This window comes from Phyllobates terribilis, unplaced genomic scaffold (genome assembly GCF_046119375.1).
Source record: "Phyllobates terribilis strain yellow unplaced genomic scaffold, ASM4611937v1 Scaffold_12__6_contigs__length_324123572, whole genome shotgun sequence".
Lineage (NCBI taxonomy): Eukaryota > Metazoa > Chordata > Amphibia > Anura > Dendrobatidae > Phyllobates > Phyllobates terribilis.
Window position 1 is genome coordinate 16580947 of NW_027362772.1, and position 72089 is coordinate 16653035.

General features: G+C 40.6%; 1 protein-coding gene across 1 annotated transcript; it reads right to left on the reverse strand.

Annotated features, from left to right (window-relative positions):
- Positions 1–1181: 1181 nt before the first annotated feature.
- Positions 1182–32226, reverse strand: NFKBID (NFKB inhibitor delta). The gene is made up of 12 exons (XM_073657559.1): positions 32196–32226; positions 23436–23512; positions 8365–8401; positions 5617–5819; positions 5173–5390; positions 4881–4986; positions 4389–4535; positions 4026–4083; positions 3361–3512; positions 2891–3007; positions 2485–2649; positions 1182–2084 (listed from the first exon to the last, which is right to left on the reverse strand). Exons 1-12 carry the CDS (start codon positions 32224–32226, stop codon positions 2016–2018), a joined length of 1380 nt encoding a protein of 459 aa, XP_073513660.1. The 3' UTR covers positions 1182–2015.
- Between the last annotated feature and the right edge of the window lie 39863 nt (positions 32227–72089).

Sequence of the window (72089 nt, forward strand, 5' to 3'; positions counted from 1 at the left end):
TGTACATAGGGGGCAGTATTATAGTAGTTATATTCTTGTATATTGGAGCAGTATTATAGTAGTTATATTCCTGTACATAGGAGCAGTATTATAGTAGTTATATTCTTGTATATTGGAGCAGTATTATAGTAGTTATATTCTTGTACATAGGAGTAGTATTACAGTAGTTATATTCTTGTACATAGGGGGCAGTATTATAGTAGTTATATTCTTGTATATTGGAGCAGTATTATAGTAGATATATTCTTGTATATTGGAGCAGTATTATAGTAGTTATATTCTTGTACATAGGAGCAGTATTATAGTAGTTATATTCTTGTACATAGGGGGCAGTATTATAGTAGTTATATTCTTGTATATTGGAGCAGTATTATAGTAGGTATATTCTTGTACATAGGAGCAGTATTATAGTAGCTATATTCTTGTACATAGGGGGCAGTATTATAGTAGTTATATTCTTGTACATAGGGGGCAGTATTATAGTAGTTATTTTCTTGTACATAGGGGCAGTATTATAGTAGTTATATTCCTGTACATAGGGGGCAGTATTATAGTAGTTATATTCTTGTACATAGGGAGCAGTATTATAGTAGTTATATTCTTGTACATAGGGGCAGTATTATAGTAGTTATATTCTTGTACATAGGGGGCAGTATTATAGTAGTTATATTTTTGTACATAGGGGCAGTATTATAGTAGTTATATTCTTGTACATAGGGGCAGTATTATAGTAGTTATATTCTTGTACATAGGGGGCAGTATTATAGTAGTTATATTCTTGTACATAGGGGGCAGTATTATAGTAGTTATATTCTTGTACATAGGGGCAGTATTATAGTAGTTATATTCTTGTACATAGGGGGCAGTATTATAGTAGTTATATTCTTGTACATAGGGGCAGTATTATAGTAGTTATATTCTTGTACATAGGGGGCAGTATTATAGTAGTTATAGTCTTGTACATAGGAGCAGTATTATAGTAGTTATATTCTTGTACATAGGAGCAGTATTATATTAGTTATATTCTTGTACATAGGAGCAGTATTATAGTAGTTATACTCTTGTACATAGGGGACAGTATTATAGTAGCTATATTCTTGTACATAGGGGCAGTATTATAGTAGTTTATTCTTATACATAGGGGCAGTATTATAGTAGTTATATTCTTGTACATAGGGGGCAGTATTATAGTAGTTATTTTCTTGTATATAGGAGCAGTATTATAGTAATTATTTTCTTGTATATAGGGGCAGTATTTTAGTAGTTATATTCTTGTACATAGGGGGCAGTATTATAGTAGTTATATTCTTGTACATAGGGGCAGTATTATAGTAGTTATATTCTTGTACATAGGGGCAGTATTATAGTAGTTATATTCTTGTACATAGGGGGCAGTATTATAGTAGTTATATTCTTGTACATAGGGGCAGTATTATAGTAGTTATATTCTTGTACATAGGGGCAGTATTATAGTAGTTATATTCTTGTACATAGGAGCAGTATTATAGTAGTTATATTCTGGTACATAGGGGGCAGTATTATAGTAGTTATATTCTTGTACATAGGGGGCTGTATTATAGTAGTTATATTCTTGTACATAGGGGCAGTATTATAGTAGTTATATTCTTGTACATAGGGGGCTGTATTATAGTAGTTATATTCTTGTACATAGGGGGCAGTATTATAGTAGTTATATAAATTATATATCTGGGTCACTATGGAATATGACTGTTTCTTATCTCTGCTTCTCGTCTGTTGTATATGGTAATTATTACACTTTGGTTATCAGTAGGATTGAGTTTCTCAGAAACTATAATATGTGATAACCCTATTCACCCAGTGACAATAATGTGTTGTTATCCCTTATTCAGATTGAAATAATCCCATAAAAATTGATTAGTAGATGTTGGTCTTTGGGATGAACTTCTATTCTTGGGGTTATGTTTCATGTTGTTTCTTCACCAGTGGAAGAATCTTGACTTTGTGACTATTATAGTCGTCTGATCTGTTGTTTCCTATAAGGAATTTGCTGATTGGTTGCGGGTTGATGACATCACTCGTCTTCTTTTTAGGAGTATTTTTACCTAAGGCGGAAACATGCAGAAGATTGGAGATTAGATTCTCATTTATTGATGGAGGACATGGACACCATACCATTATACTCTTTATGCCAAAAATTACAGTTCTGCAAGCAAAAACTCCCCCCGGTCTGGTTTATTGTGTTATGGACCTCCAAGGCGCTTATGAAAATATATAGAAACTCAGTCAATCAGATACTCTGTTGTTGCTCAGCATCTTCTGTCCTCCTCATGTTGTTTCACAGAAAAACAGATTTTTTAACTTCAGCTGCATCTCCCTCCTCTCCCCCCTACCTTGCTTTCCACTTTCACACAAAGGGGGCTCTTGTTTTATTTCATTTTTTCTTTGAAAATTGGATCTACGTTGTAGGAAAGAACAACAACGGGATATTTCACTGTTACATACTTGCTCCGAAAGTTCTCCAGGAGGCACCAAGTGGGCCGGCTGATCGTTCTCCAGGTTGCGAATGCTCGGGTCACCCCCATAGAAGAGCAAAAGCTGGATCAGATACTCAGTAGAGCGAGTAGGTTGTAAGGCCGCTGCCATATGCAAAGCTGTGTTTCCATGGGCCTGTAAGAAAGAAGAGGTCATAACCCTAAGGGCATCTAGACATAGCATGGTTAGGATGAATTAAGATGTATTACTTGTTATGGAGACCAAAGCTAAAAGTAGCAATGGTGCAATGACTATGGCCTTGTCTTCATCTTGGTGGCCAATGCTAACCCATATCATGAAGGTCAAACGCAATGTTCTTGAGGGCCAAGATCAAGGGTTGGGCTCTAGTTTTGAGTTTGTTGGAAACAGTACTCACCTTCATGTTGATGAGCCCAGGGAGATTGGCATGAGACATCTCAAGGAAAAACTTCACCAGAGGGACATTCCCGTCCTGCACTGACAGGTGGAGCACCGTCTTGTTACTCTTGATTTCCTGTTTTAGGATATTAATATCAATTTTTATGTAATTTTTTCATGGATTTCATCTCAATGGACAAGATGTTCTCCAATCATTCTAATACATAACCAACTACTAAAGTCATCCAAATATTGTACATTTTTCAGGAATATTTTACTACATTTTCCAAAAGGAAAACTGGTATGGTAACCAGCAACTCATCATAGGGATCAGAGATATTTCCTTACAAAACTCTGTTGGCTTGCCAGCGACCCCATGACATATTTTTTGGTTGGCAATGAGTTGCCAAGAGAGTTGGGTCCTGAAAAAAAAAGTATCAAAAAGTTGCTGCTTTTTGAAAAGTTGAGGATCTGGTAAGTTTTCAGTACCTGACTGGTGCAGCTGGCGCCCATTTGGAGCAATAGTTGGATGCAGGCAGAGGTCTCCCTCTCTCGCTGCTGAGCGTTCGGGGTGTTCTGGCTCTTTCTGCTTTTGAACGCATTGTTCTGTGAGATCACTGCACAGTGGAGAGGGGTCAGGCCTGGAGGACAAAAGAAAAGTCACATCTTACAATAAAAAACCTCAACAGTCTAAGAAAATAAAAGGGTTAGAGTAAGGAGAGAATGAACCCATAAGGGGTCTTCAAGAGGTGGAACATTGTACTCAAAGGTCCAAGATACAAGATTAATAGTGTTCTCTTTTTTTCGTCTGGGAAAAACGGTTCAATCTCCTTAAGAGACAAAGATTCTTTACCATAAATACTATCAATCTGTGAAACAGCCGACCTCATGAGCTGGTTCTTTACGGGAAGAGGTGACAGTAGGACAGTCGAGCTCAGGAGCTGGTTCTTTACAGTAAGAGGTGACAGTAGGACAGTCGAGCTCAGGAGCTGGTCACAGTTTATGGTTTCAAAAAAGGCTTAGATGTTTTATTAGAAAAATATGTGGAAAAATCCTTGTTCTGAATGTTGATCGGCACTTGGGATCAGGAAGAAAAAAAAGTGCTTTTTTTTATAAACCCCATAAAAACCCAACAATGTTCAAGTTGTTCTCACCATCATAATTTCTGGCCTCCACGTCAACATTTCTTTGTTGTTGAAGAGGCAGGAACATCTGGGAAGGAAGATTTTGAGGGTCATTAGATGGAAGATGATGGGACGAGCGTGTACAGAGTATGTAAATTAACATGAGCCATTGAGTCATCTACTGTGATATTACGGATATCTGATTTTGGGAAATCTTGGAGATAACCAATATGGCAGCCAATGCGTTATTTTGATGGTGGTCACCAGTTATTTCTAGAGTATTAAGCGACAAATATGCAGGAAAATACAGGTTGCAACGAGTGGAGACTATACCACCAAAGAGACAACAGCTCAAGGATTCCTTAAGGAGGGAATTTTTGGAAAGACGTTTACCCTGAGGACATCAGACAGTCCATAGGTCCCCGCGACATGTAGAGCGGTCTGCCCTTTCCTGTCGGAAGCATTGACATCTGCACCCAGTGTCAGGAGGTCGTAGGCAATCTCTGGCTGGTTGGCCGCCACTGCCACCAGTAGAGGAGACTGTGGAGGATAGAAAAGAGGACTTTAGGTCATTGGACATCCGTGATTGGACATTTTTAGTATCCTACAAAAGTTCTCTAACTCTATCATTGCGTGAATGTCGTTTATTTGCCATTTCTAGATGATAATGTTGAGCCTCCAAGAAAAATGTCCAAAAAATCCATCCAAATAGAAGACACAGAAGAAAAACCCAACAGGTTGGATTCATCTTTGAAAGTAGATGGATTATTTTGCTTTCTCAAGCAATGGATGAGAGTACAATCGGTAGACACCGACCTAAACCCAGGGGAACGGGGTCGAGATGATAAAAAGCCAAGCCCTGATTCATTTTTGTAATATACTGACCTTCCCATTATGTTCCTTGGCATCCAGTTGACCATATTGTAAGAAGCGCTCGGCCACAGCATATGATTGATAGCGCAAACCTCTCGCTGTGTAGAGGTGAAGGATTCTGGGGATAATTATGAAAAAAATTAAAAAGTTGGAAGAAAACAAACTTCACATCTAGAATTTCCAAGCTTTTGCCCAATGAGAAATGGACACCTTTAGGCTCTTTGGAAAATAATGATGAGGCTTAGACACCAACCAGGACCCGGTGATAGTCTACATGACTTTAATAACTCATCTCACTACTTACGTGTCTCCATCCTCATCACGATGCAGAAGTTGCTCCGGACTAATACTCTGGATGTGGGTTCTGGCTTCTTCCAGCTCTAGAGGCATCAGATCTGGAACCACAAATCCCGACATCCTCAGAAAAGTGTCAGCTCTGGTGGTAGAACAAGCCCCTGAACTGTGTCCCATCCAGGAAGGATTGTGGGCAAAGGTGGCCATGTACGAGCCTGGAGACGCAACCTTACCAAGAAAACCAGAATATTACATAAAATAATGTCACCATTATTGGAAAGGATTTCATATTAGGACACTATGGATATGGGAGTTCCCAATTCTTGTAATCATGTGTATACATCTAAATATACCAGAACTATGAGGTTGGGTCTGGAGGGCCGGGTGAGTCAGATGTGGACACAAGGAGTCCTTAGACATATGTCCTCCCTGTCGTTACAGCAGCACCTCTCACCCCAATGTCCATGTCCGCAGCTGGAGAGTCGGTCTTCCCCGTCTCATATTGATCTTCATGGCTGTACATCGGGCCGGGCCTGGAAACATATAGGTCCTCCAGCGGAGAGTAGGTGTAGTGAGGGGCTGCTCTATGGAAAATAATGGAATCATCTTTCTGATGGCTGGAGCCGAGGTGGAGGAAAGACTGAGGACCGACCGCGTCTGAAATAAGAAAATGCAAAGCCTTGTCACCTTCTATAGCACAAATAAATGATGGCTAAGATAATGGAAAGAAGGGAAGAAAATAAGAGTGTACACCTATGAGTGCAATCACACTGTACATACATTACGTTACTGATCCTGAGTTACATCCTATGTTATACTCTAGAGCTGCACTCACTATTCTGCAGGTGCAGTCACTGTGTATATACATTACATTACTGATCCTGAGTTACATCCTGTATTATACTCCAGAGCTGCACTCACTATTCTGCTGGGGCAGTCACTGTGTACATACATTACTGATCCTGAGTTACATCCTGTATTATACTCCAGAGCTGCACTCACTATTCTGCTGGTGCAGTCACTGTGCACATACATTACATTACTGATCCTGAGTTACATCCTATGTTATACTCTAGAGCTGCACTCACTATTCTGCTTGTGCAGTCACTGTGTATATACATTACATTACTGATCCTGAGTTACATCCTGTATTATACTCCAGAGCTGCACTCACTATTCTGCTGGGGCAGTCACTGTGTACATACATTACTGATCCTGAGTTACATCCTGTATTATACTCCAGAGCTGCACTCACTATTCTGCTGGTGCAGTCACTGTGTACATACATTACATTACTGATCCTGAGTTACATCCTGTATTATACTCCAGAGCTGCACTCACTATTCTGCTGGTGCAGTCACTGTGTACATACATTACATTACTGATCCTGAGTTACATCCAGTATTATTCTGCAGAGCTGCACTCACTATTCTGCTGGTGCAGTCACTGTGTACATACATTACATTACTGATCCTGAGTTACATCCTGTATTATACCCCAGAGCTGCACTCACTATTCTGCTGGTGCAGTCACTGTGTACATACATTACATTACTGATCCTCAGTTACATCCTGTATTATACTCCAGAGCTGCACTCACTATTCTGCTGGTACAGTCACTGTGTACATACATTACATTACTGATCCTGTACTGATCCTGAGTTACATCCTGTATTATACTCCAGAGCTGCACTCACTATTCTGCTGGTGCAGTCACTGTGTAAATACATTACATTACTGATCCTGAGTTACATCCTGTATTATACTCCAGAGCTGCACTCACTATTCTGCTGGTGCAGTCACTGTGTACATACATTATATTACTGATCCTGAGTTACCTCCGTATTATACTCCAGAGCTGCACTCCCTATTCTGCTGGTGCAGTTACTGTGTACATACATTACATTACTGATCCTGGGTTACATCCTGTATTATACTCCAGAGCTGCACTCACTATTCTGCTGGTGAAGTCACTGTGTACATACATTACATTACTGATCCTGAGTTACATCCTGTATTATACCCCAGAGCTGCACTCACTATTCTGCTGGTGCAGTCACTGTGTACATACATTACATTACATTACTGATCCTGAGTTACATCCTGTATTATACTCCAGAGCTGCACTCACTATTCTGCTGGTGAAGTCACTGTGTACATACATTACATTACTGATCCTGAGTTACATCCTGTATTATACCCCAGAGCTGCACTCACTATTCTGCTGGTGCAGTTACTGTGTACATACATAACATTACTGATCCTGAGTTACATCCTGTATTATACTCCAGAGCTGCACTCACTATTCTGCTGGTGCAGTCACTGTGTACATACATTACATTACTGATCCTGAGTTACCTCCTGTATTATACTCCAGAACTGCACTCACTATTCTGCTGGTGCAGTCACTGTGTACATACATTACATTACTGATCCTGAGTTACATCCTGTATTATACTCCAGAGCTGCGCTCACTATTCTGCTGGTGCAGTCACTGTGTACATACATTACATTACTGATCCTGAGTTACATCCTGTATTATACTCCAGAGCTGCACTCACTATTCTGCTGGTGCAGTCACTGTGTACATACATTACATTACTGATCCTGAGTTACATCCTGTATTATACTCCAGAGCTGCGCTCACTATTCTGCTGGTGCAGTCACTGTGTACATACATTACATTACTGATCCTGAGTTACATCCTGTATTATACTCCAGAGCTGCACTCACTATTCTGCTGGTGCAGTCACTGTGTACATACATTACATTACTGATCCTGAGTTACATCCTGTATTATACTCCAGAGCTGCACTCACTATTCTGCTGGTGCAGTCACTGTGTACATACATTACATTACTGATCCTGAGTTACATGCCGCTGTTGGGAGACTTCTGCTCTGAAGCTTCAGAATTGTGAGTGCAGCTCTTGAGTGTTACAGTATATTTCAGGGTAAATTGAGAAATTGAAGCTGCTGGTCACTAGTTCACACTGTGTCTTTTTTATGGCATCATCCTTTGTGTCTGGGAGTCAATCTGGCTCGGTCAGAACCACAATCTCTGCGTCCTCTATTGTTACAGACTTGGGCACAGAATCAGTAGAAGATAAGAAAGTGACAGCGACTCCTCTGTGCAAAATATTAGTAACTTGTACAATGGTCTTTTAAAAACAAAGTCTATGAATAAAAGAAAGAGAAGACGCACCTGGATCCGGCTGATATTCCACCAGAGATGCAGAAACCTAGAGAACGAGAAGACACAACATTGTAGCTGCTCGGCTGATACATAACAGAAAGCGAAGACGAAGGTGCGATCAACAGTGCTGAACTGAACACGCAGAAAAGGGAACTGAAGGGAGAAATGCACCGAACGCTCCGAACACTCCGAACGCACCGAATGCACCGAACGCACCCAACGCACCGAACGCACCAAACGCTCCGAACGCTCCGAATGCACCGAACGCACCAAACGCTCCGAACGCTCCGAATGCACCAAACGCTCCGAACGCACCAAACGCACCGAACGCACCAAACGCACCGAACGCTCACTGATCCTCCTTCCTCCAGCTATGATGGCACCTGACACGTGCGCTTCATCTCTCCACTATCTATTATTTAATTATCTATCTATTATCTATCAATCTAGTATCTATTATCTATCTATTATCTATCATCCATCTATTATCTATCTATCATCTATCTATCTATCATCTATCTATTATCTATTATCTATCTATTATCTATTATCTATCATCTATCTATTATCTATCATCTATCTATTATCTATCTATCTATCTATTATCTATCTATCATCTATTATCTATCATCTATCTATTATCTATCATCTATCTATTATCTATCTATTACCTATCTATCTATTATCTTTTATCTATCTATTTATCTATCTATCTATCTATCATCTATCTATTATCTATCTATCTATCATCTGTCTATCTACAGTACAGACTAAAAGTTTGGACACACCTTCTCATTTAAAGATTTGTCTGTATTTTCATGACTATGAAAATTGTACATTCACACTGAAGGCATCAAAACTATGATTTAACACATGTGGAATTATATACTTAACAAAAAAGTGTGAAACAACTGAAAATATGTCTTATATTCTAGGTTCTTCAAAGTAGCCACCTTTTGCTTTGATGACTGCTTTGCACACTCTTGGCATTCTCTTGATGAGCTTCAAGAGGTAGTCACCGAAAATGGTCTTCACTTCACAGGTGTGCCCTGTCAGGTTTAATAAGTGGGATTTCTTGCCTTATAAATGGGGTTGGGACCATCAGTTGTGTTGTGAAGAAGTCAGGTGGATACACAGCTGATAGTCCTACTGAATAGACTGTTAGAATTTGTATTATGGCAAGAAAAAAGCAGCTAAGTAAAGAAAAACGAGTGGCGATCATTACTTTAAGAAATGAAGGTCAGTCAGTGTGAAAAATTGGGAAAACTTTGAAAGTGTCCCCAAGTGCAGTTGCAAAAACCATCAAGCACTACAAAGAAACTGTCTCACATGAGGACCGCCCCAGGAAAGGAAGACCAAGAGTCACCTCTGCTTCTGTGGATAAGTTTATCTGAGTCACCAGCCTCAGAAATCGCAGGTTAACAGCAGCTCAGATTAGAGACCAGGTCAATGCCACACAGAGTTCTAGCAGCAGACACATCTCTACAACAACTGTTAAGAGGAGACTTTGTGCAGCAGGCCTTCATGGTAAAATAGCTGCTAGGAAACCACTGCTAAGGACAGGCAACAAGCAGAAGAGACTTGTTTGGGCTAAAGAACACAAGGAATGGACATTAGACCAGTGGAAATCTGTGCTTTGGTCTCATGAGTCCAAATTTGAGATCTTTGGTTCCAACCACCGTGTCTTTGTGCGACGCAGAAAAGGTGAACGGATGGACTCTACATGCCTGGTTCCCACCGTGAAGCATGGAGGAGGAGGTGTGATGGTGTGGGGGTGCTTTGCTGGTGACACTGTTGGGGATTTATTCAAAATTGAAGGCATACTGAACCAGCATGGCTACCACAGCATCTTGCAGCGGCATGCTATTACATCCGGTTTGCGTTTAGTTGGACCATCATTTATTTTTCAACAGGACAATGACCCCAAACACACCTCCAGGCTGTGTAAGGGCTATTTGACCAAGAAGAAGAGTGATGGGGTGCTACACCAGATGACCTGGCCTCCACAGTCACCAGACCTGAACCCAATCGAGATGGTTTGGGGTGAGCTGGACTGCAGAGTGAAGGCAAAAGGGCCAACAAGTGCTAAGCATCTGTGGGAACTCCTTCAAGATTGTTGGAAGACCATTTCCAGTGACTACCTCTTGAAGCTCATCAAGAGAATGCCAAGAGTGTGCAAAGCAGTCATCAAAGCAAAAGGTGGCTACTTTGAAGAACCTAGAATATAAGACATATTTTCAGTTGTTTCACACTTTTTTGTTAAGTATATAATTCCACATGTGTTAATTCATAGTTTTGATGCCTTCAGTGTGAATGTACAATTTTCAAAGTCATGAAAATACAGAAAAATCTTTAAATGAGAAGGTGTGTCCAAACTTTTGGTCTGTACTATATATATATATATATATATATATATATATATATATATATATATATATATATATATATATAACCACCTGTCTTCCACGCGGTCAAGTCTCAGTAGCTGTGAGTCTGGACAGCATATTCCTCACCCTGAACCTCCTTCCTCCCACCATGCCGAGTGCCGGAGACAACTGATCCCACACTTGGGCACTCTGAAGAGCTGTTCACTTTTCCATTTGTAGATTCGGGCCTGTTGCCCGGTCCACTTGAAGCAGGGCAAGAGGAGATCGCGTGTAGCGATGCCCAAATATTTGAGCAGCCAGGGTCACACGAAGGCAATGGTGGGAAAGTGTCACAAGAGGTGGACGATGATGAGATACAATTGGCATGAAGTCAGGAGGAGGACCAGGGTGCGGAAGTGGAAGACGAGGTGGTGGATGATATAGTAACTGACCCAACCTGGCAGGGGGACATGCAGAGCGAGGAGAGCAGCACACAGGGGGAGGCAGGCAGAGCACCCCAACAGGCAGGAAGAAGCAGTGTGGTGGCCGCAGACAGAAGGCAGGCAACCATTCCTCGGAACGCCAACACGACGGAAGTTGCCAATACAACTGTTAGGTCTTCCTAAGTCTGGTTGTTTTTTAAAGACTCTGCAGATAACCCCAAAATGGCCATTTGCACCACCTGCCAGGCCAGCATCAGCAGGGGTAGCAAAACTAGTAGCCTGTCCACTACCAGCATGATCAGGCACATGGCAGCAAAACACCCGACTAAGTGGGCCGAACCCCAGGATCCAGCAACAGTGTCTGCGGGTGACACCACTGCTTCTTCCGCTATTGTGCATGCAAGCCAGTCCCCTGTCCATGGAGCATGCCAAGATGCCTCCCGCCCTGCACATGTCGTTGCACACTCTTAAGTATCACCATCAGAAAGCACGTCCTCGTCCCAGTGTAGCGTTCAGTTGTCCCTACCCCAGTCCTTGGAACGCAAACGCAAATACGCAGCCAACACCCAACAGGCCACACAACTAAATTCACACATTTTGCGAATGCTTGCTCTCGAAATGTTGCCTTTTAGGCTCATGAAGATGGAAGCTTTCCGCAACCTGATGACGGCAGCCGTCCCTCGGTACTCGGTCCCCAGCCGCCACTATTTCTCCCGGTGTGCCGTTGCCGCATTACATGAGCACGTGTCCTACAACATTAGCCGTGCCTGCAACAACTCAGTTATTGGGAAAGTCCACCTAACCACGAACACGTGGACAAGTGCTTGTGGGTAGGGACGGTACAGCTCACTGACGGCACACTGGGTTAATATAGTGGAAGCCGGGACCCAGTCGGACCTTGGGACGGAACACGTTCTCCCGACGCTGAGGATTGCGGGCCCTGGGTCAATCATGATTGTCCCCACATTCTACAGCTTCTGCACTTACTCCTCCTCCTCTTCAGCCTTCATCTCCGAAATGACCTCATCAGTCGCAAGCTGGAAGCACTGCACATTCTACAGCTCCTGCACCTCCTCCTCTACAGTCTTCATCTCCGAAATGACCACATCAGTCGCAAGCTGGAAGCACTGCCTCGGCCAAGCGGCAACAGGCTGTGCTGAAGCTAACATGCTTAGGTGACAAACCGCACAATGCTGAAGAGTTGTGGGCAGCTCTGAAAGAGCAGGCAGATCTGTGGCTGACACCGCTGACCCTACAGCCAAGCATTGCAGTGTGTGACAATTGTGGCCGCAACCTGGAGGCAGAGCTGAGGCGAAGCAAGGTCACACACATGCCATGCCTGGCCCATGTGCTTAACCTCGTGGTTCAGCAGTTTATAAAAACCTACCCAGATCTGTCAGATCTGCTTTTCAAAGTACGCCACCTGTGTGCTCATTTTATAAAGTTAGCTACAGCTTCTGCCACCTTTGCCGTGCTTAAGCAGCGTTTGCAGCTTCCAGCTCACCGACTGATCTACAATGTCCCCGCACATTAGAACTCTACATTGCAGATGTTGGGAAGGATTTGTGAGCAGAAGAGGGCAGTTGTTGAGTACCAGCATCAACAAGGCCGTCAGTATTCAGTTCAGACTCCACACATAAGGTCTCCGGAGTGGACATGGATGTCAGACATATGTACCATCCTCAAAAACCTTGAGGACTCCACCAAGATGGTGAGCGGCGATGATGCCATAATTAGCGTCACCATCCCACTTCTCTGTCTTCTGAAACGCTCTCTGATCACAATTAAAGAGGATGCATTGCAGGCGGAGCACGATGAGATGGAGCAAGGAACCATACAGGGTGATTACACACAGCCCAGCCTCATCTCATCCCAACGTGGATTGGGTGACAATGAGGAAGAGGAGGAGGAGGAACAGGACCTAGTTTCCTGCACAACTGACATACCGTCTGTTCAGCGTGGATGGCCTGAGGACAAGGAGAAGGAGGAAGAGGAGGAGGATGAGGAGGAGAGCATGGTCAGTAGTCCTCTTGGTGAGGACACGGAAGTCTTGCCTCCTTGCAGTCTGGCACACATGGCTGAGTTTATGTTACTCTGCCTTTCCTGTGACCCTCACGTTGTCCAAATTTTGGGTTACAGTCATTATTGGTTGGTGACACTTCTAGACCATCGCTACAAGGAAAACTTTCTGTCTCTTATTCCTGCACAGGACAGGCTTAAAAAATGGGGCAGTACGAGAAGGCCCTTGTTGCAAGATTATTTTAAAAATTCCCATCTGAAAACGCTGGCGGCAGAGGTCACAGTTCGTTGGACAACCAAGGACTACACGCGAGAGAGACACAACTTCAATCCAGCAGAGGCAGGGGAACACTGTCAAAGTTCTGGGAGAGTTTTCTCAGACCCTCCCATCGCACAGGCCCTGAGGCGCGGGGTACTCTCACAAGGAGGGAAAGTTTGGGAAGATACTGAGGGAGTACCTTGCTGACCGTACCAACGTCCTCCATGATTCCGTTGTGCCTTATAATTATTGGGCATCCAAGCTGGATACGTGGCATGAACTGGCTCTCTATGCCTTGGAGGTCCTGGCTTGCCCTGCCGCCAGCGTTTTATCAGAGCGGGTTTTTAGTGCTGCTGGTGGAATTATAACTGATAAGCGCATCCGCCTGTCAACTGTAAATGCTAACAGGCTGACTCTTATAAAAGGGCTGGGTTGGGCCAGACTTCTCAACACCACCGAATGATAGCAGCGTAACATAAACTCAAATCCAGTGTCTTTTTTTGGGTCTAACTCTATTCCCATGCACCTCTTCACACCCACACATGTGTATACGCTTCCTGATTTTGTCTATTTGCTCTTGTCCTCCTCCTTCTCCTCATCCTCCTCCATATCACCATATCTAAGCCTCTTCCAAGGGGCATTGGAGTGCCTCCAAATTTTTGGCAGCTGTTGCATTCACCGCATAGGCAATCAGTATGGGAGACCCACTTCCTAATAATGGGAGCATTTTTTCAGGAGGCCCTCCAACCTCTATAGCTCTTGCAAGGGACATTGAAGTGCCTCCAAATATTTGACAGCCATTGCATTCAGTGCATAGGCAAACAGTATGGGAGACCCTCTCCTTTCTAATGGGAACATGTCGTTAATGTGGCCCTGCTCTATGTGTCTTTAAATTGTTAGTTTTTTTTCTAAATTTTGCCAGCCGCTGGACTCACTGCATACCCTATAACTGTATAGCACACCTGCTCCTTTGTAATGGGAACATGTCGTTACTGTGGCCCTGCTCTATGTGTCTTTAAATTGTTAGGTTGTTTCCTAAATTTTGCCAGCCGTTGGACTCACTGCATACCCTATAACTGTATAGCAGACCTACTCCTTTGTAATGGGAACATGTCATTACTGTGGCCCTGCTCTATGTGTCTTTAAATTGTTAGTAGGGTTTTTCCTAAATTTTGTCAGCCCTTGCAGTCACTGCATGGGCATTTCCACTATAGGAGACGCGCTCCTTTATAATGGGAACATTTTTTTTACTGAGATCCTCCTCTATGTCTCTTCAAAGGGGTATTGGGTTGCGTCCAAATTTTTGGCAGCCCTTGCAGTCACTGCATACGCAATAACAGTATAGGAGACACACTCGTTAATAATGCGAACAACAAAGCATAGCCGGCTGATGGCTCTCTAACAATAGCGAGGGCCGACTGATGGCCCTATAAAAATAGGCTTTGTGACTTTCAGAGTCCCTCCATCATAAATGAAACACGATGTGTCTGATGATGTGTCACACACCACATGGCCAGATAAGATTGTAAAATATTAAAATAACATTTCCTGGTGAATGCATTTGTCTTGGTTGAAAGCAATGCAAAAGTGCAAAAACGCATCAAAAACGCTGCGTGTGAACATAGCCCAAGGTGTGGAGGAGTATTTTTAGTTTGGGTTATTGATTTTGCCTTATATACAAGTCATTACCCTGGAAAGGATGTTCCTTAACAATTTCCCAGAAAAATCCATTTTGTTTTTGTTTTTGTATGTTTTATTGTGAGTCCGTAAAAGTGGTGTAATATTCTGACAACGTTGTTGACAGCAGTGATCTGGGAGTCAGAGATGCTTCCAGGGGTCTTCCCCATGCTGTTCCCATGTCATTTCAGCACTGTTCCCATCGATTTGGGCAATTTTTAGGCCTCTGCAGACCGCCGGGGGGGAGCAGCCTGAAAAATGCTCCAGTTTCCCATAGACTTACATTGGGCTCGTTCCTTGGACCGAGGACCCGAGTATTCCAATGTGCTCGACTCAAACAACGAGTACCGAGCATTTTAGTGCTCGCTCATCACTAGTGTTGAGCATTCCGATACTGAAATATCGGGTATCGGCCGATATTCACTGTATCGGAATTCCGATACTTAATTCCGATACTTTTATAATATCGAATACCGGAATCGGAAGTTCCCATAATGCCTGCGCTCTGCAGTGTCTGTGAAGGATGACAAGCTGGATGGCAGCGCTCAGCTGCGATCCAGCTTGTCATCAGAATGCCATCCCAGCGTGGGAGAATTCTCCTGATTGTTTAAAAGCCGGCGGGCGGTAAAAAGCCGCCGGCTTTTAAACAATCACACAGCCCCATACTGCTTCCCCGCAGCCTCCCACCCCGATCCTCCGCTCCCCTCGCCACCTCCAATCCCAATCGTAAATTAGGACCGGGCGGGGAGCGCAGCACCAAGGAGCGAAGGACCCGGGCGGGGAAGCCGGCAGTGAAAAGACTTCACCGCCGGCTTTCCCGTTCTGTGCTGCGCTTTCCCGCCGGTTATTTCAAATGAACAGCTGAGGTATCAGGTGATGCCGATCAGCTGTTCATTTGAAGTAGCCGCGGTGCCCTCAGAGGGTTCATGTGAGTTCATGCTTGACTGCATGAACTCACATGAACTTTCCCACGGCCGCACAGGTCAGCCTCACCTCCCAGACCCGTCATGATTAGTGTGTGCGGGGTGTGTGTGTGCGGGGTGTGTGTGTGTGCGGGGTGTGTGTGCGGGGTGTGTGTGTGTGCGGGGTGTGTGTGTGTGCGGGGTGTGTGTGCGGGGTGTCTGTGCGTGCAGGCAGACATAGGCCGATGTGACACTACTACTCCCATCGGCCTATGTCTGTCCCCCGTCCACTCGTGCCAGCAGGATCAGCTCGATGGGAGCAGTAGTTCCCATCAGCCTGATCCTGCTATATAAATTGCCCTACTGTGTCCCCAATAAATGTTAGATACATGTCATTGGTGGCCAGTGGTTACCTAAAAGAAATTAGTTTATACATTACCTGTCCCCGCCGATCGTCACCTAAAATAAAGTAAAAAATAAAAAACTACACCTATACTCACCTAGACACCTAATTCCCCGAAGCCATCGATCTCCTGTAATAAAATATAAAATAATAAACCACAACCTTATCCTTACCCCTCCGTAGCAGTCCACGAGTGTCCCACGAAGATCTCCAGTTCAGAGCAGCCACATAGAATGTGACCGCTCTGAACCGCTGCCGCCGCTAGAATGACGGGGCCGTAAGGGTTCACCAGAGTTAAGGCAGCGCTGCTCCGGTTAGCTGCTTTACGGCACTGCTGTATCGTGAGAAATTCCCACGGTACAGCACTGCCGTAAAGGAGGTCTCCGGAGCTGCGCTGCCTGAATGCACTCCGATGACCTCAGTCAGTGGCTCCTGCTGCCGGGAGCGGACGTGTTCCCGGCAGCGTGAGCTTACAGCAGCCATGACAGCTGTCACCATCTCCAGATGTGACAGCTGTGCATGGGAGATCAGCGCAGGAACGTGGACAGGTAACTATTTTTTTTTAGTAAACTAAGAATTAAATAAAATGGTGTTTTATTTCAAATAAATTATTTTTTTCTGGGTGTAGTGTGTTTTTTCTTTTTAACACTTTGTAGGTTAGTAATGGGGGTGTCTTATAGACACCCATCATTACTAACCTGGGCTTCATGGCAGCTGGCGCTGACATGAACCCCACCACTATTACCCCCTGCCACCGCACCAGGGCAGCGTGGAAGAGCGAGGCTAAGTGCCAGAATTGGCGCATCCTATGGATGCGCCATTTCTGGGGCGGCTGACGGCTGGTGTTTCTAGCCTGGGAGGGGGCCAATATTCATGGCACCCTTCCTGAGCTATTAATATCAGCCCCCAGCTGTCTGCCTAGCCTTTGCTAGCTATTAAAATAGGGGGGACCCCACGTCATTTTTTTTGGGGGGGTCCCCCATTTTAATAGCTAGTAAAGGCTAGGTATTCAGCTGGGGGCTGATATTAGTAGCCTGGGAAGCTCCGTGGGTTTTACCCCCTTCCCAGGCTTCAAACATCTGCCCCAGCCGTCTGCTTAACCTCCGCTAGAGACTAAAATTATGGGGGATCCCACGCCATTTTTTTTTAAAATAAATCCTTTATTTTAACACTAAATGACATTTGAGGACTTAATAAAGATGCAGTCCCTAAATTATTATTTATTTTTTAATAAATTTTTCCCAAAACTTTTGACGTGGGCTTCGCCATATTTTTGTATGCCAGCCAGGTACAGCATCCAGCTTCTATGAACGCGCCATTTTCCGGGGCGGCCGCGGACTGCAATTTTCAGCGGGGGGCAGAAAGCTTGGGCCTCCCTGCGCTGCAGATTCCATCCCCCAGCTGCCTAGTTGTACCTGGCTGGACACAAAAATAGGGAGAAGCCCCACGTTTTTTTTTTTTTAATTATTTCATGAAATTCATGGAATAATTAAGAAAAAAAGGGCTTCCCTATATTGTTGTGTCTGGCCAGGTACAAATAGGCAGCTGGTGGTTGGGGGCAGCCCGTTCCTGCCTGCTGTACCTGGCTGGACACAAATATAGTGTGAAGCCCCACGTCAATTTTTTTTTAATTATTTCAGGAAATTCATGAAATAATTAAAAAAAAATTATGTGGGGCTTCGCCCTATATTTGTGTCCAGTCAGGTACAGCAGGCAGGAACGGGCTGCCCCCAACCACCAGCTGCCTATTTGTACCTGGCCGGACACAACAATATAGGGAAGCCCTTTTTTTCTTAATTATTCCATGAATTTCATGAAATAATTAAAAAAAAATTGACGTGGGGCTTCGCACTATATTTGTGTCCAGCCAGGTACAGCAGGCAGGAACGGGCTGCCCCCAACCACCAGCTGCCTATTTGTACCTGGTTGGACACAACAATATAGGGAAGCCCTTTTTTTCTTAATTATTTCATGAATTTCATGAAATAATAAAAAAAAAAAAATACGTGAAGCTTCTCCCTATTTTTGTGTCCAGCCAGGTACAACTAGGCAGCTGGGGGCTGGAATCTGCAGCGCAGGGAGGCCCAAGCTTTCTCCCCCCCCCCCCCCCCGCTGAAAATTGCAGTCCGCAGCCACCCCGGAAAATGGCGCGTTCATAGAAGCTGGATGCTGTACCTGGCTGGCATACAAAAATATGGCGAAGCCCACGTCAAAAGTTTTGGGAAAAATTAATTAAAAAATAAATAATAATTTAGGGACTGCATCTTTATTAACTCCTCAAATGTCATTTAGTGTTAAAATAAAGGATTTATTTTAAAAAAAATTGAAGTGGGGCTTCGCACTATATTTGTGTCCAGCCAGGTACAGCAGGCAGGGACGGGCTGCCCCCAACCACCAGCTGCCTATTTGTACCTGGTTGGACACAACAATATAGGGAAGCCCTTTTTTTCTTAATTATTCCATGAATTTCATGAAATAATTAAAAAAAAAAATGCTTGGGGCTTCGCCCTATTTTTGTGTCCAGCCAGATACAACTATGCAGCTGGGGGCTGGAATCCGCAGCGCAGGGAGACCCAAGCTTTCTGGGCCACCCCCGCTGCAAATTGCAGTCCGCAGCCGCCCCAGAAAATGGCGCGTTCATTGAAGCGCCATCTTCTGGCGCTGTACCCAACTCATCCAGGGCCCTGGTGCGGTGGCTCACTGGGTAATAAAGGGGTTAGGGCCAGCTTGGTATTATCAGCTGGCCCTAAGCCCAAAATTCATGGGGTCACGCCAATATTAGACATGACCGCCATGAATTTCTAGTAAAGTATTTAAAAAAACACAACACCCAGAAAAAAGTCCTTTAATTGAAATAAACACACAATTCTTTATTGTTCTAAATTAAACCATACTTACCATCACGCCCATTCCAGCTGAAGCCAACGATCTCCTGCAATAAAAGTAAAATAATAAAGCAACCTCATCCTTACCTTTCCATGGCTCCCACGACAGCTTCAGCTCTGCTACATCGAGATGACAGGCTGGACCGCAGCAGAACGCTGCCATCCATCCTGTCATCCCGCAGACACTGAGAAGCACAGGCATGCTTGTGCTCCTCAATGTCTGGCTGTGACGGCATAAAGATGAGCCGAGGTCATGTCCAATGAACTCAGCTCACCTCATGTACGTCACTGACAGCGTGGGAAAATTCTCCTGCACTCAGCACTTCAGCGTGAGAATTTTCCCACACTGTCAGTGACGTGCATGAGGTGAGCTGAGTTCATTGGACATGACCTCACCTCATGTATGTCACTGACAGCGTGGGAGAATTCTCACGCTGAAGCGCTGAGTGCAGGAGAACTTTCCCACGCTGTCAGTGACGTGCATGAGGTGAGCTGAGTTCATTGGACATGAACTCGGCTCATCTGGATGACGTCACAGAGAGACACTGAGGAGCGCAAGCATGCCTGCGCTTCTCAGTGTCCGCGGGATGACAGGCTGGATGGCAGCGTTCTGCTGCGGTCCATCCTGTCATCTCGATGTAGCAGAGCTGGAGCTGTCCTGGGAACCATCGAAAGGTAAGGATGAGGTTGCTTTATTATTTTTCTTTTATTGCAGGAGATCGTTGGCTTCAGCTGGAATGGGCGTGATGGTAAGTATGGTTTAATTTAGAACAATAAAGAATTGTGTCTTTATTTCAATTAAAGGACTTTACTCTGGGTGTTTGTGTTTTCTTTTAACTTTGACTATGGGGTTAGTAATGGGGGTGTCTTATAGACGCCTCTCCATTACTAACCTGGGCTTGATGTCAGCTGGCATTATAAGCTGACATCAACCCCAACCCTATTACCCCCTGCCACCGCACCAGGGCAGCGTGGAAGAGCGAGGCTAAGTGCCAGAATTGGCGCATCCTATGGATGCGCCATTTCTGGGGCGGCTGACGGCTGGTGTTTCTAGCCTGGGAGGGGGCCAATATTCATGGCACCCTTCCTGGGCTATTAATATCAGCCCCCAGCTGTCTGCCTAGCCTGTGCTAGCTATTAAATTAGGGGGGACCCCACGTTATTTTTTTGGGGGGGTTCCCCCATTTTAATAGCTAGTAAAGGCTAGGTATTCAGCTGGGGGCTGATATTAGTAGCCTGGGAAGCTCCGTGGGTATTACCCCCTTCCCAGGCTTCAAACATTTGCCCCAGCTGTCTGCTTAACCTCCGCTAGAGCCTAAAATTAAGGGGAACCCCACGCCAATTTTTTTTTAAATAAATCCTTTATTTTAACACTAAATGACAAGTACAGTAATCAACACTGTCACTGTACTTCATATATATGTGACTGACATGTTTCTATCTATCTAATCTATGTGTGATTCTCTATTCTTTCTGTTCTAAATTGTCGGGTACAGATGCTGAATTGCCGGCCGGCTTTCTTAAAGAGACGGTGCATGAAAACACTATTATTTTTTTAAATAAATCCTTTACACTAAATGACAAGTACAGTAAGCAACACTGTCACTGTACTTCATATATATGTGACTGACATGTTTCTATCTATCTAATCTATGTGTGAAGCTCTATTCTTTCTGTTATAAATTGTCGGGTACCGCTGCTGAATTGCCGGCCGGCTTTTTTAAAGAGACGGTGCACGAAAACACTAATATTTTTTTTAATAAATCCTTTACACTAAATGACAAGTACAGTAAGCAACACTGTCACTGTACTTCATATATATGTGACTGACATGTTTCTATCTATCTAATCTATGTGTGATGCTCTATTCTTTCTGTTGTAAATTGTCGGGTACCGGTGTATGCCGCTGATGAATTGCCGGCTTTTCATGTCATTCTACATTATTCTTAGTTGTTTTACTTCATGTAGAATTAACCTACAAGGAAAGAAAGGGTTTATTTTCATTCCGATATTTGTGTCCCATTGACTTGCATTGGTTTCCGGTATCGGAATCGGCGATATCCGATACTTTTTGGGTATCGGCCCGATCCAATCCGATACGATATTTCCTGATATCGGAAGGTATCGCTCAACACTACTCATCACTAGTCGCTAATTAAAAGCAGCCTCAGGATGGCTTCACCCTTGGAGGATGGACCGGATGCATGGACCAGTTGCCAGTGTCCTGTCCTAAACGCGTCAGCCTTATTTATGCCTGTAAAGCTGTTGCGTTCAGGTCATCACCGTCGGTTCTCAGACCACGACACAGGGATGTGTAACATCAGCCTTAGACAAGTGGGAGGATTGGCTAGACGTGTAATCTACATGGCAGTAAAGCAGTTCACACAACATATATTCATTTTTTGCCTATATCTTGGCGCACGCAGCAGCTGCTGTATCTTCCATATATTTCTCTCTCTCTTTCTCTATCTTATCTCTATCTTTGGAGGCCTGGGCTTCAGAGGAGGATGGAGATGGCGGCTAGATTTGCCCTTAGGCTTCCAGCATCCGTCCGCACACAACGATTGCTGGTGCATGTGGCATCGCTACTCAGGCCATTTAAATGCTTCTGTCAGTCAATGTTTAAACTGCAGTGATCGGAGTGCGCTCAGGTCGCTGCTGTTACAGGCAGATTTGTATCACAAGGTAAAGAGTCCTCCAGCTGTATTCCAGATCAAAAATTTAAAGTTTCACTCCAACAAAGTAAATGCTGACTGTCCTTTTCCTACAGGTTTCAGACTGTGTTCACACGTACCATTTTTGCTGCGTTTTTTTAATGCAAATTTAGTTAAATTAAAAGCTGCGTTTTACAGTACCAGCAAAGGCTATAAGATTTCAGAAATCTCATGCAAACACATTGTTTTTTTTTCCTGACTGATTTGGAAAACTGCTGCATTTTTGCAAACTGCAGCACGTCACTTCTTTTAGCGTTTTTGCAGCGTTTTTTTTTCACTCATAGAAAGCATTGAGTAAGTGCAAAAACGCAGCAAAAAACGCAGCAAAAAAAAGGCAGGTATCAGGTTTTGCTGCGTTTTTAGTGAAAAAAGCAGGTACAGCAGGAAGTGAAACCCATTTATTATTTTTCCCAAGTTTAAACCATAATGTCTTGGTCACCTGAGATGGCAGTTAGGATTAGTACAATTTAATTAAATTAGTGATGTGTGAAAAATAAACATTGGCCACCCAAGGTGTGCAATTGAAGAATACCCAACCAACTCAAGGGCCATCCAAAGTGTGAAAGTAAACAGTGTCCTACAAATTCAATGCCCTGCCAATGTCTTAGGTAAACTATTCCAGACCAATTCACCCCCTCCACTGTTACATTTGTAATGTTTATTTTTTCATGAATATACCTCTTGCATTGGTGACCTGTGTTAACGCTTTTGTGGTGGAAGCAAAGCTGAACTTTGGGATCCAGAAAAATGCCGCAAAAAAACAGCAAAAAAGCAGCAAACAACACAGCAAAACCTGTTCTTTGTAAGCAGTTTCTTTACTGCAAAGAGAGCTGGTTTTGCCTGCAGAAAAATGTAGCAAAAATGCAATGTGTGAACATAGCCTAACTCTGACATTTATCCATGAATAAGGATTGAAATGCATAGGAATAAAGGACAGTCAACATTTTGGATATATTTGGGGATTGGTCGGAATAAAACTTACAATTTTTATTTTGAATATGAAACATTGCAGAAAAGTGAATAAAGATCTATTTTCTTTTTAGCTCTAAGTTCAGAAGTGTCGCCTCTATTTCTATATTTTGTATCCTTTTGAATCAAACACACAATGTTACATTGACACCCGGCAGATTGTAGCAGACGTTTATCTGTCCACCTGAAGGAGGCTCGGCGAAACGCAGAACATTTTCATTTACATAGATCAATAGAACGGATTGTTAGTTGCAGAAACTCGTGTAACAAATCTGCTCAGTGCCTCTAATTAAGCAATGACCCCCAAAAAATATATATATAAAAAAAACCTGTACATTTTTATTTTTTTTTATTTTTTAAAATGGCTCATGAACTAAACACATATAAGAAATAATAATATAATAAAATAACTTATTTTGTTAGAATACATATTTACTAGTTACCTGGCCGGGGTTGTGCTGTCGTTTCTGCTCGAGAAGCTGTTTAACCGTTTGTTTAGGGGAACAGTATGGCCTGCAGTCTGCAAGACAACCAGTAGAGGGACACAGTGAGCAAGAAACAATGTCAAAGGATACACAGTATTTATTAGTAGTTGCATATATATATATATATATATATATATATATATATATATATATATAAACAAGATTTCTGTAATCTCTTATAAAATCCTATATTACTCTAAACAAAAAATATATCTAAAAAAAAATCCAATATTTCGGTTTACTGCTAAAATATTATGTCAGGTATATACGTTGTCAATATTTGTTATATACAATGCATCAGTTGATAGTTTTCTAAAAAATATTTTATATTTTTTTCAAGTATATGTGACCTCAAAATACTGTAAAATCAAACAAAAAAAAATGGAAAAATGGAAAAAAAGCAGATATAATAAAATAACATAAAAACAATACACAATAAAAATATAAAATGCTGACACATAAAGTAATAATAAAAAATGAAAATAAATAAATAAAAGCAAAATAATCAATATATTAACATTAATTTGATAGAATATCATAAATATGGCTAAAAAGGGTAATAGTATAAAATAAGGCGATACAGTAAAACAATATAAAAAACAACGCAGAATAAAAAATATAAAATGCTGATACATAAAGCTATAATGAAAAATTATAAAAAAAATAATAGGAAAATTAAATGGCCAAGATATTAGCATTCATTCGATAGAACTTCATAAATATGGCTAAATTAAAAAAATGATAATAATAAAAAAAGTAAAGTAAAATAAGCAGATGCAATAAAACAGAATAAAAACAATACACAATCAATAATATTGAACACATGCTTAACGCAATAATAAAAAATGCAAAAATAAACTAACCAACATATTATCATTAGTTTGATAGAACTTCATAAATATGGCTAAACAAAAAATAAAATAAAAAAGTAATGTAAAAGAATAAAATAACTAAGCACAATAAAGCCATAAAAAAACATTTACAGAACTTCATAAATATGGTTAAATAAAAAAAAAATAGTAATAAAAAGTAAAGAAATAGTATAAAATAAACAGATACAGTAAAACAATGTAAAAGACAATACACAATAAATAATAATAAAAATAAAAAATAAATAAGAAAATAATAATAATAAAATAAAAAAATAGTAAAATAATAATACAAAACACACACTTAAAGCAATAATAAAAAATGCAAAAAATAATCAACATTTTATTATTAATTTGATAGAATGTCATAAAAATGGCTAAACCAAAAAGAATAAAAAAAAGTAAAGTAAAAGTATAAAATAGTATAAAATAAGCAGAAACGATAAAGCAATATAAAAACTATACACAATAAAAAACGTAAAAACATTGATAGATAAAGAAATAATAAAAAAATACAATGAAAATAATAATAAAAATAATCAATATATTAACATTAATTAGACAAAAAATAATAAAACTTGCTGATCCTCGGTGATTTCAGTCTGATGCCGGTCATGGGATGATGCAAAAGGGAAAAATAACTAATGATTGTATTAATCATTATTCAGATTTGCACCCGGGAATTCCCCGATACTGCACTGAAATCCTTATGCAAAAAAAATCGAATAAAAAAATAAATAAAAAGTGTCCTCAGTATGTCACAAAAGTTATTACTCCCCCCTCTACTTATTGTAAATCACATGAGCAAAAATGAAATTTACGTTGGGTTTGGGGCGGTTTTTCATTTTCACGAGACGTAAAGTCCTCTGCATCACGGCTGCCGGAGGTTATGATTGCTGCTGAGGAGGTGAGTCACTGACAGAGGCCACCGAGGAACGGCCGCAGGAAATCTCATGAATGCAGGCAGTGCAGGAAAGCACACAGCGGTCATAGTAATACTGCGACCTCCGACCAACAGCGTGGCAAAGTCTACACTCACATGTAACCGTGTCATGTGACCACAGGGACCTAAAGTCACAAGTAGCGGCATAACAAGAATCCGATGGGCCCCAGTGCAAAATTTGGACCTGCCCTCCCCCTGCATGTTGGTCAGATGTATGGGCCCTAGTAGTGTTAAAACTCCAATAAGGACAAACTGTATGTATTGCTCCCCCTCCTTCATTATGTAGTAATGTCTCCCATCCTGGGCCCCTTCCTGGTATATATGTCCCCCATCCTTGTACATATGTCCCCTATCCTTGGCTCCTTTCTGGTATACATGTCCCCCATCCTTGTATATATGGCCCCCATCCTTGGCCCCTTCCTGGTATATATGTCCCCCATCCTTGTATATTTGTCCCCTATCATTGGCCCCTTCTTGATATATATGTCTCCCATCATTGTATATGTCTCCCATCCTTGGCCCCTTCCTGGTATGTATGTCCCTCATCCTTGTATATATGTCCCCCATCCTTGGTCCCTTCCTGGTATATATGTTCCCCATCCTTGTATATATGGCCCCCATCCTTGGCCCCTTTCTGGTATACATGTCCCCCATCCTGGTATATATGTCCCCTATCCTTGACCCCTTCCTGGTATATATGTCTCCCATCCTTGTATATATGGCCCCCATCCTTGGCTCCTTTCTGGTATATATGTCCCCCATTCTTGTATATATATCCCCTATCCTTGGCCCCTTCTTGGTATATATGTCTCCCATCCTTGTATATATGTCTTCCATCCTTGGCCCATTCCTGGTATATATGTCCCCCATCCTTGTATATATGTCCCCTATCATTGGCCCCTTTTTGGTATATATGTCTCCCATTCTTGTATATGTCTCCCATCCTTGCCCCCTTCCTGGTATGTATGTCCCCCATCCTTGTATATATGTCCCCCATCCTTGTATATATGTCCCCCATCCTTGGCCCCTTTCTGGTATACATGTACCCCATCCTTGTATATATGTCCCCTATCCTTGGCCCCTTCTTGGTATATATGTCTCCCATCCTTGTATATATGTCTTCCATCCTTGGCCCCTTCCTGGTATATATGTCCCCTATCATTGGCCCCTTTTTGGTATATATGTCTCCCATTCTTGTATATGTCTCCCATCCTTGGCCCCTTCCTGGTATGTATGTCCCCCATCCTTGTATATATGTCCCCCATCTTTGGCCCCTTCCTGGTATATATGTCCTCCTTCCTGGAATATATGTCCTCCATCCTAGTATATATGCCTCCCATCCCGGGTTCCTTCCTGGTAGATATGTCCCCCATCCTGTTATATATGTCCCCCATCCTACTATATATGTCCCCCTTCCTACTATATATGTCACCCATCTTGGAACCCTTCCTGGTATATATGTCCCCCATCCTGGTATATATGTCCCCCTTTGGTGACATTGGTGTGTCTGCTATGGGTGATGAATGATGTTACTGTTATACTCCACCTGCCGATGTCAGCTGCCAGTCTCTGATTGGCTAGCGGCGTGTATTGTGGTGCAGGAACCCGGCAGGTCTCTGTGCCGCAATACATTTCAGCTTAATATGCATCCTCGAATGCACATTCAGCTGAAATGTAGCCCCGATCGTTATGCCCTTGGTCACAAGGACTCCACAGAGCCCCATGACTGTTAGAAGAGCCATGGTCCCAAAGGGTGCTGTAATGGCAGCCATGCTGTTGTTACCCAACTTTCTAAAAAGTAGGCAGGTCTGCTGAATACAAAGGGCATGTAAACTTTTGCAAATATGATCAATCTGCGATATTAATGTAGGCTTCATTTCAAATCCCCTCTCGTTTTGTGTATATAACTCCTATGCAGTGTTACGGTGGCACCTGAATTTTTATATTTCTGCAAAAATTTGACCTCTATCTAGATCAGATTTTCACACGAGTCCTAAAAATAAATAAAGAACCAAAATCAAACAAAACAGTCAAAAATATTCAACTTTGTCATTTTTGAAAATGAAGAAAATGATCCAATATCACAATCCGTGAGCAACAAAAATATGTGAACCTTTTAGATTAGCAGAAAATTTTAAGGTGAAATTAAAGTATGGTATTTTCAATCAATGGGAGGACAATCGGGTGTGAGTGGGCCACCTGTTTTATTGAAATAACAAGGATCTATCAAAGCATGATCTTCACAACACATTTATGGAAATGTGTCATGGCTCCCACAATGGAGATTTTTGAGGACATCAGAAAAAGAGTTGCTGATGCTCATCGGGCTGGAAAAGGTTACAAAACCATCTCTAAAAAGTTTGGACTCAACCAAACAGATTCTGCACAAATGGAGAAAACTCAGGATCATTATTTATTACCCTCCACAAGAGCGGTCAACCAAGAAAGATCATTCCAAGCGCCAGGTGTAAAATAGCCACAAGGTCACAAAGGAACCCAAGTTAACTTCTAAGCAACTAAAGGTTTTTTTCACATCAGCTAATGTTAATGAGTCCACCATCGGGAGGACACTAAACAACTATGATGTGAACGGCAGAATTGCTTGGAGAAAGCCGCTGCTCTCTGCTGTTTGCTAAAAATCACCTGGATGAACCAGAAGACTACTGGAACAATGTTTTGTGGATGGGTGAGACCAAAATAGAGATTTTGGTGAAGCATTATGTTTGGAGAAACTAAAACATTGCATTACAGCATAAAATCCTCAGACCATTGGTGACACATACTGGTGGTAGTATCAGGATCTGGGCCGGTTTTGCTCCATTTGGGCCAGGATGGCTGCCATCACTGATGGAACAATAAATTCCAGAAAATTCTAAAGGAAAATGTCTGGTCATTTGTCCATGAACTGAAAATCTCAAGACATTGTGGATCATGTAGCAAAACAGCAACCCAAAGCCAAAAGAATAAAGAAGTTCTGGAAAGTCACAGTCTGGACCTTAATCCTATAAAAGTGTTGTGGAAGGAACTGAAGTGAGGAAATCATGGGACAAACCCACCAACATCACAGAGGCGAAGTTGATTTGTAGGGAGGAAGGGGCTAAAATTCCTCCATCCGATGTGCAGGAATAATCAAGTGGTCAGACCGGAAACTGAGAGTTCACATACTTTTACCACTCGCAGACGCGTTATTGGATCATTTATCTTAAAAAATTACAAAGTTTGTTATTTTTGATTTATTTATCTACTTTTAGAACTTGTGTGGAAATCTGATAAAGTTTTAAGTCAAATTTATGCAGAAATATAGAAAATTCTGAAGAGTTCGCAAACTTTAAAGCTCCGCTCATCATGGTTCTGATCCTCCAGTTTTCACCTTCATCTTAATTTTTGCAGACAGTAAAATAAGAGTCAGATGGAAGATAACACCCAGGATCAGATGACGCTCGATCAGATACATAGCTCTGCATAGGAGCTGCATACAGAAAAGGAAGGATAATTTTTAAGAGATGTCGAAAGCAATGAGAAAGGATTTTGGGGCTATGTCAAAAGTAAAATAAAAGCCAAAGATGCTACAGGGTCTTTACAGGATGAAAATGGTAAAGTGGTAAAAAATAATGCTGAGAAGACCGAACTTTTAAATTCCTATTTTGCTTCTGTTTTCTCTAAGAACTTAAATGTAACATCAACTGATCTTCTCTGTACTATTGAAGGAATAGAAGAATCCACACTATCTATAAACAGAGAGATAGTGAGGGAATACTTAGCTAACATAAATGAATTCAAGTCTCCAGGTCCAGATGAATTACATCCTAGGGTACTGAAGGAGATAGCAGAGGAAATTATTGAACCACTTTCCATAATCTTTGAAAATTCTTGGAGACCAGGAGAAGTCCCAGAAGCCTGGAGAAGAGCGAATGTTGTCCCTATCTTCAAAAATGGGAAGAAGGTGGACCCAGGGAACTATAGGCCTGTGAGCCTTACTTCTATACCAGGAAATTACAGGCTGGTGAGTCTTACTTCTATACCAGGAAAGATCTTTGAACAAGTTATTAAACAACATGTATACAAGTACCTTTATGAGAATAAAGTGATAAACCGGAGCCAGCATGGGTTTGTAACTAGTCATGTCAGACTAATCTAATTTCCTTCAATGACAGAATCTCACTGACTGTGTGGATCAGGGAAATGCAGTAGATATAGTATATGTCTTGACTTCAGCAAAGCATTTGACAAAGTAGCTCATACCTTCCTTATTGAAAAAATGAGCAACTATGGAATGGACAAGGCAACTGTTAGGTGGATTCATAACTGGCTTAGTGATCGGACCCAAAGACTGGTCATAAATGGTTGCACATCCAGTTGGAAGAATGTCACAAGTGGGGTACCACAAGGCTCCGTCCTGGGCCCTGTGTTGTTCAACATATTTATCAATGATTTAGATGAAGGAATTGAGGGTAAACTGATTAAATTTGCAGATAACACAAAGGTAGGAGGGATAGCTAACACTAGAGAAGAGAAAAGATGTAAACAAGCTAGAACCTAGGGCAGCAACTAACAGAATGGTATTTAACAGGGAGAAATGCAAAGTCCTACATCTGGACAAGAAAAATGTAAAAAGCATATAAAGAATGGGAGGAACAGAACTGAGCAACAGCACATGTGAAAAAGACTTGGATATACTAATAGATCACAGACTGAACATGAGTCAACAGTGTGATGCAGCAGCAAAAAAGGCAAATACCATTCTGGGATATATTAGGAGAAGCACAGAGTCTAGATCATGTGAAGTAATTATCCCCCTCTACTCCTCTATGGTTAGACCTCATCTGAATACTGTCTCCAGTTCTGGGCAACACATCTTAAAAAAGACAAAGAAACTGGAGCAAGTTCAGAGAAGAGCGACCAGAATGGTGACTGGTCTGCAAACCATGTCCTACGATGAACGGTTAAAGGATCTGGGAATGTTTAGCTGCAAAAGAGAAGACTGAGAGGAGACTTAATAGGTGTCTACAAATATCTCAAGGACTGTTACACTGTAGAGGGATCATCTTTATTCTCATGTGCACATGGAAACACGAGAAGCAATGGGATGAAACTGAAAAGGAGAAGACACAGATTAGATATTAGAAAAACTTTTTTGCCAGTGAGGGTGATTAATGAGTGGAACAGGCAGCCACGAGAGGTGGTGAGGTCTCCTTCAATGGAAGTCTTCACACAGAGGCTGGACAGACATCTGTCTGAGATGGTTTAGTGACCCCTGCATTGAGCAGGGGGTTGGACACGAGGACCCTGGAGGTTCCCTCCAACTCTAACATTCTAGGATTCTATGATAATGAAATAAGATAAAAATAGTTACAGAAGCAGATAAAGCACCAGAGCTTCATCTGTCAGTGATCGGGCGCTGCCACCTGGGCTGGGACAACGTAACACGAGGCCGCTGATGCCGTGTGTCTGTGTCAGGACTGGGTTTCATTTCTCCCTGCGTTGTCACTCATTGTGTGACTCTGTGGTGACGAAGGAGACGTCTGTGGGCGGCAGCAGCTGTCACTGGAGCGTAGAGAGGAATCCCCACCAGTGACTCAATGTTTGGGAAATCCACACCAGACCATGTGCCTTGAGATCACGTATACTATCTATCTATCATCTATCTATCATCTATCTATTATCTATCTATTATTTATCTATCTATCTCTATGTATCTATCTATTATCTATTATTTATCTATCTATCTATCTATTATCTATCTATCTATCTATTATCTATCATCTATCTATCTATCTATATCTATTATCTATCTATTATCTATCTATCTATCTATCTCTATGTATCTATTATCTATCTATCTATCTATCTATTATCTATCTATCTATCTATTATCTATCTATCTATCTATTATCTATCTATCTATCTATCTATATCTATTATCTATCTATTATCTATCTATCTATCTATCTCTATGTATCTATTATCTATCTATCTATCTATTATCTATCTATCTATCTATTATCTATCTATCTATCTATCTATCTATATCTATTATCTATCTATTATCTATCTATCTATCTATGTATCTATTATCTATCTATTATCTATTATTTATCTATCTATCTATTATCTATTATCTATCTATCTATCTATCTATTATCTATCTATCTATCTATCTATCTATCTATCTATCTCTATCTATAGCTCTATCTATCTATTAGACTATTATCCATCTCTCCATCCATCTCTCATCTCATCCCTCATCTATTTTTCTATCTATCTTTCTATACATCCATCTCAAATCCAAATAATAAGAAAAACAAAACATAACAGAATTACAGACAAAAGTTCATACCACAATTCACACGTACAAAGCTCATTATTAGTAATGAAAAGTCCATGTGCATCATAAAATACCCCAGGATGTTTTATGAGCTGACATATGTGACGTCATACACTCAGCAGTGATGTAACAATGTTGCTGTATTATAAGTATATTGTTCATTAAATGTATCAACTAATATCTGCTTATTATAAATATGTTCAGCACTCTTCTTCTTCTTCCTCCATTTAGTTGGTCTACAATAATTTCTAATGACATCTTGGTATTATTAATTATTGATTATCAAAATGTAAATAGAATAAGAAGGGAAAATACATAATATAATGCTAAAATAGCAGAAAAATAATGTAATAAGAATGAACCCACTATAATCATCAATATGGTCGTCAGTATTATATTTTAAGTATGATTCTTATTTGTATTTGTATAAATTATTTATATTATTTTATTTATTGTTACAATTCTATATCTATTCTTTTTATTCTGATTTTTCTGCCTGCTTCTGCATTAATAATGATTACACATTTCCTACATCTACTCTTTGGTTCTCCTCTGCCTGTCCCATCCTCTATAGTACATACCTCTAGAGGCGGAGGCCGGAGGAGAGCTCATAGCCTCCCCTCCTCGGTCGTCCTGTCCGTGCGGCTCCAGCGCAGCTCCGATATCTCTCCTTCTATGTGAATGTTATAAAAAGTTGCCTGTTCTGTCTTTAATAAAGAGGAACTTACGAAACTCCACCCCGAGGAGGAAGAGACGGAAAGAAATAGAAAGAGAGTGAGACATCGCAGCTGAGATGAAGCGATAACAGCGTTGTAGAAACAGAGGAAAAGACAAGGGAAAGTAACCAAGTGGAAGAAGAAAAAAGTTGAAGCGGTTAAAATGTGCCATGAGCAGCATCACTGCGCAATCTAGCCACAAAATCACCACCAAATATCACATCATTATATGATGTAATGTACAATAAGGTGATATCAGCCTGCACTAGCCCCACTGCCACCTCACTACCACCGGAGCTGCCACCTCACTACCACTGGAGCTGCCACTTCACTACCACCAAAAATGCCACTTCACTACCACCAAAGCTGCCACCTCACTACTAACGGAGCTTCCACCTCACTATGATCGGAGCTGCCACCTCAAAACCATTGGAGCTGCCATCTCAAAACCAGTGGAGCTGCCATCTCACTACCACTGGAGCTGCCACCTCCCCACTACTGGAGCAGCCACCTCACTACCACCGGAGCTGCCACCTCAGTACCATCAGAGCTGCCACCTCAATACCACTGGAGCTGCCATCTCACTACCAACGGAGCTTCCACTTCACTACCATCGGAGCTGCCACCTCACTATCATCAGAGCTGAAATCTCAAAACCACTGTAGCTGACACCTCAATAACACCGGACCTGCCAGCTCGCCACTACCGGAGCAGCCACCTCACTACAACAGGAGCTTCAGCCTCACTGCCATCGGAGCTTCCACCTCACAACCACCGGAGCTGCAACCTCAAAATCACCGGAGTTGCCACTTCAATACCACTGAAGCCATATAAATACTATAATAGTGCTTCTTTGTATAAGAATATAACTAATAAAATACTGCCCCCTATGTACAGGAATATAACTACTATAATACTGCCCTTATGTACAAGAATATAACTACTATAATACTGCCCACTATGTACAAGAATATAACTACTATAATACTGCCTCCTATGTACAAGAATATAACTACTATAATACTGCCCCCTATGTACAAGAATATAACTACTATAATACTGCTCCTGTGTACAAGATTATAACTAGTATAATACTGCCCCCTATGTACAACAATATAGCTACTATAATACTGCCCCTATGTACAAGAATATAACTACTATAATAGTGCCCCCTATGTACAAGAATATAACTACTATAATACTGCCCCCTATGTACAAGAATACAACTACTATAATACTGCCCCCTATGTACAAGAATATAACTACTATAATACTGCCCTTATGTACAAGAATATAACTACTATAATACTGCGCACTATGTACAAGAATATAACTACTATAATAATGCCCCTATGTATAAGAATATAACTACTATAATGCTGCCCCTATGTACAAGAATATAACTACTATAATACTGCTCCTATGTACAAGAATATAACTACTACAATACTGCACCTATGTACAAGAATATAACTACTATAATACTGCACCTATGTACAAGAATATAACTACTATAATGCTGCCCACTATGTACAAGAATATAACTACTATAATACTGCCCCTATGCATAAGAATATAACTACGTACAAGAATATAACTACTATAATACTGCTCCTATGTAAAAGAATATCACTACTATAATACTGCTCCTATGTACAAGAATATAACTACTATAATACTGCCCCCGATATACAAGAATATAACTACAATAATACTGCCCCTATGTGCAAGAATATAACTACTATAATACTGCTCCTATGTACAAGAATATAACTACTATAATACTGCCCACTATGTATAAGAATATAACTCCTATAATACTGCTCCTATGTACAAGAATATAGCTACCATAATACTGCCCCTTTGTACAAGAATATAACTACTATAATACTGCCCACTATGTACAAGAATATAACTACTATAATACTGCCCCCTATGTACAAGAATATAACTACTATAATACTGCTCCTATGTACAGGAATATAACTACTATAACACTGCCCCTATGTACAAGAATATAACTACTATAATACTGCCTCCTATGTACAAGAATATAACTACTATAATACTGCCCCTATGTACAAGAATATAACTACTATAATACTGCCCCTATGTACAAGAATATAACTACTATAATACTGCCCCCTATGTACAAGAATATAACTACTATAATACTGCCCCTATGTACAGGAATATAACTACTATAACACTGCCCCTATGTACAAGAATATAACTACTATAAGACTGCCTCCTATGTACAAGAATATAACTACTATAATACTGCCCCCTATGTACAAGAATATAACTACTATAATACTGCACCCTATGTGCAAGAATACAACTACAACTACTATAATACTGCCCCCTATGTACAGGAATATAACTACTATAATACTGCCCTTATGTACAAGAATATAACTACTATAATACTGCCCACTATGTACAAGAATATAACTACTATAATACTGCCCACTATGTACAAGAATATAACTACTATAATACTGCACCCTATGTACAAGAATATAACTGCTATAATACTGCGCGCTATGTACAAGAATACAACTACAACTACAATAATACTGCCCCCTATGTACAGGAATATAACTACTATAATACTGCCCTTATGAACAAGAATATAACTACTATAATACTGCCCACTATGTACAAGAATATAACTACTATAATACTGCCCCTATGCATAAGAATATAACCGTACAAGAATATAACTACTATAATACTGCTCCTATGTAAAAGAATATCACTACTATAATACTGCTCCTATGTACAAGAATATAACTACTATAATACTGCCCCATATACAAGAATATAACTACAATAATACTGCCCCTATGTACAAGAATATAACTACTATAATACTGCCCACTATGTACAAGAATATAACTCCTATAATACTGCTCCTATGTACAAGAATATAACTACTATAATACTGTTCCTATGTACAGGAAAATAACTACTATAACACTGACCCTATGTACAAGAATACAACTACTATAATACTGTCCATATGCACAAGAATATAAGTACTATAATGCGGCTCTTATGTACAAGAATATAACTACTATAATACTGCCCACTATGTACAAGAATATAACTACTATAATACTGCCCCCGATATACAAGAATATAACTACTATAACATTGCCCCTATGTACAAGAATATAACTACTATAATACTGCCCCTATGTACAAGAATATAACTACTATAATGCTGCCCCCGATATACAAGAATATAACTACTATAATACTGCCCCCTATGTAGAAGAATATAACTACTATAATACTGCTCCTATGTACAAGAATATAACTACTATAATACTGCCCCATATGTACAAGAATATAACTACTATAATACTCCTCTTATGTACAAGAATATAACTACTATAATACTGCTCCTATGTACAAGAATATAACTACTATAATACTGCCCCCGATATACAAGAATATAACTACTATAATACTGCTCCTATGTACAAAAATATAACTACTATAATACTGCCCCCTATGTACAAGAATATAACTACTATAATACTGCCCCCGATATACAAGAATATAACTACTATAATACTGCTCCTATGTACAAGAATATAACTACTATAATACTGCTCCTATGTACAAGAATATAACTACTATAATACTGCCCCGATATACAAGAATATAACTACTATAATACTGCTCCTATGTACAAGAATATAACTACTATAATACTGCCCCCTATGTACAAGAATATAACTACTATAATACTGCCCCCGATATACAAGAATATAACTACTATAATACTGCTCCTATGTACAAGAATATAACTACTATAATACTGCTCCTATGTACAAGAATATAACTACTATAATACTGCCCCCGATATACAAGAATATAACTACTATAATACTGCTCCTATGTACAAGAATATAACTACTATAATACTGCCCCCTATGTACAAGAATATAACTACTATAATACTGCTCCTATGTACAAGAATATAACTACTATAATACTGCCCCCTATGTACAAGAATATAACTACTATAATACTGATCCCTATGTACAAGAATATAACTACTATAATACTGCTCCTATGTACAAGAATATAACTACTATAATACTGCTTTCTATGTACAAGAATATAACTACTATAATACTGCTCCTTTGTACAAGAATATAACAACTGTAATACTGCCCCCTATGTACAAGAATATAACTACTATAATACTGCCCCCTATGTACAAGAATACAACTACTATAATACTGCCCCCTATGTACAAGAATATAACTACTATAATACTGCCCTTATGTACAAGAATATAACTACTATAATACTGCGCACTATGTACAAGAATATAACTACTATAATACTGCCCCTATGTATAAGAATATAACTACTATAATGCTGCCCCTATGTACAAGAATATAACTACTATAATACTGCTCCTATGTACAAGAATATAACTACTATAATACTGCACCTATGTACAAGAATATAACTACTATAATACTGCACCTATTTACAAGAATCTAACTACTATAATACTGCCCACTATGTACAAGAATAAAACTACTATAATACTGCCCCTATGCATAAGAATATAACTACGTACAAGAATATAACTACTATAATACTGCTCCTATGTAAAAGAATATCACTGCTATAATACTGCTCCTATGTACAAGAATATAACTACTATAATACTGCCCCCGATATACAAGAATATAACTACAATAATACTGCCCCTATGTACAAGAATATAACTACTATAATACTGCTCCTATGTACAAGAATATAACTACTATAATACTGCCCACTATGTACAAGAATATAACTCCTATAATACTGCTCCTATGTACAAGAATATAACTACTATAATACTGCTCCTATGTACAGGAATATAACTAATATAATACTGCCCCTATGTACAAGAATATAACTACTATAATACTGCCTCCTATGTACAAGAATATAACTACTATAATACTGCCCCCTATGTACAAGAATATAACTACTATAATACTGCCCCCTATGTACAAGAATACAACTACAACTACTATAATACTGCCCCCTGTGTACAGGAATATAACTACTATAATACTGCCCTTATGTAGAAGAATATAACTACTATAATACTGCCAACTATGTACAAGAATATAACTACTATAATACTGCCCACTATGTAAAAGAATATAACTACTATAATACTGCCCCCTATGTACAAGAATATAACTGCTATAATACTGCCCGCTATGAACAAGAATACAACTACAACTACAATAATACTGCCCCCTATGTACAGGAATATAACTACAATAATACTGCCCTTATGTACAAGAATATAACTACTATAATACTGCCCACTATGTACAAGAATATAGCTACTATAACACTGCCCCTATGCATAAGAATATAACCGTACAAGAATATAACTACTATAATACTGCTCCTATGTAAAAGAATACCACTACTATAATACTGCTCCTATGTACAAGAATATAACTACTATAATACTGCCCCCGATATACAAGAATATAACTACAATAATACTGCCCCTATGTACAAGAATATAACTACTATAATACTGCCCACTATGTACAAGAATATAACTCCTATAAAACTGCTCCTATGTACAAGAATATAACTACTATAATACTGCTCCTATGTACAGGAAAATAACTACTATAACACTGCCCCTATGTACAAGAATATAACTACTATAATACTGCCCATATGCACAAGAATATAAGTACTATAATGCTGCTCTTATGTACAAGAATATAACTACTATAATACTGCCCACTATGTACAAGAATATAACTACTATAATACTGCCCCCGATATACAATAATATAACTACTATAACACTGCCCCTATGTACAAGAATATAACTACTATAATACTGCCCCTATGTACAAGAATATAACTACTATATTACTGCCCCCGATATACAAGAATATAACTACTATAATACTGCCCCCTATGTAGAAGAATATAACTACTATAATACTGCTCCTATGTACAAGAATATAACTACTATAATACTGCCCCCTATGTACAAGAATATAACTACTATAATACTCCTCTTATGTACAAGAATATAACTACTGTAATACTGCTCCTATGTACAAGAATATAACTACTATAATACTGCCCCCGACATACAAGAATATAACTACTATAATACTGCTCCTATGTACAAGAATATAACTACTATAATACTGCCCCCTATGTACAAGAATATAACTACTATTATACTGCCCCAGATATACAAGAATATAACTACTATAATACTGCTCCTATGTACAAGAATATAACTACTATAATACTGCTCCTATGTACAAGAATATAACTACTATAATACTGCCCCCGATATGCAAGAATATAACTACTATAATACTGCTCCTATGTACAAGAATATAACTACTATAATACTGCCACTATGTACAAGAATATAACTACTATAATACTGCTCCTATGTACAAGAATATAACTACTATAATACTGCCCCCTATGTACAAGAATATAACTACTATAATACTGATCCCTATGTACAAGAATATAACTACTATAATACTGCTCCTATGTACAAGAATATAACTACTATAATACTGCTTTCTATGTACAAGAATATAACTACTGTAATACTGCTCCTATGTACAAGAATATAACTACTATAATACTGCCCCCTATGTACAAGAATATAACTACTATAATACTGATCCCTATGTACAAGAATATAACAACTATAATACTGCTCCTATGTACAATAATATAACTACTATAATACTGCTCTTATTTACAATAATATAACTACTATAATACTACTGCCTATGTACAGGAATATAACTGCTATAACTCTGCTCCTATGTACAAGAATATAACTACTATAATACTGCCCCTGATATACATGAATATAACTACTATAATTCTGCCCCTATGTACAGGAATATAACTGCTATAATACTGCCCCTATGTACAAGAATATAACTACTATAACACGGCTCTTATGTACAAAAATATAACTACTATAACACTGCCCCTACGAATAAGAATATAACTACTATAATACTGCCCCTATGTACAAGAATATAACTACTATAATACAGCCCCTATGTACAAGAATATAACTACTATTATACTGTCCCTATGTACAAGAATATAACTACTATAATACTGCTCCTATGTACAAGAATATAACTACTATAATACTGCCCACTATGTACAAGAATATAACTACTATAATACTGCCCCCGATATACAATAATATAACTACTATAACACTGCCCCTATGTACAAGAATATAACTACTATAATACTGCCCCTATGTACAAGAATATAACTACTATATTACTGCCCCCGATATACAAGAATATAACTACTATAATACTGCCCCCTATGTAGAAGAATATAACTACTATAATACTGCTCCTATGTACAAGAATATAACTACTATAATACTGCCCCCTATGTACAAGAATATAACTACTATAATACTCCTCTTATGTACAAGAATATAACTACTGTAATACTGCTCCTATGTACAAGAATATAACTACTATAATCCTGCCCCCGACATACAAGAATATAACTACTATAATACTGCTCCTATGTACAAGAATATAACTACTATAATACTGCCCCCTATGTACAAGAATATAACTACTATAATACTGCCCCCGATATACAAGAATATAACTACTATAATACTGCTCCTATGTACAAGAATATAACTACTATAATACTGCTCCTATGTACAAGAATATAACTACTATAATACTGCCCCCGATATGCAAGAATATAACTACTATAATACTGCTCCTATGTACAAGAATAAAACTACTATAATACTGCCACTATGTACAAGAATATAACTACTATAATACTGCTCCTATGTACAAGAATATAACTACTATAATACTGCCCCCTATGTACAAGAATATAACTACTATAATACTGATCCCTATGTACAAGAATATAACTACTATAATACTGCTCCTATGTACAAGAATATAACTACTATAATACTGCTTTCTATGTACAAGAATATAACTACTATAATACTGCTCCTATGTACAAGAATATAACAACTGTAATACTGCTCCTATGTACAAGAATATAACTACTATAATTCTGCCCCCTATGTACAAGAATATAACTACTATAATACTGATCCCTATGTACAAGAATATAACAACTATAATACTGCTCCTATGTACAATAATATAACTACTATAATACTGCTCTTATTTACAATAATATAACTACTATAATACTACTGCCTATGTACAGGAATATAACTGCTATAACTCTGCTCCTATGTACAAGAATATAACTACTATAATACTGCCCCTGATATACAAGAATATAACTACTATAATTCTGCCCCTATGTACAGGAATATAACTGCTATAATACTGCCCCTATGTACAAGAATATAACTACTATAACACGGCTCTTATGTACAAAAATATAACTACTATAACACTGCCCCTACGAATAAGAATATAACTACTATAATACTGCCCCTATGTACAAGAATATAACTACTATAATACAGCCCCTATGTACAAGAATATAACTACTATTATACTGTCCCTATGTACAAGAATATAACTACTATAATACTGCTCCTATGTACAAGAATATAACTACTATAATACTGCCCCCTATGTACAAAAATATAACTACTATAATGCTGCCATCTATGTACAAGAATATACTGTAACTACTATAATACTGCCCCTATGTACAAGAATATAACTACTATAATACTGCTCCTATGTACAAGAATAAAACTACTATAATACTGCCCCCTATGTACAAGAATATAACTACTATAATGCTGCCATGTATGTACAAGAATATACTGTAACTACTATAATACTGTCCCTATGTACAAGAATATAACTACTATAATACTGCTCCTATGTACAAGAATATAACTACTATAATACTGCTCCTATGTACAAGAATATAACTACTATAATACTGCTCCTATGTACAAGAATATAACTACTATAATACTGCTTTCTATGTACAAGAATATAACTACTATAATACTGCTCCTATGTACAAGAATATAACAACTGTAATACTGCTCCTATGTACAAGAATATAACTACTATAATACTGCCCCCTATGTACAAGAATATAACTACTATAATACTGATCCCTATGTACAAGAATATAACTACTATAATACTGCTCCTATGTACAAGAATATAACTACTATAATACTGCTCTTATGTACAATAATATAACTATTATAATACTACTGCCTATGTACAGGAATATAACTGCTATAACTCTGCTCCTATGTACAAGAATATAACTACTATAATACTGCCCCTGATATACAAGAATATAACTACTATAATACTGCCCCTATGTACAAGAATATAACTGCTATAATACTGCCCCTATGTACAAGAATATAACTACTATAACACGGCTCTTATGTACAAAAATATAACTACTATAACACTGCCCCTATGTATAAGAATATAACTACTATAATACTGCCCCTATGTACAAGAATATAACTACTATAATACTGCCCCTATGTACAAGAATATAACTACTATTAAACTGTCCCTATGTACAAGAATATAACTACTATAATACTGCCCCTATGTACAAGAATATAACTACTATAATACTCCCCCTATGTACAAGAATAAAACTACTATAATACTGCCCCCTATGTACAAGAATATAACTACTATAATGCTGCCATCTATGTACAAGAATATACTGTAACTACTATAATACTGCCCCTATGTACAAGAATATAACTACTATAATACTGCTCTTATTTACAATAATATAACTACTATAATACTACTGCCTATGTACAGGAATATAACTGCTATAACTCTGCTCCTGTGTACAAGAATATAACTTCTATAATACTGCCCCTGATATACAAGAATATAACTACTATAATTCTGCCCCTATGTACAGGAATATAACTGCTATAATACTGCCCCTATGTACAAGAATATAACTACTATAACACGGCTCTTATGTACAAAAATATAACTACTATAACACTGCCCCTATGAATAAGAATATAACTCCTATAATACTGCCCCTATGTACAAGAATATAACTACTATAATACTGCCCCTATGTACAAGAATATAACTACTATTATACTGTCCCTATGTACAAGAATATAACTACTATAATACTGCTCCTATGTACAAGAATATAACTACTATAATACTGCCCCCTATGTACAAGAATATAACTACTATAATACTCCCCCTATGTACAAGAATAAAACTACCATAATACTGCCCCCTATGTACAAGAATATAACTACTATAATGCTGCCATCTATGTACAAGAATATACTGTAACTACTATAATACTGTCCCTATGTACAAGAATATAACTACTATAATACTGCTCCTATGTACAAGAATATAACTACTATAATACTGCTCCTATGTACAAGAATATAACTACTATAATACTGCTCCTATGTACAAGAATATAACTACTATAATACTGCTTTCTATGTACAAGAATATAACTACTATAATACTGCTCCTATGTACAAGAATATAACAACTGTAATACTGCTCCTATGTACAAGAATATAACTACTATAATACTGCCCCCTATGTACAAGAATATAACTACTATAATACTGATCCCTATGTACAAGAATATAACTACTATAATACTGCTCCTATGTACAAGAATATAACTACTATAATACTGCTCTTATTTACAATAATATAACTACTATAATACTACTGCCTATGTACAAAAATATAACTACTATAACACTGCCCCTATGTATAAGAATATAACTACTATAATACTGCCCCTATGTACAAGAATATAACTACTATAATACTGCCCCTATGTACAAGAATATAACTACTATTAAACTGTCCCTATGTACAAGAATATAACTACTATAATACTGCTCCTATGTACAAGAATATAACTACTATAATACTGCCCCTATGTACAAGAATATAACTACTATAATACTCCCCCTATGTACAAGAATAAAACTACTATAATACTGCCCCCTATGTACAAGAATATAACTACTATAATGCTGCCATCTATGTACAAGAATATACTGTAACTACTATAATACTGCCCCTATGTACAAGAATATAACTACTATAATACTGCTCTAATTTACAATAATATAACTACTATAATACTACTGCCTATGTACAGGAATATAACTGCTATAACTCTGCTCCTATGTACAAGAATATAACTTCTATAATACTGCCCCTGATATACAAGAATATAACTACTATAATTCTGCCCCTATGTACAGGAATATAACTGCTATAATACTGCCCCTATGTACAAGAATATAACTACTATAACACGGCTCTTATGTACAAAAATATAACTACTATAACACTGCCCCTATGAATAAGAATATAACTACTATAATACTGCCCCTATGTACAAGAATATAACTACTATAATACTGCCCCTATGTACAAGAATATAACTACTATTATACTGTCCCTATGTACAAGAATATAACTACTATAATACTGCTCCTAGGTACAAGAATATAACTACTATAATACTGCCCCCTATGTACAAGAATATAACTACTATAATACTCCTCCTATGTACAAGAATAAAACTACCATAATACTGCCCCCTATGTACAAGAATATAACTACTATAATGCTGCCATCTATGTACAAGAATATACTGTAACTACTATAATACTGCCCCTATGTACAAGAATATAACTACTATAATACTGCTCCTATGTACAAGAATAAAACTACTATAATACTGCCCCCTATGTACAAGAATATAACTACTGTAATGCTGCCATCTATGTACAAGAATATACTGTAACTACTATAATACTGTCCCTATGTACAAGAATATAACTACTATAATACTGCTCCTATGTACAAGAATATAACTACTATAATACTGCTCCTATGTACAAGAATATAACTACTATAATACTGCTCCTATGTACAAGAATATAACTACTATAATACTGCTTTCTATGTTCAAGAATATAACTACTATAATACTGCTCCTATGTACAAGAATATAACAACTGTAATACTGCTCCTATGTACAAGAATATAACTACTATAATACTGCCCCCTATGTACAAGAATATAACTACTATAATACTGATCCCTATGTACAAGAATATAACTACTATAATACTGCTCCTATGTAGAAGAATATAACTACTATAATACTGCTCTTATTTACAATAATATAACTACTATAATACTACTGCCTATGTACAGGAATATAACTGCTATAACTCTGCTCCTATGTAGAAGAATATAACTACTATAATACTGCCCCTGATATACAAGAATATAACTACTATAATACTGCCCCTATATACAAGAATATAACTGCTATAATACTGCCCCTATGTACAAGAATATAACTACTATAACACGGCTCTTATGTACAAAAATATAACTACTATAACACTGCCCCTATGTATAAGAATATAACTACTATAATACTGCCCCTATGTACAAGAATATAACTACTATAATACTGCCCCTATGTACAAGAATATAACTACTACTAAACTGTCCCTATGTACAAGAATATAACTACTATAATACTGCTCCTATGTACAAGAATATAACTACTATAATACTGCCCCTATGTACAAGAATATAACTACTATAATACTCCCCCTATGTACAAGAATAAAACTACTATAATACTGCCCCCTATGTACAAGAATATAACTACTATAATGCTGCCATCTATGTACAAGAATATACTGTAACTACTATAATACTGCCCCTATGTACAAGAATATAACTACTATAATACTGCTCCTATGTACAAGAATATAACTACTATAATACTGCTCCTATGTACAAGAATATAACTACTATAATACTGCCCCCTATGTACAAGAATATAACTACTATAATACTGCTCCTATGTACAAGAATATAACTACTATAATACTGCTCCTATGTACAAGAATATAACTACTATAATACTGCTCCTATGTACAAGAATATAACTACTATAATACTGCCCCCTATGTACAAGAATATAACTACTATAATACTGCTCCCTTATGTACAAGAATATAACTACTATAATACTGCCCCTTATGTACAAGTATATAACTACTATAATACTGCTCCTATATACAAGAATATAACTACTATAATACTGCTCCTATATACAAGAATATAACTACTATAATACTGCTCCTATATACAAGAATATAACTACTATAATACTGCTCCTATGTACAAGAATATAACTACTATAATCCTGCTCCTATGTACCAGACTATAACTACTATAATACTGCTCCTATGTACAAGAATATAACTACTATAATACTGCCCCTATGTACAAGAATATAACTACTATAATACTGCTCCTATGTACAAGAATATAACTACTATAATACTGCTCCTATGTACAAGAATATAACTACTATAATACTGCTCCTATGTACAAGAATATAACTACTATAATACTGCTCCCTATGTACAAGAATATAACTACTATAATACTTATCCCTATGTACAAGAATATAACTACTATAATACTGCTCCTATGTACAAAAATATAACTACTATAATACTGCTCTTATTTACAATAATGTAACTACTATAATACTACTGTCTATGTACAGGAACATAACTGCTATAACTCTGCTCCTATGTACAAGAATATAAATACTATAATACTGCCCCTGATATACAAGAATATAACTACTATAATACTGCCCCTATGTACAAGAATATAACTACTATAATACTGCCCCTATGTACAAGAATATAACTACTATAATACTGCCCCTATGTACAAGAATATAACTACTATAATACTGCTCCTATGTACAAGAATATAACTACTATAATACTGCCCCCTATCTACAAGAATATAACTACTATAATACTGCTCCTATGTACAAGAATATAACTACTATAATACTGCTCCTATATACAAGAATATAACTACTATAATACTGCCCCCTATGTACAAGAATATAACTACTATAATACTGCCCCCTATGTACAAGAATATAACTACTATAATACTACCCCTTATGTACAAGTATATAACTACTATAATACTGCTCCTATATACAAGAATATAACTACTATAATACTGCTCCTATATACAAGAATATAACTACTATAATACTGCTCCTATATACAAGAATATAACTACTATAATACTGCTCCTATGTACAAGAATATAACTACTATAATACTGCTCCTATGTACCAGACTATAACTACTATAATACTGCTCCTATGTACAAGAATATAACTACTATAATACTGCCCCCGATATACAAGAATATAACTACTATAATACTGCTCCTATGTACAAGAATATAACTACTATAATACTGCTCCTATGTACAAGAATATAACTACTATAATACTGCTCCTATGTACAAGAATATAACTACTATAATACTGCTCCTATGTACAAGAATATAACTACTATAATACTGCTCCTATGTACAAGAATATAACTACTATAATACTGCCCCCTATGTACAAGAATATAACTACTATAATACTGCTCCCTTATGTACAAGAATATAACTACTATAATACTGCCCCTTATGTACAAGTATATAACTACTATAATACTGCTCCTATATACAAGAATATAACTACTATAATACTGCTCCTATATACAAGAATATAACTACTATAATACTGCTCCTATGTACAAGAATATAACTACTATAATACTGCTCCTATGTACCAGACTATAACTACTATAATACTGCTCCTATGTACAAGAATATAACTACTATAATACTGCTCCTATGTACAAGAATATAACTACTATAATACTGCTCCTATGTACAAGAATATAACTACTATAATACTGCTCCTATGTACAAGAATATAACTACTATAATACTGCTCCCTATGTACAAGAATATAACTACTATAATACTTATCCCTATGTACAAGAATATAACTACTATAATACTGCTCCTATGTACAAAAATATAACTACTATAATACTGCTCTTATTTACAATAATATAACTACTATAATACTGCCCCCTATGTACAGGAACATAACTGCTATAACTCTGCTCCTATGTACAAGAATATAACTACTATAATACTGCCCCTGATATACAAGAATATAACTACTATAATACTGCCCCTATGTACAAGAATATAACTACTATAATACTGCCCCTATGTACAAGAATATAACTACTATAATACTGCCCCTATGTACAAGAATATAACTACTATAATACTGCTCCTATGTACAAGAATATAACTACTATAATACTGCCCCCTATCTACAAGAATATAACTACTATAATACTGCTCCTATGTACAAGAATATAACTACTATAATACTGCTCCTATATACAAGAATATAACTACTATAATACTGCCCCCTATGTACAAGAATATAACTACTATAATACTGCCCCCTATGTACAAGAATATAACTACTATAATACTGCCCCCTATGTACAAGAATATAACTACTATAATACTGCCCCTTATGTACAAGTATATAACTACTATAATACTGCTCCTATATACAAGAATATAACTACTATAATACTGCTCCTATATACAAGAATATAACTACTATAATACTGCTCCTATATACAAGAATATAACTACTATAATACTGCTCCTATGTACAAGAATATAACTACTATAATACTGCTCCTATGTACCAGACTATAACTACTATAATACTGCTCCTATGTATAAGAATATAACTACTATAATACTGCCCCCGATATACAAGAATATAACTACTATAATACTGCTCCTATGTACAAGAATATAACTACTATAATACTGCCCCCGATATACAAGAATATAACTACTATAACACTGCCCCTATGTACAAGAATATAACTACTATAATACTGCCCCTATGTACAAGAATATAACTATTATATTACTGCGCCTATGTACAAGAATATAACTACTATAATACTGCTCCTATGTACAAGAATATAACTACTATAATACTGCCCCTATGTACAAGAATATAACTACTATTATACTGTCCCTATGTACAAGAATATAACTACTATAATACTGCTCCTATGTACAAGAATATAACTACTATAATACTGCCCCCTATGTACAAGAATATAACTACTATAATACTCCTCCTATGTACAAGAATAAAACTACCATAATACTGCCCCCTATGTACAAGAATATAACTACTATAATGCTGCCATCTATGTACAAGAATATACTGTAACTACTATAATACTGCCCCTATGTACAAGAATATAACTACTATAATACTGCTCCTATGTACAAGAATAAAACTACTATAATACTGCCCCCTATGTACAAGAATATAACTACTGTAATGCTGCCATCTATGTACAAGAATATACTGTAACTACTATAATACTGTCCCTATGTACAAGAATATAACTACTATAATACTGCTCCTATGTACAAGAATATAACTACTATAATACTGCTCCTATGTACAAGAATATAACTACTATAATACTGCTCCTATGTACAAGAATATAACTACTATAATACTGCTTTCTATGTACAAGAATATAACTACTATAATACTGCTCCTATGTACAAGAATATAACAACTGTAATACTGCTCCTATGTACAAGAATATAACTACTATAATACTGCCCCCTATGTACAAGAATATAACTACTATAATACTGATCCCTATGTACAAGAATATAACTACTATAATACTGCTCCTATGTAGAAGAATATAACTACTATAATACTGCTCTTATTTACAATAATATAACTACTATAGTACTACTGCCTATGTACAGGAATATAACTGCTATAACTCTGCTCCTATGTAGAAGAATATAACTACTATAATACTGCCCCTGATATACAAGAATATAACTACTATAATACTGCCCCTATGTACAAGAATATAACTGCTATAATACTGCCCCTATGTACAAGAATATAACTACTATAACACGGCTCTTATGTACAAAAATATAACTACTATAACACTGCCCCTATGTATAAGAATATAACTACTATAATACTGCCCCTATGTACAAGAATATAACTACTATAATACTGCCCCTATGTACAAGAATATAACTACTACTAAACTGTCCCTATGTACAAGAATATAACTACTATAATACTGCTCCTATGTACAAGAATATAACTACTATAATACTGCCCCTATGTACAAGAATATAACTACTATAATACTCCCCCTATGTACAAGAATAAAACTACTATAATACTGCCCCCTATGTACAAGAATATAACTACTATAATGCTGCCATCTATGTACAAGAATATACTGTAACTACTATAATACTGCCCCTATGTACAAGAATATAACTACTATAATACTGCTCCTATGTACAAGAATATAACTACTATAATACTGCTCCTATGTACAAGAATATAACTACTATAATACTGCCCCCTATGTACAAGAATATAACTACTATAATACTGCTCCTATGTACAAGAATATAACTACTATAATACTGCTCCTATGTACAAGAATATAACTACTATAATACTGCTCCTATGTACAAGAATATAACTACTATAATACTGCCCCCTATGTACAAGAATATAACTACTATAATACTGCTCCCTTATGTACAAGAATATAACTACTATAATACTGCCCCTTATGTACAAGTATATAACTACTATAATACTGCTCCTATATACAAGAATATAAATACTATAATACTGCTCCTATATACAAGAATATAACTACTATAATACTGCTCCTATATACAAGAATATAACTACTATAATACTGCTCCTATGTACAAGAATATAACTACTATAATACTGCTCCTATGTACCAGACTATAACTACTATAATACTGCTCCTATGTACAAGAATATAACTACTATAATACTGCCCCTATGTACAAGAATATAACTACTATAATACTGCTCCTATGTACAAGAATATAACTACTATAATACTGCTCCTATGTACAAGAATATAACTACTATAATACTGCTCCTATGTACAAGAATATAACTACTATAATACTGCTCCCTATGTACAAGAATATAACTACTATAATACTTATCCCTATGTACAAGAATATAACTACTATAATACTGCTCCTATGTACAAAAATATAACTACTATAATACTGCTCTTATTTACAATAATGTAACTACTATAATACTACTGTCTATGTACAGGAACATAACTGCTATAACTCTGCTCCTATGTACAAGAATATAAATACTATAATACTGCCCCTGATATACAAAAATATAACTACTATAATACTGCCCCTATGTACAAGAATATAACTACTATAATACTGCCCTTATGTACAAGAATATAACTACTATAATACTGCCCCTATGTACAAGAATATAACTACTATAATACTGCTCCTATGTACAAGAATATAACTACTATAATACTGCCCCCTATCTACAAGAATATAACTACTATAATACTGCTCCTATGTACAAGAATATAACTACTATAATACTGCTCCTATATATAAGAATATAACTACTATAATACTGCCCCCTATGTACAAGAATATAACTACTATAATACTGCCCCCTATGTACAAGAATATAACTACTATAATACTACCCCTTATGTACAAGTATATAACTACTATAATACTGCTCCTATATACAAGAATATAACTACTATAATACTGCTCCTATATACAAGAATATAACTACTATAATACTGCTCCTATATACAAGAATATAACTACTATAATACTGCTCCTATGTACAAGAATATAACTACTATAATACTGCTCCTATGTACCAGACTATAACTACTATAATACTGCTCCTATGTACAAGAATATAACTACTATAATACTGCCCCCGATATACAAGAATATAACTACTATAATACTGCTCCTATGTACAAGAATATAACTACTATAATACTGCTCCTATGTACAAGAATATAACTACTATAATACTGCTCCTATGTACAAGAATATAACTACTATAATACTGCTCCTATGTACAAGAATATAACTACTATAATACTGCTCCTATGTACAAGAATATAACTACTATAATACTGCCCCCTATGTACAAGAATATAACTACTATAATACTGCTCCCTTATGTACAAGAATATAACTACTATAATACTGCCCCTTATGTACAAGTATATAACTACTATAATACTGCTCCTATATACAAGAATATAACTACTATAATACTGCTCCTATATACAAGAATATAACTACTATAATACTGCTCCTATATACAAGAATATAACTACTATAATACTGCTCCTATGTACAAGAATATAACTACTATAATACTGCTCCTATGTACCAGACTATAACTACTATAATACTGCTCCTATGTACAAGAATATAACTACTATAATACTGCCCCTATGTACAAGAATATAACTACTATAATACTGCTCCTATGTACAAGAATATAACTACTATAATACTGCTCCTATGTACAAGAATATAACTACTATAATACTGCTCCTATGTACAAGAATATAACTACTATAATACTGCTCCCTATGTACAAGAATATAACTACTATAATACTTATCCCTATGTACAAGAATATAACTACTATAATACTGCTCCTATGTACAAAAATATAACTACTATAATACTGCTCTTATTTACAATAATATAACTACTATAATACTACTGCCTATGTACAGGAACATAACTGCTATAACTCTGCTCCTATGTACAAGAATATAACTACTATAATACTGCCCCTGATATACAAGAATATAACTACTATAATACTGCCCCTATGTACAAGAATATAACTACTATAATACTGCCCCTATGTACAAGAATATAACTACTATAATACTGCCCCTATGTACAAGAATATAACTACTATAATACTGCTCCTATGTACAAGAATATAACTACTATAATACTGCCCCCTATCTACAAGAATATAACTACTATAATACTGCTCCTATGTACAAGAATATAACTACTATAATACTGCTCCTATATACAAGAATATAACTACTATAATACTGCCCCCTATGTACAAGAATATAACTACTATAATACTGCCCCCTATGTACAAGAATATAACTACTATAATACTGCCCCCTATGTACAAGAATATAACTACTATAATACTGCCCCTTATGTACAAGTATATAACTACTATAATACTGCTCCTATATACAAGAATATAACTACTATAATACTGCTCCTATATACAAGAATATAACTACTATAATACTGCTCCTATATACAAGAATATAACTACTATAATACTGCTCCTATGTACAAGAATATAACTACTATAATACTGCTCCTATGTACCAGACTATAACTACTATAATACTGCTCCTATGTATAAGAATATAACTACTATAATACTGCCCCCGATATACAAGAATATAACTACTATAATACTGCTCCTATGTACAAGAATATAACTACTATAATACTGCCCCCGATATACAAGAATATAACTACTATAACACTGCCCCTATGTACAAGAATATAACTACTATAATACTGCTCCTATGTACCAGACTATAACTACTATAATACTGCTCCTATGTATAAGAATATAACTACTATAATACTGCCCCCGATATACAAGAATATAACTACTATAATACTGCTCCTATGTACAAGAATATAACTACTATAATACTGCCCCCGATATACAAGAATATAACTACTATAACACTGCCCCTATGTACAAGAATATAACTACTATAATACTGCCCCTATGTACAAGAATATAACTATTATAATACTGCGCCTATGTACAAGAATATAACTACTATAATACTGCTCCTATGTACAAGAATATAACTACTATAATACTGCCCCCTATCTACAAGAATATAACTACTATAATACTGCTCCTATGTACAAGAATATAACTACTATAATACTGCTCCTATGTACAAGAATATAACTACTATAATACTGCCCCCTATGTACAAGAATATAACTACTATAATACTGCTCCCTTATGTACAAGAATATAACTACTATAATACTGCTCCTATGTACAAGAATATAACTACTATAATACTGCCACTATGTACAAGAATATAACTACTATAATACTGCTCCTATGTACAAGAATATAACTACTATAATACTGCTCCTATGTACCAGACTATAACTACTATAATACTGCTCCTATGTATAAGAATATAACTACTATAATACTGCCCCCGATATACAAGAATATAACTACTATAATACTGCTCCTATGTACAAGAATATAACTACTATAATACTGCCCCCGATATACAAGAATATAACTACTATAACACTGCCCCTATGTACAAGAATATAACTACTATAATACTGCCCCTATGTACAAGAATATAACTATTATAATACTGCGCCTATGTACAAGAATATAACTACTATAATACTGCTCCTATGTACAAGAATATAACTACTATAATACTGCCCCCTATCTACAAGAATATAACTACTATAATACTGCTCCTATGTACAAGAATATAACTACTATAATACTGCTCCTATGTACAAGAATATAACTACTATAATACTGCCCCCTATGTACAAGAATATAACTACTATAATACTGCTCCCTTATGTACAAGAATATAACTACTATAATACTGCCCCTTATGTACAAGTATATAACTACTATAATACTGCTCCTATATACAAGAATATAACTACTATAATACTGCTCCTATATACAAGAATATAACTACTATAATACTGCTCCTATATACAAGAATATAACTACTCTAATACTGCTCCTATGTACAAGAATATAACTACTATAATACTGCTCCTATGTACCAGACTATAACTACTATAATACTGCTCCTATGTACAAGAATATAACTACTATAATACTGCCCCCGATATACAAGAATATAACTACTATAATACTGCTCCTATGTACAATAATATAACTACTATAATACTGCTCCTATGTACAAGAATATAACTACTATAATACTGCTTCTATGTACAGTACAGACCAAAAATTTGGACACACCTTCTTATTTAAAGATTTTTCTGTATTTTCATGACTATGAAAATTGTACATTCACACTGAAAGCATCAAAACTATGAATTAACACATGTGGAATTATATACTTAACAAAAAAGTGTGAAACAACTGAAAATATGTCTTATATTCTAGGTTCTTCAAAGTTGCCACCTTTTGCTTTGATGACTGCTTTGCACACTCTTGGCATTCTCTTGATGAGATTCAAGAGGTAGTCACCGGAAATGGTTTTCACTTCACAGGTGTGCCCTGTCAGGTTTAATAAGTGGGATTTCTTGCCTTATAAATGGGGTTGGGACCATCAGTTGTGTTGTGCAGAAGTCTGGTGGATACACAGCTGATAGTCCTACTGAATAGACTGTTAGAATTTGTATTATGGCAAGAAAAAAGCAGCTAAGTAAAGAAAAACGAGTGGCCATCATTACTTTAAGAAATGAAGGTCAGTCAGTCCGAAAAATTGGGCAAACTTTGAAAGTTTCCCCAAGTGCAGCTGCAAAAACTATCAAGTGCTACAAAGAAACTGGCTCACATGAGGACTGCCCCAGGAAAGGAAGACCAAGAGTCACCTCTGCTTCTGAGGATAAGTTTATCCCAGTCACCAACCTCAGAAATCGAAGGTTAACAGCAGCTCAGATTAGAGACCAGGTCAATGCCACACAGAGTTCTAGCAGCAGACACATCTCTACAACAACTGTTAAGAGGAGACTTTGTGCAGCAGGCCTTCATGGTAAAATAGCTGCTAGGAAACCACTGCTAAGGACAGGCAACAAGCAGAAGAGACTTGTTTGGGCTAAAGAACACAAGGAATGGACATTAGACCAGTGGAAATCTGTGCTTTGGTCTGATGAGTCCAAATTTGAGATCTTTGGTTCCAACCACCGTGTCTTTGTGCGACGCAGAAAAGGTGAACGGATGGACTCTATATTAAAAGGCTCGGATGCCGCACGCAGCACGCAGAGAGTATGGCAGAGGTTTAATTCAAGATTTGGTTTCTCCACACAGGGAGTGTAAATTTAAGTAACACAACAATAAAACAGTAAAATCAGACAATAAACGATTGTGGTTTAACTATAACACGGAAAGGATGAACAATACGGCGCAGTCCCAAAAGTTCAGGCTGAATAAGAGAAGGTAGATTACTGGAGGCTTGCACTTATCTGTCCTTTAGCGATAACTACGTCCATCTTCAGACACTCACTCCGGAGGGTGTCCGTCTTCTGGCGGCAGTGAGCGGTCTCAGGTCTCACCCACTGGGCCCCCAGTCCTTTTGACCACACATCAGCAGTCACGACTCCTTTAAGAGCTGCAGCAAGCTCCTCCGGCGAACAACAAACTGCGTTAGGATCACTAATCCCGGGTGCGTCCTCACCCGTAGGTCACCGTCAGATGTCTGGAAAACTGTGGTGATGCAGGTAACTAAACGATCACTTTCTGTAGGCCCGGTACAGACCGCACGCCCCTTGTTTTGCGCCAAGCTGTGTCACCCGTTCGTCCGTCACCGTAGACAGGTCAGCACGTCTCTATTTCACTGAGGACAGGGCAGCACGTCTCTCTCTCGTTGTCGGCAGGTCCGACCGTTTCTCTCCAACTGCCGGTCTGCTCTCCACAGCCAACTGTCTCTTTCGCGCGAGCCCAGACACCTGACTTCCTCTCTTCCATCCCTCTCCGCTATCCCCCAGCACTGTCCAGGAAGTCCCCCGTGCACTCTTAATCCCATCCCTTGGCAACACTGGGCAGGACCCTAGCATTTCCTGCGCCGGAGCTCCGCACCTGTCCCTAGGCAAGTTTTAGGTTCTGAGACTTTCTATCATGGTTTTTTCATGTTGTGCTTGGATCTTGTTTTTACAAGAATATTACTTTATCAAGATCTGTGTTTCTTGTACTTCCTTTGCACTCATGCCAAGACTCCATATACACTGAATTCTACACATTACAAGATTCAGAAGCCACAAGATGGAGTCAGCTGGGTCTGGGAGTATTGATGCCCGCATTAAGAAATTGTATGAGGTGACTAATTCAATTCTCACTGATTTGCAGACTTTAAAGGCGAACTTTGCAGGTCTGCAGGATCGTAGCGATCACAGCCTACAGGTGCTTGATCAAAATTTTCGAGATTTCTGCACCCAGACTGAAGCTCTGGAGGAGTTAGTTCGTGCACCGGTTGCTCCCCTGGTTTTGGGCCTCCCCAAATTACCACCTTTTCGCTTTGGCGGAGAACGAGAAAAATTCAGGGGATTCCTCAATGCAAACCGTTTTTTTGCCACCCAGGCATCACAATACCCTACTGACTGATCTAAGGTACTAACAATAATCATGCTTCTCACTGACAAGGCCCTAGCGTGGGCGAACCCTTTGATTGAGACTAATCAGGGGCGGAACTACCGCCCGTGCAGCCGGTTCATTGAACGGGGGCCCCGAGGGAGAGGGGGCCCCTCCAGCAGGGCCGCCATCAGGGCATGACTGCCCTGACTCCAGTATGGGGCCCGGCCGGTAGGGGCCCCCTCGGGGGCCCCCCTCTTGTGCGTCTCTCTCCTCATGGGGCCCCCGGCCCCATGCTATGCGCCGGGTCCGGGACATTTCAGCGCTGAGCTGCGCTGTTGCAGCAGCGCCTTCATGATTCCCCTGACTTCCGGTCATGTGACGGTGCCGTCACATGGCCGGAAGTCAGGAGAACCTGCTGTCAGCGATTTGGACGAGCGCCAGGATTCTGCAGGGATCGCATGGGGGTAAGTATAACAAGTTTTTTTTTTTTTTAAAATACAATTAACTAGGAGTGGAGAGATGGGAGATGCACATGTGTGTGTGTGTATGTGTGTGTGGGGGGGGAGATGGGAGATGCACATGTGTGTGTGTGTGTGTGTGTGGGGGGGGAGATGGGAGATGCACATGTGTGTGTGTGTGGGGGGGGGAGATGGGAGATGCACATGTGTGTGTGTGTGTGTGGGGGGGAGATGGGAGATGCACATGTGTGTGTGTGGGGGGGGAGATGGGAGATGCACATGTGTGTGTGTGGGGGGGGGAGATGGGAAATGCACATGTGTGTGTGTGTGGGGGGGGGAGATGGGAGATGCACATGTGTGTGTGTGTGGGGGGAGATGGGAGATGCACATGTGTGTGGGGGGGAGATGGGAGATGCACATGTGTGTGTGTGGGGGGGGATGGGAGATGCACATGTGTGTGTGGGGGGAGATGGGAGATGCACATGTGTGGGGGGGGGAGATGGGAGATGCACATGTGTGTGTGGGGGGGGAGATGGGAGATGCACATGTGTGTGTGGGGGGGCGATGGGAGATGCACATGTGTGTGTGGGGGGGGTGGGAGATGCACATGTGTGTGTGGGGGGGGAGATGGGAGATGCACATGTGTGTGTGGGGGGAGATGGGAGATGCACATGTGTGTGTGGGGGGAGATGGGAGATGCACATCTGTGTGTGTGGGGGGGAGATGGGAGATGCACATGTGTGTGTGGGGGGAGATGGGAGATGCACATGTGTGTGTGGGGGGAGATGGGAGATGCACATGTGTGTGTGTGTGGGGGGGAGATGGGAGATGCACATGTGTGTGTGTGGGGGGGAGATGGGAGATGCACATGTGTGTGTGTGTGTGTGTGGGGGGGAGATGGGAGATGCACATGTGTGTGTGTGGGGGGGGGGAGATGGGAGATGCACATGTGTGTGGGGGGGGAGATGGGAGATGCACATGTGTGTGGGGGGGGATGGGAGATGCACATGTGTGTGGGGGGGAGATGGGAGATGCACATGTGTGTGGGGGGGGAGATGGGAGATGCACATGTGTGTGTGGGGGGGGGAGATGGGAGATGCACATGTGTGTGTGGGGGGGGGAGATGGGAGATGCACATGTGTGTGTGGGGGGGGTGGGAGATGCACATGTGTGTGTGGGGGGGGAGATGGGAGATGCACATGTGTGTGTGGGGGGAGATGGGAGATGCACATGTGTGTGTGGGGGGAGATGGGAGATGCACATCTGTGTGTGTGGGGGGGAGATGGGAGATGCACATGTGTGTGTGGGGGGAGATGGGAGATGCACATGTGTGTGTGGGGGGAGATGGGAGATGCACATGTGTGTGTGTGTGGGGGGGAGATGGGAGATGCACATGTGTGTGTGGGGGGGGAGATGGGAGATGCACATGTGTGTGTGTGTGTGTGTGGGGGGGAGATGGGAGATGCACATGTGTGTGTGTGGGGGGGGGAGATGGGAGATGCACATGTGTGTGGGGGGGGAGATGGGAGATGCACATGTGTGTGGGGGGGGATGGGAGATGCACATGTGTGTGGGGGGGAGATGGGAGATGCACATGTGTGTGGGGGGGGAGATGGGAGATGCACATGTGTGTGTGGGGGGAGATGGGAGATGCACATGTGTGGGGGGGGAGATGGGAGATGCACATGTGTGTGTGGGGGGGGAGATGGGAGATGCACATGTGTGTGTGGGGGGGGAGATGGGAGATGCACATGTGTGTGTGGGGGGGGTGGGAGATGCACATGTGTGTGGGGGGGGGAGATGGGAGATGCACATGTGTGTGTGGGGGGAGATGGGAGATGCACATGTGTGTGTGGGGGGAGATGGGAGATGCACATCTGTGTGTGGGGGGGGAGATGGGAGATGCACATGTGTGTGTGGGGGGAGATGGGAGATGCACATGTGTGTGTGGGGGGAGATGGGAGATGCACATGTGTGGGGGGGGAGATGGGAGATGCACATGTGTGTGTGGGGGGGAGATGGGAGATGCACATGTGTGTGTGGGGGGGGAGATGGGAGATGCACATGTGTGTGTGGGGGGGTGGGAGATGCACATGTGTGTGGGGGGGAGATGGGAGATGCACATGTGTGTGTGGGGGGAGATGGGAGATGCACATGTGTGTGTGGGGGGAGATGGGAGATGCACATCTGTGTGTGGGGGGGGAGATGGGAGATGCACATGTGTGTGTGGGGGGAGATGGGAGATGCACATGTGTGTGTGGGGGGAGATGGGAGATGCACATGTGTGTGTGTGTGGGGGGGAGATGGGAGATGCACATGTGTGTGTGGGGGGGGAGATGGGAGATGCACATGTGTGTGTGTGTGTGTGTGGGGGGGAGATGGGAGATGCACATGTGTGTGTGTGGGGGGGGAGATGGGAGATGCACATGTGTGTGGGGGGGAGATGGGAGATGCACATGTGTGTGGGGGGGATGGGAGATGCACATGTGTGTGGGGGGGAGATGGGAGATGCACATGTGTGTGGGGGGGGAGATGGGAGATGCACATGTGTGTGTGGGGGGAGATGGGAGATGCACATGTGTGTGGGGGGGTGGGAGATGCACATGTGTGGGGGGGGGAGATGGGAGATGCACATGTGTGTGTGGGGGGGGGAGATGGGAGATGCACATGTGTGTGTGTGTGGGGGGGGAGATGGGAGATGCACATGTGTGTGTGGGGGGAGATGGGAGATGCACATGTGTGTGTGTGTGGGGGGGGGAGATGGGAGATGCACATGTGTGTGTGGGGGGAGATGGGAGATGCACATGTGTGTGTGTGTGGGGGGGGAGATGGGAGATGCACATGTGTGTGTGGGGGGGGAGATGGGAGATGCACATGTGTGTGTGTGTGGGGGGGAGATGGGAGATGCACATGTGTGTGGGGGGAGATGGGAGATGCACATGTGTGTGGGGGGGGGAGATGGGAGATGCACATGTGTGTGTGGGGGGAGATGGGAGATGCACATGTGTGTGTGGGGGGAGATGGGAGATGCACATGTGTGTGTGGGGGGAGATGGGAGATGCACATGTGTGGGGGGGGAGATGGGAGATGCACATGTGTGGGGGGGATGGGAGATGCACATGTGTGGGGGGGGGAGATGGGAGATGCACATGTGGGTGGGGATGAGAGAGGTGCACATGTGGTGGAGGGGGATGAGAGAGGTGCACATGTGGTGGAGGGGGATGAGAGAGGGGCACATGTGGTGGAGGGGGATGAGAGAGGTGCACATGTGGTGGAGGGGGATGAGAGAGGGGCACATGTGGGGGAGGTGGATGAGAGAGGGGCACATGTGGGGGAGGGGGTGAGAGATGTGCACATGGAGGGGATGAGAGCTGCACATGGGGGGGTTTGAGAGCTGCACATGGGGGAATTGGGAGTAGGGGGATAATGAGCTGCACATAACGAATGTGGGGTGGGGGAGAGTAAATGATAAATGATGATGGGGTGGGGAGAGCACGGACATGATATAATGAATTGGGGCAGGGGGTGCATGTAAATATTGAATGCGGGGAGCAGGAAGTATAGAGTAGGGGGCGTTGCGGATGCAGGAGTGTGACTGGTAACAAATTGGCGGAAAGAGTAGAGGTTCTAATTAAATTATATATTAAGTGCCTATTTACAGTTAATGGGGGCACAGTGGTGGATTACAATTTATATTTGGAATGGTAGGTTGCATAATAACTAACCATATATTGATGGTGGATGCACGTCTGTATTCAGCTGCGTAATGTAGAAGTTGGGGAATGTGCTCTAGATAACTGTGTTATTTTATGCAGAGACGAGTCCTGGCTGGAAGACGTGATGGCGGTCTGTGCTGGATGAAGGAGAAAAGCGAAGATGAAGGACTTCACCTAGAGACATCACCGGTGAGTCAGTCTATTACATGTACACTGTGTATAATGTCACTGGTGATCACTGTATTACCTGTACACTGACACTATATACAGAGCTCCTGTGTATAATGTCACTGGTGATCACTGTATTACCTGTACACTGACACTATATACAGAGCTCCTGTGTATAATTTCACTGGTGATCCCTGTATTACCTGTACACTGACACTATATACAGAGCTCCTGTGTATAATGTCACTGATGATCACTGTATTACCTGTACATTATATACAGAGCTCCTGTGTATAATGTCACTGGTGATCACTGTATTACCTGTACACTGACACTATATACAGAGCTCCTGTGTATAATTTCACTGGTGATCACTAGATTACCTGGACACTTACGTTATACATACCATGTATAGAGCTCCCGTGTATAATGACACTTATGGTAATATTAGTAATGTGGTGGTAATATTAGTAATGTAGTGGTAATATGTGGTCTGGTCATGGTGTGGCAGTTTTTCTCCCTTCTGTGTGGTATTATTCGGTCACTATGTTGTGGTAATATGTGGTCTGGTCATGGTGTGGCGGTATTCCCTGTATGTGGTATTATTGATCATTTAAAAAAAAATGTATATGACACATTCCCTTAAAGAAAACTAAATAAAAATATATCTAAAAAGAGTATTGGATATTTTAAGAAAATTTTAATAGGTTAGAGTAGGGCCCGCCCAGAAGAGTCTACCTTATCGTGGTGGCGGCTTTAAAAATCTTTTGGCCAAAACCAAAGCTGATGGCTATGTATGTGGCGCCGTCACATGGCCGAACGTCAGGAGAACCTGGTGGCAGCGACGTGGACGAGCGCCAGGATTCTGCAGGGATTGCATTGGGGTAAGTATAACAAGTTTTATTTTTTTTAAATACAATTAATTAACTAGGAGTGGGGGGAATCAGAGATGCACAGGGGGGATGAGAGATGCACATGGGGGGGTGAGAGATGCACATAGGGGGGTGAGAGATGCACATGGGGGGGTGAGAGATGCACATGGGGGGGTGAGAGATGCACATGGGGGGGTGAGAGATGCACATGGGGGGGATGAGAGATGCACATGGGGGGGATGAGAGATGCACATGGGGGGTGATGAGAGATGCACGGGGGGGATGAGAGATGCACATGGGGGGGATGAGAGATGCACGGGGGGTGAGAGATGCACATGGGGGGGTGAGAGATGCACATGGGGGGGTGAGAGATGCACATGGGGGGGTGAGAGATGCACATGGGGGGGATGAGAGATGCACATGGGGGGGATGAGAGATGCACGGGGGGTGAGAGCTGCACATGGGGGGGGTGAGAGATGCACATGGGGGTTATGTTTACATAACTTTGTTGCCTTATGAAGGGCTGGGGGGGCCCCCCAAAATTTCTTGCACAGGGGCCCACTACAGTCTGTGTCCGCCCCTGAGACTAATGATGCATGTCTGGACAATCTGAATGCTTTCATGTTGGCCCTGGGGCAAATGTTTGATGATCCCAATTGCAGTGCTACGGCAGAAGCTGCCATGCTAACTTTGCATCAAGGTAAACGCTCAGTAGCAGAATATGCGCTGGATTTTAGGAGATGGGCCCTCGACACTACTTGGAATAGCTCCGCCAAGAAATCCATTTTCCGGAAGCGGTTGTCTTCTGAAGTTAAAGATGAACTCGCCCGTGCTGACCCTCCCACTGCTTTAGGAGATTTCATCAATTTCTGCATCCGGATCGATGCCAGTCCTACAGAACGTAGACAGGAGAGATGGTCGGTAATTAATCGTGTTAACAGATACCTTCCTCCCTCTCCAACTAGAGACTTTGTTCCTCGGACTCCTCGAGAAGCTGAACCTGAACCCATGCAAGTGGACTCTCTACAGAAACGGGTCAGTGACGCACACAAGGAGCATCGGTTGAAGGAGAATCTATGTTTCTACTGCGGTAAGTCCGGGCACTTCATTATAAACTGTCCCAGCCATTCCCGTAAGGCTACTGCTGCAGTTATACACTGTGAATGCTGTGAAAAGGGGTCTGTGATGGCGGCTCGGGAACTCTTGTCTGACCCGGCTGCACCTATAAATATTGATTATTCAGACTTAAACTCTGTCACATCTGAGCCTGATTCACATATCAATGCTGCAATTTTTCCGGTTTCCTCTGCTGTGTCTCGTCCGAACTGCAACAAGAACAGTTCTCATTGTCTTCTTTCTATTAAACTCTGGATTAATGCTGTTTGGGTGTCCACTTCAGCTATGATTGATTCTGGAGCTAGCGGCAGTTTTATGGACATTTCCTTTGCCCAAAAACACGGAATACGTTCTGTGAAGAGGACAACCCCTGTACAGATGGAGACAGTGGATGGCTTTCTGTTAAGTTCAGGACCCGTGGATCAGGAGACGGGACCCCTCAAGGTTTTCATGGGGAAAGGTCATCTAAAGAGACTGTCCTTTATGCTCATCACTTCTCCACATTTCCCCATTATTTTAGGATTAAATTGGTTGCAGATTCAGAACACTACAATAAATTGGGAAACCAAGGAGCTGCATTTCCCGGAGCAGAAGACAATTCCCGGGGTTATGATTAGTGTTGAGCCACCCCCGTAGTGTTCGAGTTCGGTTCGGTTCGTCGAACACCCGTGTGTTCGCCGAACTGTTCGTCGAACTGTTCGTCGAACACCTTCGAACACCGTTAAAACCAATGGCAGGCAAACAAAAACACATAGAAACACATAGAAAACACCTTCAAAGGTGTCCAAAAGCTGACAAACTGCTCAGAAGACACAACTAACACATGGAAAAGTGACAAGTACATATAGTCATGCGAAAAGAAAAGAGGTGGAGGAGTAAAAGGAGGGGGAGACACAGATATAGGCATGTCATGCCCTTCTAAAATCCAAAAAGTGAGAAGCCGAGACGGCCAGTCCGCTCCTGCCCGTGCCACCTCCGTGTCGCCGGGTTTGTGCCAGAGCCGCGGTGAACCCTGACGGCCAGCCCCCCTCTCCCAATACTGGTGCCTGTCCGCTGGTGGGTCGAGAGAGCCCCCCTGTGGTGGAGGCAGCTCTAAGCTTTTTAATTTAAATTGTCCCTCTAATTTGAATGAATACACTTTAAATCCATTTACAAGGATCTATTGGAGGGCAAGTCTCATGCCAGCAGCCGCGTAATTCCAGCTCCAGTAGCGTCCACTAAAGCTGCTGCAGTTAAAAAGCTTTTATAAGGATCGAGCTCGGCTGTCCACCGCAAGGCATCCTAGTGCCAGTCCCAGCCCCTATGCCTTGGGGTGCCTCCTGATGCTCTTCACTAAGTATCCCGTGGTCCCGAAGCATTTCCTTTGAAAAAATTAAGTGTCCAAACTACAGGTGGTGTAGCTTGCTTAACAGCCGGGATAATCCGCTGACTAGCAGACACTGCTACTAGGCACAAAGTATTTCCTGGGCTAGATGCAGTTAAAAATTTGTAAGTAGATACTCTCGTTGGATGCTGAGAAAGCATTCCATAGAGTCTCCTGGCACGCCATATATGATTCTCTTAAAAAGCTTGGGGTAGGGGTCTAGGGGACCCTTTTATAGCCAAAATCACGGCCCTGTATCACAATACGTCACCTAGGCTGAAGATAAATGGAACTGTAGCACCGAGGGCTCGGTTGCTACAGACGTATTGCACCTCACCCAGAGGTGTGATATCTCACTCTCAGATAAGGATGGAGTGTGGATCAGGACCCGACACCTGCATGCATTACACCACATTGCCGTGGGGCAGGGCGACCAATATGCCCCTGAGATGGGCACGACAGTCCCTGTCCCTGGCTGGAGTGGGGAGAGGGAACACTGAGGAAGGGGAACCCTGCAGTGCAGGAGCAGGGAGGAAGCAGTTCCTGGGTGCATTGAGAAGGGAGTATAAAAGGTGGGCACCATCTTAGTTCAGTGCAGAGAAGTCTGAGCAGAAGTGGCAGGGAGCAGGGGCTCTGCATGAGCTCTGCTCCGGAGGCGGGCCTAGTAACAGAGGCCCAGGCCTGCAAGAGGGAGAAGGAAGGAAGAGGAGCGGAGAAGGCTCCAGGAACGAGGAATGAAGGGATCCCAGGGGTGCGGACGGGCGAGTCGCCACCGCACGCCCGAATCCACCTGCGTGGAGGGGTCAGGCCAAAGGGGGAGACCGGTCCCCGAACTAGTGGAGGCAGGAAACGACCCTCAGCTAGAAACCGGAGGCTCTGACATTTTATGTGGCGCAGCCCCTTGCTCCACCCGCTAGGAAGGCACCACATAGGGTCAGGGAAACTGGCGCCAAGTTTACCAAGAGGAGGCCCGAGGCAGCCGGACAGAAGTGTTGGTAAGAAAGGCCAGACAAAGGACACACAAAGGGGGTCCTGTGAAGCGCTCCAAAGTTATCTGGGAGTTGTCTGAGCCCCTCACCTGGTGAGCACAGTACGACGTGGGCAGCCGTTACCTGCAGACGTGGTCTGGATAATAAGAACTGTGAGTAAAGGCCCTGAACTGCATCACTGACTCCGTGTCGTTACTGCTGCTGCCCTGCACCATCACCCCCATCCTCTGCATACACTGCCCTGAGGCTATACTCCTCCCGTGGGGAGTTATGCTACGCTCTGCTGCACCCACAACACCAGCCTTAGCGGTCTGCCCTGTAGCGGCGGTTCACTCTGACCGCAATCCACGGGTGGCGTAGTCGGACATTTAAACATCAAAACCACTGGTTTGACCGCCCTGAGCCACGGAACCGGATCGCCGCCACGAAGACTACAACCACCAGCATCCACCAAAAAGGGTCCGGCTCCGGGTGTCCCAAGGCCCAGGGGGTGCGTCAGAACATTTTCATCACCTTTCACAATCACCAATGGGACAAGGCAGGGATGTCCTCTGTCCCCTCTCTTATACATCCTAGTGACGGAGCACCTGCTCTCATCAATTCGCCATAACCCCAATATTAGGTGGATTGAGGTGGGAGGCACCGAGTACAAGTGCTCTCTATTTGCTGATGATGTCCTAGTATATATCACTCAATCACATATATCCATCCCTGCTGTTATGGCTGAAATAGATCACTTTGTTACATGGTAAAATTTTAAAATCAATGCAGCGAAGTCTGAGGCCCTCGATGTCTCCCTCCCCAAATCCATATAGGATTCCATCCAGTCCAACTTTCCCTTTGCCTGGCCCTCACAGGGTATCAAATACTTAGGAATTCCTATTCATAGAGACCTCTCCCATCTATGTTATCTTAATTTTGGGCCCTTTATTGAACAATTCCATACAGACCACGGTTGGCAAGTTGGAACTGTGAGATTCACTACGTGCACCACTGGTATTTTGTGGAAAAGCACATGTAAGATTCTGCAACAGTCTCTGCTGATACTCCTGCATGCGTGCATCCCTTTCTATGGCAGGAATAATTTCTGCAAATTTACTTTTGTACCGGGGATCTAACAGTGTGGCAACCCAGTAGTCAGGATTATTTCTAATTCTCACAATTCGAGGGTCATGTTGCAGGTAGTGCAGCAAGAAGGCACTCATGTGTGTTGCGCATCCAGGAGCACCAAGTCCCTGTTGTGTTGGTGGCGAGGTAACAATCATGCTTCCTTCCTCTGTCCTCTCCCCCCAACCTCGCACAACAGAAATGTGATCAAGGTCTCCCTCATCTGATGAGTCTTCCATCAGTTCGTCCTCCACTTCTTCCTGGGCTCCTGCACCTTCCTCACTAGTTTGGCTGCTACCATGCGCCCTGGTAAAATCATCTCCCCCACCCTCACATGCCTGCCGCCCTGGTGCTGCCGACCGTCTGGACCTTGCAGATGTTAGCCCTTCCGCATACAACTCCTCCTCCTCTACTTCCTCCACCTCCTCTTGTGCCACCACCTGACTCCGAATTCTGTTTAACATGTGCTCCAGCATGTAAATCACCGGAATAGTCATGCTGATAATGGCATCGTCAGCACTAAACATCTTCGTCGCCATTTCAAAACTGTGCAGAAGGGTGCATAGGTCCCTGATCTGAGACCACTCCTCCAGCGTGATTTGCCCCACCTCTGAATCTCGTTGGCCCAGGCTATACGTCAGAACATATTGCACCAGGGCTTGTCGGTGCTGCCACAGTCGCTGCAACATGTGCAGAGTTGAATTCCACCGGGTAGGCACATCGCATTTTAGCCGGTGAAGTGGCAGGCCCAACGACTTCTGTAGAGATGTAAGTCGCTGAGCTGCGGGATGCGAACGGCGGAAGTGAGCACACAGCGACCGTGCCCTCTGCAGAAGGCCATCTAGTCTGGGATAGTGGGCTAAAAATTGCTGGACAACCAGGTTCAACACGTGAGCCATACAAGGCACGTGTGTGACATTGCCCCGGCGAAGGGCCGCACCCAGGTTTGCAGCATTGTCGCACACGGCCTTCCCTGGTTTCAGGTCCAGTGGAGACAACCATTCATGAAATTGGTTCTCCAGAGCTGACCACAACTCCTCAGCTGTGTGACTCACATTTCCCAGACATTTCAATGTAAAAACCGCCTGATGACGTTGAGCCCTACTGCCAGCATAGTAAGGAGGTGTGCAGGATCCCTTCTGCGCAGTTAGAAAGCTTGTGGCATGACCAGACAGGCTTTGGGTTCAGGTGGAAGACCGAGAGGAGGTTGAGGAGGCAGAAGCAGTGGAGGAAAAATGACATAAAGAGGATTGACGCACAACTCGTGGGGACGGCAAGACTTGGACAGCAGCCCCTTGTCCTGCTGTCACCATAGTTACCCAGTGCCCAGTCAGCGACATGTAACGCCCCTGTCCATGCCTACTCGTCCAAGTGTCTGTGGTGAAATGCACCCTGTCACACACAGAGTTTCTCAAAGAAGCGGTGATGTTGTGTGCGACATGCTGGTGGAGCGCAGGCACACCTTTCTTTGAGAAGTAGTGCCGACTGGGCATCTGGTACTGGGGCACTGCGACGGACATAAGGTCTCGAAAATCCTCTGTGTCCACCAGGCGGAAAGGCAGCATTTCTGTAGCCAAGAGCTTGCAGATGGTGAAATTCAACCTCTTAGCTTTCTCATGGCTAGGAGGAAATGGTCTTTTACTTGTCCACATCTGAGGGACCGAGGGCTGGCTATTGTGCTTAGACGGGGTTGATAAGGGTGTCCCCGGCAAACTGCCGGTCTGTGAGGAAGATGCAGGCGGACATGTTAGGTTGCCTTGATCCAAAGGTGGTGCTATCGATGTCGGACAGCGCTCAAGACCAGCTGGTGTTACCACCTCCAAAGAAAATGATGACCTGCCAATCACGCTGGCTGTTGCGGGTAAAGAGGTGGCAGGTCTGCGCCCCAAAACAGGTGTGACTGCTGTCCCCCCAGTCACAGAGGATGAAGAGGCCGCGGATGCACAAGATATGGCAGACGGTGGTTGGCCCGGCCGGCTAGACCGCATTGTAGCACACTGAGCTTCCCACTGCAACTTATGCTTCATGTCCATGTGCCGGTTCATGCATGAAGTACTCAAACTATGTATTTTTTGGCCTCTACTTAGCTTTTGCTGACAAATGTTACAGATAACACGAGTTGGGTCATCTTTATCGATCTGAAAAAATGCCCAGGCTATGCAAGGCTTAGCACCCATGCGACCTGAAGAGCCACCACGACTTGTGGTGAGAGGCAGAGTTGTGTTTGAGGATGCAGTTGTTGACGTGCTTCCAGTACTACGTCTCTGTCCAGGAAGGTGCAACCTGACCTCGTCGTCACTAGCATCTTCCTCCACCTCCTCTGCTGACCTCATCTCTTGGCTGACTGTGGGTTGACAGTAAGTGGGATCTCCGACCTCATCATCATCACCCTGTGCGTTATCACACCCGTCGTCCTCAGAGCCAACCTGTTCCTGCCCTGACAAAAAACTAAAGTTGTCGCTCCAATCAGGTATTTGAGTCTTATCATCGTCTTCCTCATTGTCTCCACCAACAGGAGTTACAGTTTGGGAATGAGGGTCTACATTATGGTCAGAACCTTCTGCGTCTGGTCCTGGATCCGACTCATAAAGATTCTGGGCATCAGTGCAGATCATTTCCTCGTCTGGATTCACAGAAGCGCTGGAGTCGACCTCTGATTCCCAGGCTATAGTATGAGTAAACAGCTCTGCAGACTCAACCATCTGTTCTACCTCATACTCAGACGGGCAGCTGGAGATTTGGGAGCTGTGAGGAAGCAAGTGCGATTTGGGTGACACCTTTGAGGACTGGAGTATTTGTGATGTTGAAGTTGATGTGGAGGAGAGCCCACTTAAAGGAGCACTTGATATCCGTTGAAGCACCTGCTGTTTTTGTGCCTCATCTGGAATTTGTAGCGATTGGCGTGGCCATAAGAAAGGGATCTTATCACATTGTCCGCTAAAAGAAGTAGACATTTTAGTTTGGCTGGAAGATGGTCTTTCTTCTGCACCTACCCCACGGACACAACCTTTTTTCCCCTTCCCAACACGCCTATTCCCCTTTCCACCAGCAGCAGGCCTTTTTCCACTCATTTTGGTGGTTAACTAATTCACAACTCTGGAGTTGTTTGCACAAAAAAACAATGGATGGGAACCGAGCAGAGCTGAGTGGCCAAACTGTGGTATTAGGCCAAAACTATTGGCTGGGTTAGATGCAGAAAAAAATTATTTTTAATTTGCAACCTGATGGAGGTCAGTATAGATGGACTAATAGACCAAGTCCCACACACTGCTAGAAGCCCAAATATTTTTTCAGAGCTAGATGCAGAAAAAAATTATTTTTAATTTGCAACCTGATGGAGGTCAGTATAGATGGACTAATAGACCAAGTCCCACACACTGCTAGAAGCCCAAATATTTTTTCAGAGCTAGATGCAGAAAAAAATTATTTTTAATTTGCAACCTGATGGAGGTCAGTATAGATGGACTAATAGAACAAGTCCCACACACTGCTAGAAGCCCAAATATTTTTTCAGAGATAAATGAAGAAAAAAATTATTTTTAATTTGCAACCTGATGGAGGTCAGTATAGATGGACTAATAGACCAAGTCCCACACACCGCTAGAAGCCCAAATATTTTTTCAGAGCTAGATGCAGAAAAAAATTATATTCAGTTTGCAACCTGATGGAGGTCAGTATAGATGGACTAATAGAATGATGCTATGCCCAAAAGATTTTACTTCACTAGGTGCAGTAAAAAAATTGGTATTCTATACACAGGTGGTATATCTTGCAACACAGATAGGCTACTCCACTGACTAACACACTCTGCAATAGGCCAAAAAGGATTAGCTTTGCTAGATTCAGCCAAATGCTGTGAAAAAAACTTGCACAGCACTGGCACAGACCTGCCTGGCAAAAACTGATAGGAACTGATGTAACCTAGTCCTGAAAAGGACTCCAATTACAATTAGTCTTTACTCCCACAATCTATCTATTTAAGAGCACAGACCTGCCTGATAAAAGTCGTAGGAAATGCTGTAACCTAGTCCTTAAAAGGACTGCAATCACAACTATTCCCTACTCCCAAGCTATCTGTATATTTGTGCGAAAATTGGCTTGAAATTAACAAGGTATAGCGCACACAGCAACAGCGGTGCCGTCTAACACGCAGCTGCAGCAGTGAGAAAATGGTGGCGACGGGGAAAATGGCTTGGTCTTATAGGGCATACACTGCCAATCACACATGCCCTTGCTTGTGTGAAAAAAAGCACTTCGCTCCGTGTGTGCGCTGCTGATAGGCTGACAGATTGCACCTCCCCACTGCAAATGCGGGAAAGAGAAAAAAAAATGGAGATCTTCATTGTTCCTGCAGAGATCCATCCCCTGCCCCTCCCCCCGCCCCGCTGTACACTCAAACTGCGTATTAACATTAATTTTCATCATTACTGAGAAAAAATCCAGTTATGATTTTGGTGCACGAACAGTTATCGAACATAACCTCGAACAGCCGAATTTTTCTCAAATTGTTCGTGTTCGCCGACCGGCTCGAACACCGCCCAAAACAGCTCGAATTTGAGATTGGCGAACAGTTCGAGTAGAACAACGCTCATCTCTAGTTATGATTTGCTCCACTCCGGTAATTTCCACACCATCAGTCTTCAAGCTGCCGCCCATGTATAGTGAGTATGCTGACATCTGTGATAAGAAGAATGCTGACCAGCTTCCTCCCCACCGTCCCTATGACTGCCCAATTGAACTATTGCCAGGTGCAGCAATACCCTTTGGTAATATTTACCCTCTGGCAGGTCCAGAACTAAAGGCGTTGAAAGACTATAGCGATGAAAATCTAGCTAAGGGCTTTATACGTCCCTCTTCTTCCCCTGCAGGTGCACCCATCTTTTTTGTAAAGAAAAAGGACGGATCTCTTAGACCCTGTATAGATTATCGGGAGCTTAATAAGGTCACCATCAGGAATCACTACCCACTGCCCTTGATCCCCGAATTGTTGGAGAGGGTACGACAGGCTAAGATTTTTACTAAATTAGATCTTCGTGGGGCCTACAATCTGGTCCGCATTAGGCCAGGTGATGAGTGGAAGACAGCTTTCAGGTCACGTTACGGACATTTTGAATATCAAGTCATGCCGTTCGGCTTATGCAATGTGCCAGCAACATTTCCACATTTAGCCAATGACATCTTCAGGGATCTTTTGGATACATTTGTGGTGATTTATTTGGACGATATTTTCATTTTCTCTAATTCCATAGATGAACATCATGAACATGTGAGGACGGTCTTGGGACGTCTAAGAATGCACCACCTCTATATCAAGCCTGAGAAATGTGAGTTTCATGTAACTAAGATCCAGTTTTAGGGGTACGTAATTTCTTCACAGGGAATAACCATGGACGTGAGGAAGACTCAGGCTATTTAGGACTGGCCAGTGCCCAGGAATGTGAAAGAGGTTCAGCGCTTCATCGGGTTTGCAAATTTTTACAGGCGTTTTATCAGGAACTTTTCTGAAATAGTGTCACCCATCACACAGCTGACCTGTAAGAAGTCTACCTTTGCCTGGACCTCTCAAGCCCAAGAAGCGTTCTCCCGTCTTAAGACCAGATTCACGACGGCAACCATCTTGGTGCATCCAGATCCTGAACTCGCTTTCATAATAGAGGTGGATGCTTCGGACTGTGCCATTGGAGCTATACTCTCCCA

What these genes read in the sequence shown, in the direction of transcription:
- NFKBID (XM_073657559.1), bottom strand. Translation starts at nt 32,226, where the DNA reads ATGAGCTCTCCTCCGGCCTCCGCCTCTAGAG. An exon ending in GCGCCAGCTGCACCAGTCAG is followed by an intron (nt 3,008 to 3,360) that starts GTACTGAAAACT and finishes ATCCTAAAACAG; the next exon opens with GAAATCAAGAGTAACAAGAC. An exon ending in CTGGAGAACTTTCGGAGCAA is followed by an intron (nt 2,085 to 2,484) that starts GTATGTAACAGT and finishes TTTCCGCCTTAG; the next exon opens with GTAAAAATACTCCTAAAAAG.